This window comes from Solea senegalensis, linkage group LG19 (assembly GCF_019176455.1).
Source record: "Solea senegalensis isolate Sse05_10M linkage group LG19, IFAPA_SoseM_1, whole genome shotgun sequence".
Lineage (NCBI taxonomy): Eukaryota > Metazoa > Chordata > Actinopteri > Pleuronectiformes > Soleidae > Solea > Solea senegalensis.
Genome location: NC_058038.1, coordinates 398,535 through 461,287, shown reverse-complemented (window position 1 = coordinate 461,287; position 62,753 = coordinate 398,535). Strand labels below are relative to the sequence as shown.

Here is a 62,753-nt window from a genome sequence, read left to right as displayed (position 1 = left end):
TATTTCTGCCGATAGACCCACCAACATCCGGCTTTGTCTTTTCCTGCATCTACGGTAATATCTCAAAAACTAATGATGGTTAGTTGATGAAATCAATCAGGTGTGTTTTGGGAGCAGTTTAAAATGTTCTTTAATATTCTAAAATAATGGTCCTTTCACTTAATTTGTTTAGTTTTTCTTGTATATTCTAATACATAGAGGCAAGGAACATCCAGTGCCCTTTAAAGGGTTAATAATTCATATTATAGGTTCAATTCAGTGTTGTGTGCATCACTTGTTGCTGATATAAAACTTTCCATCCTTCCGTCGTCTACCACTTTATCCTCCACATGCTGCTGGTGTCAATCCCTGCTGACACGGGGCAAAAGGCGGGTACACCCTGCACAGGTCGCACGGATGTTATTGTACCGAGTCTCAAAGTTTAAATCTCAACTTTAAAAAAAAAAGTAGTGGGCCATAAATCTTGTCGACAGGTTTTTGCTGATAATTGCACCTTTTCCTTATTCTGCCTCGTGGTAGGTGAACCTGTGACTGACTGTGTGTGTGTGTGTGGGGGGGGCAGCTTGGCCAGGTTGTGTTCCACATGGGAAATTTCCACCCAGGTTGGGCAGTGAATATATTAAACTGCAGACACAACACAACACCTTCATATTTGTCAGAGCAAGAGGTGCTCAGTGCTCAAGAAGTGCTAGAGTGTTTGCTTTTTGGTCAATACAATAACAATATAACATAAAATGCTATGTTTTTGACCTCTATTGCTATTTCCTTTAGAAAAATTGAGACTAATTAGGGATCGTTCTCATGCAGCGTCTTTACTAACCCCCCCCTGCCCCCCACTCTAGCTACACCGTTCAATGCGTGTGCTAAGAAATACAAAAAGAACAAAGGTTAATACTATTATAACCAAATTTGGATGATGAAGGTTCAGAGTTTAATTTCAGATTGGACAAAGACCAGTTTGACAAACTTCTTTCGGCCCGAGTATTGTCTTCTAAGTCCTCTCGTTTGCAGTCTATATGCATACATGAGGTAATTAGGGAATCTGAATTGCCTGTAGGTTTTTAAGTGAACAGAGGTTTGTCTATCTGTGATTGGCCGGCCGCTGGTCCAGGGTGTATAATGCCTCTCGCCCAACGTCACCTGGGATTGGCTCCAGTTCCAGCTGCCCCAGAATCCTTACATGAAGAATTGATGTATGTATCATAGCATATAAAGTTATGTCCAGAGTCTGGTTTCTAATTTACATTAAACACGGCAGCGAATTATTAACTTTCTTTCTTTTAATGAATGAAGCAAAACGTGAATCAGAACGATTAAAAACACAAGCATGTGCAAATGCAGGTCATTTCAAACGTGTGGAGTTATACTAAATTCTGCTAAATAGAACAATAATTACAGGCTTTAATTTAGCGGTACATTATCATGATTTCACAAACAGCATGAAGATTACAATGGTCTTGAGTTAAATGCTGAGGAGATTATTATGTTACTTTAACCAGGAACTATTTATTTTATGTAAAAACACGGGATCCGGCCCTACAAAAGCACAAGAACGTCATATTCTGCCGCTCTGTCACACATATTATGCACAAGGTAGCGGGCAGCACATTCACACGCTCACAGCAGCTGTCCACACACACTTTAATGTGACTGAGAGCATGAATCCGGCTCTAAGCAATCACTGTCAAGGATAATATTGTTTATAATTATTTATGATTGTATTATTGGTCATGGAAATGCTGATGATATTAATGAAATAAAAGTCTGTCTGAGTGAACCCTGGATATTTATCCTAACCCTAACTTCAGTCCTTTTCTTGGCCCAAATCCTCACCTTATCATTACTTTCTTCTTTACTTGATAACCTCAGTCCTGTCCTGGTCAGTAATCTTAACCTCATAGTCTAGATCGCATGTGTCAAACCAGTGGCCTGGGGGCCACATGTGGCCCTCCAATCGATTACATGTGGCCCACCCACCACTGTGCAAGGTGATGGAATAGAGACAGAATATAAGACTTTAAGATCTATAAGACATTTGGTTGTAATCATTGCTTTATTAAATGTATTACACTCAACATGAAATTTCATATATTTAAGCTGTTTTAATCACAATTATCTTTGTCATTATTTACAAAGTTTTAAATGTAATTCTCCGTTTTTGTGCATCATAAATATGTTTTATTGTGAATCATTTTATATCAAAACAAGCACTTTTACTTTGCAATTCTGTTTAATATCATAATAAATATCTTATAGTTGTTTTTTTCCACTTTTTTTCCTCTATGTCGGCCCCCGCTTGACCAGACTAGATGCTCATTGGCCCCCAGGTCATTTGAGTTTGACACCCCTGAAATGGAAGTGAACCATGTGCATGGCATGACAGTATGCCAGGGTGCATCCTCTCCGGATGAGAACGTGACTATGTAACCACATTATAAGTGGAATTTTGATTATTCGTCTTATGCTGCCATATATAAAATGACATCTTGACAGGGATTGTATCATGTTTCGTGTTTGTGTGTCAGAGTAGTGGAGCTTTGCACTGATGATCCATACAGGTGAAGGTCACAGCGTGCTGTGAACTGAAGAAACAAAATCCTGGTGACAGTGGTTGTATATTTCCCACTCTATCGCAGAAACACTGCAGCAGCTTGTTGCCCTGTGCCGCCGCCGTCTTTGATGCTCGTGGCTCACAACATGGTGAGGAAGAGATAAGAACATGATCTTTATCAAACTCAACTCGCTGCACAAACCACTCTGGCCTCTTCCTTTTTTTCCCTCCCCCTCCTCATATCTGTGTAACCTTCTTTCCCCCTGCGTCGCTCAATCTCTGTTACTCTGCGGCGACTTTCAGACGAGCGCTCAGAAAATAACACAAACAAACGCGCGGGGAACAATGCAACGCTGCTGCAACATTTGTAGGTGAGCTCTACCGCACTCTTGCTTGTCATATGCACAGATGTTGTTATTCTGCCTGGATGCACATGTGTTTGATTATGCATGTCTAGATAAACACGTACTCGGCAGAGTCTGGGCACAGGCGGCGGCAGGAGGAATAATGTGCATGTGTGTGTGTGTGTAAATGTATGTAAACGAGTGAGTGAGTGACAACCGATCAGATCAACGCGACAAAACTAGCTATGTGTGGATTTGTTTAAACTACTGCAATGACTGCACACGTTGTTTTGAAGTCATTCTGTGTCATTAGTTGAATTCCAGCTAACTTTACATTATTTGAGAGAATATCTGAACATAGAATTGCCCCAAATAAATCTGGATTTGATTGGAAACAGCTAAATGATGTCTGTGTTTTAGCTTTTGATGTATGTTTGTCTCACTTCCTTGTGCAAATTTGTATTTTAGGATGAGGTGTGTCTTTCCATTGACCGTGTATGCAATCGCTCCATCAATAAAACTGACCACAACACAGCCACAAGAGAACCAGTCATCAGGCTCAGATGCTGCTATTGTACATTTCTGCAAACCACAGACATGTGTGAGCTAAATTATTTAAATGGATATGGACGTGTGCGTCTCCACGGCAATGTTTGTGGCAGAAATGATCAATATGTTGTTAGAATGTGGTGAGGTTTAAGCACAGTAAGTAACCTGTTATGAGAAACCTAAATAACTTGTATAGTACTTTACTTCTTTGGTGATTTTTGGTATACGTACGATTATTTGTATGCCGTTTCCATCCTTAGATACATTTTCTGCCACTTTATCCTGTGCCAGTCACAGCTGACGTAGGGCGTCATAGATAGGCGGGGTCACAGCCCAGATGGATCGCCAGTCCATCACAGGGTCAAACAACCATTCACTCACTCTCACACTCATGTTTTTGGACTGTGAGAGGAGAAAGCACCCGGAGAACACAACTGCTGAGCGACAGTAGTTTTCACTTCTGAAACTTTTTCACGGGCGCTACTTCCCGTTTCTCAGTCGTAGGAAGAGGAGGACTGTGGAAAACAGCTTCGGCCTGAAGCAGCAGGTGAAATGTGGTCCGCTCTGGTTTAGTTGCTGGGGTGATAATGATGAGTCCAGTCTCCAGCTGCCTGCCACACATTTTGTGGGAAGTCTAGTGGCGAGGAGCTAAATTGGCCCCATAGAGAAAGTGAAAGCGGGAGCGATTGGATGGACAGCTTCAGGCTTTTATCCATCGGGGGTCACTTGAGAAAAAAAAAGATGTCAAAATGACCAACATGCCAGTGTCAGTCACCGACACTCATGAGTTGCTGGGGCAACAGTGAGGGACTGAAATGGGGTAAAAAAAAAAAAAAGAAAAGAAAAAAAGGAGGAGATTACACAGAGGGTGGAAAGTAAGGAGAGGGAAAGTGAAAAATGAAGTGTTATAGAGTTAATGAGTGAGCAAGATTGAGTGGCTGTGTGTGTGTGTGGGGGATAGGGAGAGAGAGGGGTGGGAATAAGGGAAAGAAAAGGGTCAGTGTGTCCACTGTGTCCTCTAAAGAATTTATGAGCGGTGTTAAGACTCATCTGTGGCGTCACACGGCATCAAGCGGATGTGCAGGTTTGCGGCATCTCAACAAAGCTGAGCTCACAAAAACATGACCTCTCTCTCTCTCTCTCTCTGCTGCTCGTCCTTTTTGCATCTTATCCGTCCCCGTTCTAATGTTTTTTCCAATAAAACGTACTGCAGTCATTCATTCATTCATTCATTCATTAAGTCATTCACTGTTTAAAAACACATTGACACTGCACATCCATTCCATTCCATCGTTTTTACTGCTCTGCAATTCACGTATGAGGCGTTCATTGTACAGATAACAAAAGATAACTTTGGTTTATTATAAGAGGGAGACACATGGTCACATTAAGCAGTGGTATTTCAACAATGACTGAAGACTATCAAGGGGGACACAAGTTTTGCCAAGAAATCATTCCCAACACTGACCTGCACAGTTGGTAGCCAGCAGCTTGGGTCCATTCCTTCCATAATTTTTATGCCAAATTCTGACCTGGCCATCTGCCTCACCAGAAACCCAGGCCACCATCTATGCAGGGTTGGTGAAACTGAACCCACTGCAGCCCTCTCCCTCTCTCTTTGACTGACAGGTCTGGAACCTGCCGTGATCCTGTGTTGTTGTACTGTCGGTGATGCACTTTAAAGTTACTGTTCTGTGTTGAGCAGTTCCAGAGAAGCCCACTTCTGAGTTACCGTCACCTTTCTGTCAGCACCAACAACTCTGGCCATCCATCACTGTAAATATCTAAAATTAAATCACCAAAAATTAGACCACCTACATCAAGCACGGGTGTTTTTTCTGCATCCATCAATCATTCATCTTCTACCACCATCTGGAGAGACAGACACTGTCTCAATGAGCCGATAATCTGCAGGTAGATTTTCTTTCATCATTTTTGAACAGAACTGCAGCTCCTGACTGGCCAACTGGCATGGCCCATCGACACATTTCATTGGTTTAAACAATTCACATTTAATGACGGGCTGTAAATCACCCAATTACTCGGCGGGCGCTGTGCTGCGCCGGTGACACGCGAGTCTAGCGAAGCTAATCAGCGCTTAGTGACAGCGCGAGCGCCGTTTGCCAGCGAGCGTCTCGTCTCTGACACAGTTCACAGGCCAAAATTGGTGTTGGGAGGAGAAAGAGGAAGAGAATACGGTAAAGTTCAGACCAGACACCAATGGTTAAGATAAGGAGAAGGAGAAGATTCTTCTACTTATGACTAAAACGAACACAGACAGAGCCACGTGTAAAAGAAAAAGCTTAAAGAGAGCAGCTTGATATAAAACTGTCGCACTCAACAGTCGTCGTGCGGCTGCTGCTGCTGCTGCTGGAGTCTCCCAAAGCAATTAACACATTACTGCCATTACCCAACGCCATGCTTGTCTCCAGCTTTGCTCCAAACATGTCTGAAAACATTTCCAGGGCAAAAGGGAAAACCACATTCACAAGGTTACAAATGAAATTGTTTTTCCCTTTTTTTCTTCTCAGCAAAAATGTTGAAGGAATTTTCATTTATTTTACGAATATCAATTTTATCAACACTCTGTCCTGGATGCAGGATTTGGCATCATTTAACCTTTTTCCTCTTCTCTTAAGTCTTTTCATTTCCAGTTTGTTTTTCCAGTTTTTCAGCTTCTCCCTTTCCTTGTGGTTGCCACAGTTGATCTTCTGCCTCCATCTCATTTTATCCATCATCTCCTCCTCTGTTGCACCAACTGCCCTCATGTCCTCCTTCTGGGTAGAATTTCTCCATCTTCATCAACATCCTTTGCCCAGTATAATAACCAAATACCTTCTCTGCATTAAACCATCTCAACTTCGACTATTTCCAAACCATTCAACCTGAATATGCTCATTTCTAATCACACATCACCTAAAACCCATCCATCCATTATCTACCGCTTTATCCTCCACAAGAGAGTCGTGGGGCTGCTGGTGCCAATCCCAGCTGACCTAGTGTAAAAGGTCGCCAGTCCATCGCAGGGTTAACATAGAGACAAACAACCATTCACTCTTCACCATTAACTTCTGCACGTTTTTGGGTGCACACGCTCCCTCCATCAGTCTAAAAACATGCGTCGACTTGGTCTGACTTAACTGGGCAGTTCAAGTGGGATGAATACTTAGTATAACCTTTTTATCTACGCTGATAACTATAGTTAAGTCATTTTAAAGCGGTTAAAATGGTGTCTAGTAGATTTTAAATAACTTGGTAACGAATGACAGGGACAGTGTTGAACTATATCTTCATGATGGGACCAACTTTGAAGATAATAACTGTATATAAATAAATATTATTATAAAATGTGGTTTTGTAACATGCACAGCTTTTGTGCTGCAATTAATGATTATTTCTGACATTTTAAATCCATTAGAATAGCTATTTTTCTCTCGTTTCTTTCTCCAATTGTTCCATTTGCAGACATTAAAGTAAAAGATAATTTTCTGTCAGAAAAGATAGCAGAACAGAATACAATAACAAGACTTTATTTTCCATCAACTGTGATGACTGTGTCTCCAAATACGGGGATGAGTGTAAATCAATAGCATCAATGTAAAAGCTAATATTCCCAGTAAAAGCTAATGAATAGGTTTGAGATGTCTTTATTTCCTCATGGTTCCATCTTATATTTTGTAAAGCAGGAAGGTAAAAAAGAGTAATATTATCTGACTCATTGCGGTTGCCCACGCTGTGTAAACCAATAATCCCTCCACATTGTTCAGATTAAATACAAGCGATATACTGTTTTGTTGAGTCCACCCCGCTTAAGAAATCATCGCCTCTCGTGCCCACGTGGATTTTAATGGTGGAAATGTTGAGAAAGCACTTTAATGCCTGTTTTCATGGCTGCTTCCATCTGTAAATGACGGGGGTTTAAAACACCTAAAAACTCAGCCATTATGGTTAGAACTACTGTAAATGCACATCATATAGTTCTTTCCCCTGACATACGATACGGGCGCTTTACAATTCACACGGAGGCAAAAGCACCACAACACACAGACCTCCAGCTTTATCACAACGTACATGTGCTGCACTGTACATTCAGTACTGCTGCCGTAGTCATCTGGGTGTTTTTGACAACAACCAATAAGAAGAAAAGACAAAAACAATGAGGTTTTGACGACACTGAGAGATTTTACTATACATCACTGAAGCTAGAGCAATAGTTTTGTCCTTTCTTTTATTTCTCTTCCACTGACACACTCACACACACACACACACACAGCCATATCAATCAAGCTCTTCCAGTGAGCCAGGGAGACAAGATAGGCAGCGGTTCCTCTCAGGAAAGCTATTGGCTCCTGCCGAGGTTGAGCGAGCATATCGGTAAAAAAAAAAAAAAAAAAAGGTAGGAAAATGGTAGGAGCAGCGGCGGCGGCGGCGGCACATTGTCTGAAAGTCTATCAAACGATTCCTCTGTCTTTTCCGAGTGTGCACTGCCACTGTGACACAGCGTCTGATAATGACGGCGACGTGAGAGTGCGTAGTGTGTTCATGAGCGAGTGTGAGTGAACTGATGTGTTTACTCTGTGTGTGTGTGTGCTCTGACAACAGAGTGCAACTGTTGATCACAAACAAGAAAACGTTGTATTTCTACAGAAAGTACAGAAACCATATTCTCTGACTGTGTTCATAGACGGAAACAAAAACATACTTCAGTCAGAGAAGGTGAAATAAACCATTATCTATAAATGCAGGCTCTGAACTTAGCAGGTGACTCACCGAGGGCAACAGTGTGTGCAGTGCCGACTTTGATTTTGTTGGAGATAATTCATTAAAAACTAGTATTTTATTATCATGTTTCACACAAACTTACTTTCCCATCACCGCAAATAATTAGTGCTGTCAAGAGATTTAAAAAAATCGAGCGATTCATTCGTTATAATCTGTAATTCATTGATCTAATTGATCAGTTTTTTTTAATCTCACTTAAACATTTGTAAGAAAAGCAGTATTTTCATTTTAATTCATTATCACATTATTGAGGCAGATCAAAAGATTGATAGATAACAAAAATAAGTGGCTTTATAAAGTCATGTATGGTTTTAACAAACTTGAACAGATGCAGCCATTTACATTCTGCTGTGTTCTTTTGTCAAACTCCAAATAATGTCGGTCGCAACTCAAGCACAAGAAGCCCAACAAATTAAAAAAAAACATTTTTTAAAAAGCAACTCGCAGTTTAAAAATTAACATAACACGCTAAATATGACTGTAATTAATTCATCGCAATTAATGCCATAATTTGAACACCCCTACAAATAATCTCAGTAAATAAGGTTCCTGTTCAAGTAGCACTTAGTGTTTTTATTTTTAATATATAAACTGCACATCACTGGGACCAAGGAGCATCCAGAACAGAAGATTTATTAGTGTAGTTATTAGGTTTGGTTATGGTTTAATGCAAACTTTCATTTCAGGGCCGTGACCCAGTGGACACATTCACAGCAGACGGCAGCTCCTCGTGCACAGTTGGGCGTTCAGTTCTAGAAAAAGCACGGGTTCATTTCCGGACATGAATGAATTTGTCCCTAATGGACAAAGACACTGCGTGATAAAGTGTCCTCTTGACTCACAAGACGCGCACTAAAGTGTCCTCGTGAGTGGTAAAACATGATGTGGGGGAGATAAAACAAAATCACATTGACCTACAATAGCAATTTTATTTTCAGTGACATATTAAAAATAAAAAAATCAATGGTTCATTGGGATATTACGACGGAGTATTACGTCCACATTGAGAAAAAATAATAATTCACAGACTTTGCGAATAAAGTCGTAAATCTACGAGAATAAAGTCGTACATTTTACGAGATTAAAGTCGTAATATTCTATCCTGTTGCTTTAGAAGAGGAGAGTTGCGGACTCATCACTTATAACCCTGCAGTCGACCAGTTCCAGCTATTTCCCCCTCCACAAACGCAGCCATTTCCTCCACAGGAAAAGAACCAGGCATTTGCTTGTCTATACTTTTTTAAAGTCCTGATACCGATGACAAGGACACAGCAACTTTAAAAGATGCTACAAAGCACAACTTGAACTTGCTTAATAAAGTGTGGAGGTCCACATGAAACTCAGTCTTCGGGGCCACATGGGTGCCGCAACCCCTCTAACACGTTTGCGTAACTTTGCATTACCGTAATTACACAACGGTTTGTGTGGTTATTACGGTAATACCTGTTCAAATTTCAAATTTAACACGCCAAATCTGGTGTTTGTTTGTTTTTTAGTTACAGGACATTTTCTGGCACTTTAATGGTTAAAATAAACAAAAAAAAAAGCTACAGCTTTTATATCTATCACAGTTTTGCTGCTTTAACTTTGATTCAGTTCTTGTTCTTCTGGGTTATTTGGATATTTGGAGAATAGTATTTTCGTATTTTAAAAACATTGGGCACAATAACAGGGGTGTCGCTTGAGATGAGTGCGAGAGTTTGTCAGTCTCAGAAGGATTGTGGAAAAACTATTTTACCTCCAGACTTGAAAGATTCCTTATTATCAGCATGCCACAATAAGTCTATACAAATGATTTTACAGAAAACTAATATCGAACCACGATATAACAGATCCAGATCCCTTATCACTGCCTAAAGTCTCTAAAATAGAATAGGAGGCAGAGTTTTCTCTTCTCTTCTCTTGTGGAACCAGCGAAACCAAAATGTGCTGCAGGAACTCCCATGATGCACTAAGCACATGTCTTCACTCTCCATTAGTTTATGCTTTTTCCTCTTGGCCTCATTTTGAAAAAATCTCTGTTGGTTTTTTGTTATCAGCCGAGGATTATGACACCTCCGGAGTGTTTGAATTTTATTCTATGTATTTTTAGGCTTCGGCGTCATCAATGTAGTCGAGTAGTAGTAAATGTTTCCCTAATGTTTAAATAGTAAGTAGCTGATTTGAATTAAACAAACATGAACCTGGAATATTACTTGAATGAAAGAGAAGAAGATGGAGATTCACCATGGAAACATCTGCCATTGAACCCATAATTCTGTTCAGTTTTACACACCCTCTAATTGCAGGTTTATGTTTGATGTTGATATTTTTGAGCCCACTGAGCCCCTTTTATCGGCTGCTGAAAGGTGCGACACTATTAGCCTCCTCTCATCTTAGACTCGTTCTCACACTCACTCTTGTGCCGCGTGCGTGTGCGTGTGTGTCAGTGTCACCGTGTGAGTGAACGTGTGTGTGTGTGTGTGTGTGTGTGTGTCAACGTTCTTCCTCTGCCAAAAAAAAAAGCAATATCCACGTGTGCCAGTCACCATCAGTCATGTCTGGCCCTTTATCACAGCACTGGGAGAAACAAACAGGGGGACAGAGATCAATGGGATCTGCTGTGCTCCTGCGACATACTGAAAACAATCACCGGGCTCCGACGTCATCTTGAGAAAAACACAATTTTTAATCCATTACTGTGCCTCTCTCTGCTTCTGCATCTGCGACAATCGTGCATAATAAAAAACGCACAAATTCCGTGTGACACTTTTTCCTTAAACACGCACATCATGTAGTCTGAGGCACATACTTATTTAAACATGACCCAGTCCATCGAATCACTCTATATACACGTGTAACAGGGTCAATTACTGGAGCATATTTGTAACATGCTGCAATTTATCACACCTGATATTTTTTATTTTTTATTATTACACAAAATGTATGTAAAGTTGTTATTACTAAATACCCTACTAAATGAATCGGTGATTCATCGGTTTGAAGCTTTTTTCATGATCAAAACAAGATTTCTGATTGTTTCCGCTTCTTAAATGTGAATATTTTCTTCATTTCTTTGCTCCAAATAACAAAGAAACCACATGCCAACTGAAGATTCTGGGGTGGGTTTACTGACGTAGATTAACCTCAAGGAGTATATGTGTAAACCATGATGCTGCATCCTGTCCTTGGGTTGCATAGTTTTGCGATAATTAGCTTGTTCTGTTTGAGTTTGCATTGCTTGATGCAGCAGTGTTAAGTGACGTGCGTAAATCATCAACTGATTTTGACTAAATGCAAATCAAACTGAGTTCACATGTTAAACTGTGAGTGGTTATCTTGTATGTCTATGTTTCATTCTTCATTCAGATTGGTGAGCTGTGGTTTGTCAAAAACCAGCTGTGCTTCTCTGACCTCAGCCCTGAAATCCAACCCCTCCCATCTGAGAATCCTGGACCTGAGCTCCAACAAGCTGCAGGATTCTGGAGTGAAGGAGCTGTGTGGTTTCCTGCAGAGTCCACACTGTAAACTGGAAAATCTGGGGTCAGTTCATTATCCTCACACTTGAATGAACTTTAATGTTCATTAAACAAGTGTTTTTCTTGTTGATACATATTTCCAGAACTATTCTCTCAGTTTCAGGTCAGTAGGGGAGAGTGGGGTAATGTGATAATTCTTTTACATGTGCTCCCCTCTATTTATTATTATATATCAGTAAAATTGACAAATGTCCCATTAATTCAGGATGTTTCCTAGCTATGGAAATGATCAGAATGTCTTCAGGACAAAGGGCAATGAAAATATCATTGCTTTTAAAAAAGTGGTCTTGTGTCTCACTTTACCCCAGTTTAGGGGTAAACAGAGATAGACCAGAGAAATCAAGGGGGTAAAGTGAACCACTTACTTTTTACACATTAAAACTACCACAACAACACATGTTGTATTAATTAGAATCCTGACAGCGAGATTGACAATCACACATTCCAAAACTAATGTTGGACTAGTAACAGAATCATGGGAATTGGTCAGTTAAGCACATGTTTTTAAACACTTTAAAGTAACCTTTAGAGCCAGCTAGTGTCTAGGGGTCAGAGCAAAGGACAATCAGAACCAGCTAATACACAGTCTGAGGCTCACAACATAGGACCATCAGAACCAGCTAGAACAGCCTGGGACTCAGGACACCTGGATTAGAACATCAACCTACTCTACATTCCAGCCCTGAAGGTTACAGGGATATTGCTGTTGTTCTGTGTATTCAAATGCCAGTTCATGACACTTAACTGGAGCAAGGCCATGGAACTGGTCAGCTAGTTGTTTCAAGTTGATGTTTGGCAAACTCCTCCTCCATCTCATCTGTGGACATTCTCTTTGCCTCAGCTACTGCACCCCAGGCTACTGATTTTACTACCCCTTTCTCTTTTTTCTATATGAATCTTTGTAGCGTTGTCTTGTCAATATTTCTATCCCTTCCAGCTTTTCTTAGGGACTTCTTTCCTTGCATGACCTCAGCAGCTGCACTCTCCATCTCTGTGAGGGTTGTTTTCAAGCCCCTCCCATTCCCCCCTTGTCAGGAAGGAGAAGTTGGTGCTGGTCCAGTATGTAGTATGTTTTTACATACATACATGTTGATGAACTTCCAACATATACAACCATGTGATTGATGCTAGTTGAAGATTAGCCTGAATTGCCCCAGGTTGTCTTCCTGGTGTAGTTTCTTGGCATGATGGCTTTTCTACAATGTTTATGACATTAAAAATAAAACATATGTAATGTAATATTACACTAAAATATGTTTAAGACTAAACTTAACTTGTGTTTCATGGTGGGGAGAGAGCATTTGTCTCACTTTACCCCACTGCCACCTTTTTAGAAAAAACAACATCTCTTAGCAATTCAGGCTAATCTTCAACTAGCATCAATCACATGGTTGTATATGTTGGAAGTTCATCAACATGTATGTATGTAAAAACATACTACATACTGGACCAGCACCAACTTCTCCTTCCTGACAAGGGGGGAATGGGAGGGGCTTGAAAACATAATGGTCACATGACCACAAATGTGTTCCGTTGCCTAGATATAGGGGGTGTCTCACATTACCCGATGTCCCACATCACCCTGCTCCCCCCTACATTATCTATGTTCACTTCAACATTCACATGTGTTGAAAGTGACCAGTGTTCAGGCGCTTTTACATTTTCCAGTTCCAGCACTACTCGGCTCTACTGGATTTGGTCATGACTTCATAGCTCCTCCTCCTCGTGGGGGGGTCGTCATAGCATGGCTGCATGAAACTGCCGTGCCACAAACACACAAACTAGTGATGGCAGAGCAGGGGCCTCATGTACAAAGGTTGCGTACGTCCTTTTCCACACTCACGTTCAGATGTATAAAGCGTGAAATGACCGTGGAAATGTGCGGTGCCCCACGCCAACTTCATGGCTGGCGTACGCATGTTTCTACAGCTATTGTTCCTTTGGCGACACTTAGAGGTGATACTGGGAAACTGTTAATAACGTGAAAACAGTTAGTCATAGAGTGATGTGCACATCAGAGACACACTTGTGTTTGCAATTATATGGGTGGATATAAAAGCATGATGAAGAAAATGGTATTAACAATGGCAGCGTTAGCGTTGTTAGAGGACCTTGCAAATGGTGCAATCTGACGTGAGCGAGTATTTAGGGAACGATCGTTTACCAAGGCCAGTGTTGCTGGAGTTGTGTGCAGAGCTGCGGCCGGCCCTAGAGCAGAACATCCCCCCACTGGAGGAACCAGATGCTGGACCCGTCAACTTCAACCCACCTCGGGAAGCCATAGGGGCCTGGCAGAATGTGATTTCAAGCATGTAAAGAGGCAAGGACAGAATTTACTTGTACACAAGTGCATTTATTGATTTGCTTATACCACTGAGTACATTAATTAGTTGATCTAGACGATCATTTATACCACCGATGGCTCTCACTATTTCCTCCTGTGATTCCAGCACAGCTCGGGTGAGGACACGCCCAGTCGGGCGGACATCAGCAGCTGGCAGTGGAGCCGGTGGTGACACCGGGGCCGGTGGAGGAGTCTGTGCCCTCTCCTGGCTTCTCGTCTATTGAGAAATAATAAAAACACTGTAATTAAACATGAGTCAAAGTGTTTAATATCCTGGCATCTTTACGCACGACCTATGTGTATTGTAAGCAGCCAATTGTATGACCAGTATAATTACAAGATTTATGAGTTCAGCATATTTACCATGGGGATGATCTGTGTCTCCTTCATGGGCACTCACTTCCACGTTGATTGGGATGTACAAAAGACACGTGCTTGGATCCATGCCTACGCACATGCCTTTGATACATCTGAATTTATTTGTGCGTACGACAGCTTCTGGGTTTTGGCGTACACCAAGTTTCAGTAGGAAATCCATGCAAATCTTTGTACATGAGGCCCCAGTTGTTTTTGGTGTAAGTCAATCATTAGAATCAGCTTGTAGCCTATACTACAAATCACAACCAGGTTCTTCCTTAGTGTCCCATTGTTTTCCTCCAATGTCCCCTTATTTTCCATTTCCATGAAACAAGCATCTTTCTATTTCTATTTCTATACCAATAAACAATGAAATCAGCATCAGCTGAGAATAATGACAGGTGACGTGAAATAACCAAGCATGAGCGGAGCACAGGGGTGGACTGGGACAAAAATTTGGCCCTGGACTTGTTGGTCCAGACTGGCCCACTACAATCCGTGCGTAGATACTGTGCTAACTCGCCCCATTGATGTAGATAAACCATGCAAGCCCTTAATAACACCACTATACTGAGCAATATCCCTTTATATTCTGGAGCCTTGAATAAATAAATGATAAATATACAGTGCACTGCTTACTGTACTTGCTCATTATCACACAGCTGCCTGCTGCCTATCACAAATCTGGTCATGAGACGTAGGGTAGTGTGGAATATGTTAAGTTTGAACAAGATTACATGCCAAAAATGAGTACGTGGGCTAGTTGACTAAAGTATGGAAAACAATAGTATAATGATCTGAAAAATGGACAAACACTTAGAATTTTTTTTTAAAACAGACAGTACAGCCGCGTCTGTGCTGCTGGTCCCGCCAGTAAACACACCACACTACTGTCAGTGAACACACCACACTACTCTGTTAAATACGGAGGTTTTAGAAATGTCCTTGCTGGAGATGAACGCATGTTTTTAGGATTTTTAACTGATCTACAGTCTGGCATTGTTGGGTTTGATACTTGTGTCCGTTCTTTCTTCAGACTGAGGAGCTGCAGTTTGTCAGAGGTCAGTTGTTCTTCTCTGGCCTCAGCTCTCAAGTACAACCCTTCCTATCTTAAAGTCCTCAACCTGAGCTCCAACAAGCTGCAAGATGTGCATTTAAAGCCTCTGTCTGAACTCGTGGAAAGTTCGGACTGTGCACTTGAGACTCTGAGGTCAGTTTATGCTTGTGTGAGTTTGGTAAAAAAAGATCCATTAGATCCTCAATCAAGTTGAGAGAGGAGAATGTATGGAGAGGAGAATGAATGGGTTAGACAGAGAGGGAAAACACCTCAGGCAGAGCTCATGTGATGATGAAACAAAGAAAAAAAAGAGAAGTTTGAGTTTGGTTTCTTATGGCTGACTGATGAAAGGATCACCTCTGTTGTCTTCTTCCCAAAACAGATACAAGCGATGATCTTGATGAAGGTGAGAGTGAAGAGGAGGAACAGTGATCTCTCTGACTTATCCTGCTTCACTGCATCTAACCCTGAGCATGATGAAATGTTATGTGGAGATGCAGCAGAACAAGGCTGGGAAGCAAATGACCAACTACTGGAACACACACCATAGGTTTGTTCAAACACATATGAAGGAATCTATAGATAATCAGGCAGCATGAGCCCAACAGACCTCAAGATGTTAACAACACCTAATAATAACAGTGATGATCTGGAATCTCGTTATACAAGTCACATATTTGTGCTTCCTTGTGTTTTTTCATATATTTCCTTTTTCATTTACAAACGTTTCTCAACAGGAAGATTATTACTTGTGTTTTGTAGTTCACCCCATTGTACTGTCTGTACTGTACTGTCTGTACTGTACTGTACTGTCTATACTGTACTGTACTGTCTGTACTGTACTGTCTATACTGTACTGTCTGTACTGTATACTGTACTGTACTGTCTGTACTGTCTACTGTACTGTGTACTTTACTGTACACAGTACTGCCTGTACTGAGTAGCCACAGTACAGGCAGTACAGACCCACTTCATGCACTGTTTGCAAAGTTGTAGAAGAACCTGGATGTTAGTGTATGTGTGGGTTAGCCATTGTTAGCTCTACATAAGATTTGACACAAAAGTGCAGCAACATGTCTGCGGTTGGTAGCAGCCATCTTGGAATCCCTTCCCATCCCCGTCAGGGTTATAAATCTAAGTTATTTTTATGATTGTTGTTATTATTAGTGAGGTATGGAGCGATTATATTATTATTATTATTATTATTGTTATAATATGAATGAAGTCCGTTCTGTGACACCCTTGTTTAGCACAATATAAACATTTGCAATTTCTTTGCTTGTTACCAAATTAATGGAAAATAAAGGTCGTTTATAAAAATGTGGTTGGCGTTAATGTTGACAATCACAGAGATTTATTAACCAATGAACGCGGTATTTTCTACTGCGTCACTCCTATAGTGACGTGGAGGCCGGAAGTGCATATCCGTTTGTCTTCCGGGTTGGTGGAGTCCCTTCAGCGGCTGAAGTTGTTGTTGTTCTGGTTCTGGCGCAGCGATGGCCAACGACCCAGCGCTGTCCCTGCGGGTTTCAGAGATTAAGAATTCGGCTGCTCTCTTCGAGCGCTACAACACAGACGAGATCCGTCGGATCGAGCAAAAAGTCCGCGGGGAGATCGAACAGAAGAAGGAGGAGCTGAGGCAGATGGTCGGGGAGCGGTACCGGGACCTCATCGATGCCGCCGACACCATCGGAGAGATGAGGCAGTGCTCGGAGAGCGTGGTCCTGTCCATCCAGGACATGCACCAGTACTGTCACGGTCTGAAACAAGGCAGAGCCGCCGTGAGCAGCTGCAGAAAGGAGGAGGTGAGACAACCTGAAAAACCAAACCTCACTTGGCACTTTATTCTTTTACAAGTGACTCGTCACCAGTAACCTCAGCGATATTCTTGTTTTGTATGCGGTGTGTCAGAGAGTGAAGTTTAGACTAGTTCGGCGTGGACAGACCGATGCACAGCTATGATACCAGAGAGTGTCCAGCTTTTCAGTAAACTAGTCCTTCTATTTCCGGTTAGCTGTCAAAGAGATACCAGCTGCCAATGATAGAATTCAGTAGAGACCACGTTGAATCCGCGTATACATACATATATATATACACATACTATTTTTTTTATATATATATATATATATATATATATATATATATAGTTGTATACTGAAGTTATTTGTGGATTTTTCTTTGCATCTCGAACAATTTTCCTGGCAGTTGTGGCTGAAATCTTTGCTGGTCTACCTGTTTGGTTTCAACAGAATCCCTCATTTTCCACTTCTTAATCAGCGTTTGAACACTGCTGATTGGCATTCTCAATTCCTTGGATATCTTTCTATATCCCTTTTCTGTTTTATGCCGTTCAATTACCTTTTCTCGCAGATCCTTTGACAATTCCTTTGCTTTCCCCATGACTAAGAATCCAGAAACATGGATGAAAGATGCAATGGTCTGTCAGAAGCCCAGAAACTCACTGACCTTTTATACACACACACTAATTACAACCAAACAGGTCACAGGAAAGAATGAGAACCTTGATTAGCCATTCAAACCTGTTTGTGTCAACTTTTGTGCATGTTATCAGGTCAAAGTCACTGGGGTATGTAAACTTTTGATCAGGGTCATTTGGGTACTTTCTTTTGTCATTTTGATTTAAAAAGAGTAAACACAGTTGTTTGACAATAAATAGCTTCACACAACCATTAACCATGAGTGGAAGAAAGGTTTTTGTGTTATCATTCATATTCTCTGAAGAATGGCCAAGAAATCATAAATTCTCCCAGGGTATGTAAACTTATGAGCACAACTGTGTATATATATATATATATCTTAATAGAGTCAACTCAAAACAATGTGAGGTACAGGCCAAGCTGTGCTCATAGCGCCCTCTGCTGTAAATGTGTTAATTTAGAATATCTGTTGTATTCGTAGGCAAGTTCATTTTGAGCAGGTTTTTATGTTTATGTTCTGCTAATATTACCTTAAAAAGTCCACGTTTCTCCTTAGCAACATCAATATATCTTTATGTATATATATATGTATGTGTATATCTATATGTATGTGTATATATATGTATGTGTATATATATGTATGTGTATATCTATATGTATGTGTATATCTATATATATATATATGTATGTATAATCTATATCTCAATATCAGCTCCTGAGCTTCTGCTCAGTTGTGAGGTAACGTGAGCAGTTCAGACCTCTGATATAGCTCAGAAATGTTGACGATGTCATTTAATAGTTAGCCCTGAGGGATTCAACATGGTCTTTATTGGAGTTACTGCTGTCCCATAGGAAATTAACTTAGATTAGAGTAAGTTTGTGTTGCTTTGTAAACCACAGTCCATGTTTTATGAGCTGCTCCACAGCTGCTGCCTTTTGTGTATTTTGTGGCGCAAAGTATTTCAAATAACTAATCTTAATGTACTAATGTACACTGACTGGTGTGTGACAGTGATATTTTTACGTGTGCTGTCTGTGTCACTCTGCTGCAGAACCAGAGGCAGTGGCAGGATAAGTTCTACACCATGGCAGCCCAGATAAAGCTCCTGTTGGAGATCCCAGAGCGCATCTGGAGTGCCATGGAGGCGTCGCAGTACCTACAGGCCACCCAGCTGTACCTGCTGTGCTGCCACCTGCACAGTCTGTTGCAGCTGGACAACGCAAGAGGGGGCCACTACAGCCCCGTCCTGGCCCGCTTCCCTATTCTGGTCCGCCAGGTAGCCACCACCGGGCACTTTAGGTACTTATGTAAGTTTTCTCTCTCATGGTGGTAGAGATTCTGTAGGTTAACACCATGATTCATGCAGTCCCAATTTGACTCAACAAAATACTGTTGAAAAACGAACAGAACTAAACTCCACTGTGGATATGATTCGAGCATGTTGAAAACATTTACAAAGTAAATTAAATGGCTAGTGTTTCACACTGAGGTAACTGAGGCTCACTGCCTGTGCTGCAAACCACAAATCAAGTAAGTAAACATGAAACAAATAAACAACTTCTTTCTCTTAAGAAAACCAAACTCGTTGTGGAGTTGATTTAAGGGAGTTGAAAATTCTTCTTCAGAAACACCATCATGTCAACATTGTTTGTTGAGAGGCTTGCTCTCTGTGTTGTGACAATGTCACCTGCAGTAGAAAACAGTCTCTCACTGGGGACAGATGTGGCTGGGATTCCAAGGTAACTTTTAGCCAATTTGGCTAAATGGGGGAACTGGTTCTGGTTGTCCTTCCACCACACAAGTGGATTAGACTCTACTGAGAGGCTCTGCACTGCTCTGTAATGCTGCACCTCCTCATCCACCACTTCAGACAAAGACTTAGATGATGATGCCTGTTCCGTTGGAAAGATGTCTCCAAACAGTTCAGCCATTGGTGCTCTTTTGACTGGAGGAGGACAGTCACTGCTGCTGGAGGCTATCTCTGAATGCTCCTCTGTCTCATCAAAATCCATAACACAATTACTGCATAATGTTAGATACGAATGAAGCTAATTTAATAAAGTTAAGCATTTATTATCTGACTATACTTTAAATACATAGGCCTAACTGATTTACACAGCACTTTATATAATTATATTAATATTAAAACAATCAAATACCTGAACAGTCTGTGAACAATCGTCCAGAATTCTCTCAGTCAGACTCTTGAAGATTGTGTCATGGGTGGTCTCATCAAGGAAAGGTAGAGATTTGAAACGGGGGTCAAGTGCAGTGCTAATATGAAGAAACTGAATTAGTGCCCTATCCGTATCAGGGTATCTGTCCTCGAAGTCATGTGCAATAGCAGCTTTGATGTCTTTCACTACTGTTGAGTCAGAGCCACTGTGCTTCATGGAGGCCAGGATTCTGTGTTTCAATGGCACGATCATTGAAATAGTTGGCATCTGCTCAGTGCTCATGAGGGTTGTCACAGTTTTCAAAGGTTTAAGAACCTGGACCACGTCCTCAGCTAGTTTCACATCATCATCAGACAGAGTTACGATGTCTTTAATGTACTTCTTGACACTCTTGTCTGTTAATGCAGAGAAAACAGCAGCCTGCTGCTCAAGGTAGCGCTCGAGCATGTCGTGGCTAGAGTTCCACCTAGTAGCCACATCCTGGACCAGCTTGTGTAAGGGCAGCTGTAGCATCACCTGTTTCTCCTTCAACACAGTGGTGAACGCCCATCCCTCTCTGCGCAGCCAGATTAACAGTGTGAGCAAAGCAGCGTATATGCGGTGAAAATCTGGCCGCTTCGACAGCATTGGCAATGTTTCTGGCGTTATCTGTTGTCACGGGAACGGGGATGTTTGATCTGTTAATCTTCCAATCTATCACAGCCTCTTTTAGTATTCCTGATAAATGGTCGCTTGTATGGCTCTCATACACCGGGCGTGTTTGGAGGACGTGGTTTGCTGTTTGTCAATTACTCGTAACATAGTGTGTGGCTATGGTCATGTAGCTGTCTGTGGCACGGGACGTCCATCCATCTGTGGTAATTACGATGGATTCAGCAGTACTCAACCCTTCCTCCACTTTAGCCTTTGTTTTCTCTAGAGGTTTTGGTAGCACATTTGGCGAGAAATGTGCCCGGCTTGGTAGTACAGGGCTCGAGCACACTGAGTAAATACTTGAACCCCTCGTTTTCGGCAACCGAAAAGGGTCACATATCCAGTGCCATAAAAATTGCAATTGCATTTGTAATTTTCTGTGCTCGATCTGAATTCGCTGGAAACTTTGCTTGGAATAAACTAGGCAGTGTAGGCTGCCGCTGCTGGGTTGTTTTCTGTGCTGTAGCTAAATTGATTTCTGGATGCTGCCTTAGGATAGGCATCTGCATGTTGGTTGTGTTGCCCTTCACTTGAGGAAGCTTCTTAAAGCACTTATGGCAAATTGTGTGGGTCTTGTCCACTACACGATTGCCGTACTTTATCTCCACCGGGAAGATGAAATGTTGCCATACTGCTGACTTAAATGAAGAGGGAGGGTCCGCTATTTCTGGGTTGGTTGCCATGTTTCCTCACGTTCTTCTTCAACTAGCTCAATTTTTGTAGGCAGGCGTCGCATGATTCATTGGATCTGAACGGGAGGGATAACTCTGGGAGTTGGAAGGGGTGTGTTGCGATTCTGCCTTCTCACACCGCGACACAGGATTTGTGGATCTGAGTGTTGCGATTTCGGTTTCATAATGCATATTATTACAGCCCTACTTCACTGGTAGTGCTAAGGTGATAACAATCTAAACCGTCCTTCTGAGCCAACTTTAAAACATCTGAAAAGTGTTGGTGCTTTCATTTGTAGTCGAGACTTGTTGAGCACTCCCCGACATCGCTGGCACCGTACACACCGTACAAACACTGCCACTTTAACTTTAAGTTAGCAGCACTTACTGTAGACATTAAACATAGCAATGTTCTACACCATAGAGAACAATGTTACATCTGCAGACTCAGCTGTTAGCTTAGCTAGTAGCTTTAGCAGACAGTTAAAAGATGTGGAAATGGCTTATATTTAAAAGATTTTCTGAATTGTCATGGGATCTTCCAAACAAACAAACACAAATCCATATGAATGTTAAGTTAAGTTAGTGAACATCAGCCTGTCTCTCTGCAGGTCCACCATTCTGCTAGACAGCAGGTCTCTGCTGCGAGGACGCGCTGTGTCGGACCAGGCCATCGCCGAGGCCCTGGTGTCCACCATGCTGCTGGAGGACAGCTCACCACGACAGGCCTTGGCTGACTTCTTGCTGGCCCGGAAAGCCTCTATCCATCAGCTGCTCAACCAACCACAGCACGGTACTCTTGTCTTTGTAACACCTTTATATGAAGGAAGCTAACAAAACAAAGGTTTAAGTATGGGAAACTAAAAGGGCTTTAAACAACTCTCCTTAACCTTGATAACCTTGACGATGCTTCTAAGAGCTTAATGACCACGATAGATCGAGTTAAAAGTGAATTCAGTAAAAATATCACTCACTCTTACCCTGGCTGAATTAACAGGTATGGGCCTGATTGAAGCATTAAAAAGTGCAGTTAAGTTGGGTTTAGCTCATGATAGGAGAACTTTCCAACAATGACGTCATAAAGTTGTGAGAGAATTGAGAAAGTCTAAAGCATCTTTATCAATATCATCAATGATTCCAAAGGTCACAGCAGACACATTAACAGGGTATTAAAAAAGGACAACAATAATAATAATAATAATAGAGATAAAGGGTTTGAACTACTAGTGCAGGGGACCTTAACTCAGGATATAGTTAAGCTCTCTTCTGTGTTTCATACTTATTTTATTGATTGGCAAAAAGCTTTGTTCCTAGAGAGAAGAGCATTACACCGGCAAATGATAATCTTCTCTGAGGTGACAGAACCATCTGTAGTTAAAACCATACACCAGTTTATGAACAGTAAGGCTAAAGTGGGGAAGTATAAAAACATCCTCTCTACTCCAATTACACATCTGGTTAATCTGTGAATTAAACATAGTTGTTTCCCCTGTTGCCTGGTAGTCAGCAATGATGTAACTGACGTTACTAGCTGACTTAAATCAAGGCCATTTCCCACTGCATTCTATGCTATTTGGATTCAAGACAAATCATTCAACAGGGACAGCAAACTGCTGTTTTATTGAGCAAATTCAATCCAGCCTTGATCATGGAGGTGTTGTTGGTGCTGTTTCTGATTTTAAAAAAGCTTTTGACACTGTAAATCATAATGTTCTCTTGTCCAAGTTTAACTTTTCACGGATGGAATCTTATTTAGATTCAAGAAAGCAGTGCACCAGAATTAATGATGCATGCTCTTGTTTTGCTAATAGCACCATTGGAGTCCCACAGGGATCAATTTCAGGATCAATTTTATTTAGCTTATACATTAATTACCTGCCTCTGTAGAAATGTATGCTGACGACACCGTTATCTACACATGCTAAGGATACAAATCAGGCTGCATCAGGACTCACTGCAGTACTACACACAATCACAGACTGTCTGACTCTCAATGTAAGTAAAACAGTTGGTATTCATAAATGCACAGCAACAACTTAGAGAAGGGATTAACATGACCTGGTGACCATAATCATTGATTCTAATTATCTTTTAAAAAGCATATTACAGTGATATCCAGAAATGTCAGAGCTAGTTGAATTCATTTTAGACATATTAAGCATCAATTAGCTATGCATGCTTCTAAATTGTTTATGCATTCAATGATCCCCTGGTCCCAGGCAGGTGTGACTACGCTGAAACCCTGTCCACCCTTTACAAACAGGCTGTGAACGTTCTTGATAAAAACAACATGCTACCATCACTGTACCATTATAAAAAAGCACAACCTGTTGACCTGAAGCAGTTTTCTGTTTTTTGCTGACATGCGCTTGATGTACACATTGATGCATGACCTTGCACCACCACCACTCAAACACTGTGTGTCACTCCAGGGACAATGTAAGGGGATCCAGGGCCTCAGTGAGAGGCCATTGTTGCACCAGATTTAGGATTTTCAGCATTTTCATTCCAAGCAACTGGAAAATGGAACTCAATCCCACTCGTATTAGTGACTTTTAACAGTTTTAAAATGTCTCTGAAGACACGGCTGAAAGAGAATCAATCATGTGATCATTGATCTTGTATATAGAACACCACATTTATTATGCGTTTTGTATGATGTTTGTTTCTTACAGTGCTCAGTGTAAATGAGTACACCCCCTTTGAAAAGTACCAAAAACAATTTTAATATAACATCTGTTAAACTTATAACATGAAAGTAAGGTTAATAATATAACTTAGATTACACATTTTTCAGTTTTACTCAAATAAGGGCGACACAAAAATGAGTACACCCCACAACAAAAACTACTAAATCTAGTACTTTGTATGGCCTCCATGATTTTTAATGACAGCACCAAGTCTTCTAGGCATGGAATGAACAAGTTGGAAACATATTTGCTACATCAATCTTTTTCCGTTCTTCAAGAATTATCTCTTTTAGAGACTGGATGCTGGATGGAGAGTGATCCTCAACTTGTCTCTTCAGAATTCCCCATAGGTGTTCAATTAGGTTCAGATCAGGAGACATACCTGGCCACTTTTACCCTGTTCTTCTTCAGAAATCAGTGAACAGTGGCCTTCGATGTGTGTTTAGGATCATTGTCATGTTGGAAAAGTACACAACGACCAAGGCCTTGCTCTTTCATGTTATAAGTTAAACAGATGTTAAATAAAACGTAATCTTGTCAACATTTTGAAAATTGTTTTTGTGTTCATGTGGTAAAGACCTGGTTCTGTACATGGTCCCTGGTAAAGACCTGGTTCTGTACATGGTCCCTGGTAAAGACCTGGTTCTGTACATGGTCCCTGTCAACTAAACTAAAGTAAAGCTGGCAGCATGTGCTGTGCATGTGCGCTGTATAACATGCCTTCACATTCTGTCCTACCACTGATCCATGATTCAGACATTCAAACGTCTGTGATCGATGGCTGATCAGCCGTCTCACAGTCATGGGTTCATTAGCTGCTGCTATTGATTCTTTATGAAACACAGTTCAGTCCACTTACTATGACAGACCTTTGTAGCAAAAATGCTATTTGAATATTTAGTATTTGAATATCGCACTGCAACAGATTATTAATGGGTTACTTAATTCATCTGCAACCATTTTGAGTGTTTTTTTGTTTTATTGAGTTTTGTTTAAACACTTTTGTATAAACACTTTGAAGATCTTGAATATACGGCAGAATGAGAATAATCATATCCACTTTCCCAGTTGTCCTTATGATTCTCAGTCTTCTGCTGTGAGAGTGAAGGTTGTTGCACTGACTTGTTTAAGTGAGCCAGGATAAAGCTTCTCATTTCTGTGGTACATTCTCATATACATCCTGTAGTTTTACTGTTTTAAAAGCCATGTCATTATTGCCATCCAACATTCCACGTGCCAAACAACAATCAAGTCTTTTACAAAAGGATTAGTAATACTTTTCCTTTATTTCCTGACAGATGCTGAATATAATCAGCTCTTCAGTACCAAACCTTTTCAATTTCTAACCAGGGCAAGAACAAATCTTTAGAAAACTACAGAAAAGCCCTGACCTGGGGCAGCCCAGTAATACCAACTGTAACCTCCCCTATCATGAGGTAAGTATAAGCTCAGTCCTGGCTTCCTGTTGTTCCAAATAAAACTAGAGAAAAGACAGAAGGTAGTTTTTGAATGATTAGAACTCTTTAGGGCTATTGTTGCTCCATTTAACAAATGAATCATTGAGGTTTGTGGACCTAACGACACATCAGCATGTTGATCAACATTTTCATCGATTAACAGATGAATTATGGCATCAGTGATACTGTCATTCCTACGCCTAGTTTTAATGTTGTTGTCACCATCAGTAAAGTGATGTGTGATTATTTTTGTTATCCAGGTGCAGGGATCAAGGCGCAGGTGTGCAGCCTGGTGGAGCTGCTGGTCACCACCCTGTTCCAGGCCTACGCTGTCTTCTACCTGCCCCCAGAGAGAGTCCCCAGGCCTGCAGAAGGCGCTCTGAGCTGCGGCATGCTCTTCTCTATCCTCGAGAATGTGACCTCCATCAGTCCTGCAGGTCTGGACTGGATTAGACACTGATGATACTCAGTTCAGAAATCTTATAATATCACATGCCTTACTCTGCACAGGCTGTAGGAGGAACATGTTGTAGGTTGGAGAGTTGGAGAATGATTGTTGTTGACAGCTTCTAAAATGACAGAGACTCAGCTAAAGACAGCTACACCTGCTGATGATATGTAATATGAATAAATTGGCTGTTAATAGATCTCACTGCTTACTTTGCTGCACCAAAGTCCATAGAGGAAATCAGCATTTATAGAGCTCCTCGCTCAAATGGACGCGGGCGCTGCTGGTCTATGAAAGATTTCAAATCCCAAAGTCACCAAATAAGACATTTGAACTTTGTGATGAAGGCAGCAGTGGATCAACAGCTGTGTGTGTGCCATAAAATACAAAGAAGTTTCTCTAATGAAAAAGTCAGTCTAACAACAAAAGATGATGCAGATAAAGCCCTAACCCACCGGCAGCCATGTTAGAGCTTGTGTAGGCATAGTCCATCCTTGGATTAAAAGAGAGATTATGTTATTGTACTGAACTCTCCCCCCTCCCTCTCATCTTGCCTCCTCAGCTAAAGTCCGGAAGGTGCTGCAGGAAGAGAAGAGCACAGGAGGCTGGTTCAAGCACCTGCCTCCCTCCATCACTGAGTTCCAGCCCGCCCTCCGCACCCTGGCTCAGCCAATCCAGAGAGAGCAGCTGCGGGACACGCTGCAGCAGTGGATCAACACGTAAGTGCTTTCCTTTGACACGTTACACATACAGACATGGAACCTGTCAGGACACAAATGCATGCACAAATCTCATGTTTTCCTCATGGTTGTAAAAATCCTGGATGGGAAATCTAGAACATACACTGTGTGTGTGTGTGTGCGTGCGCGTGCGTGTGTGTGTGTGTGTGTGTGTGTGGGGCTTTTGAGGTTTGACGGAAAACATGCTTGAGCGTCACATGTATTGCACACGTCTGACCAGCGTTCAGTCATGTGCTGATAATCACACACGGCTGTTCTCAGGTGTAAGGAGGACATCTGCCGTGGCGTTGGCAGCCTCCTGGTCTATGTGAAAAGCCTGAAGGGGCTGGCGGCCATCAGAGACGCTGTATGGGACCTCCTCTCCACTGACTGCATCAGTCAGCACTGGGGCGTGGTGTGCCAGCGGCTCCTGGAGCGCCCCCTGGCTGTCTGGGACAACTTCCTTCAGCAGCTTTTCCTTCAGCGCCTGCAGGTTGGCGTTCCTTTTCCTTGTTTGTCTCGAGTGTTTAGTAGAGCTGAGCCACATGGAAACAAATGTTATGACAATGTACTTTTTTGACATCATTTCACATGAATTTACTCACGATATAAATCAAATCAATATTTGTGAAAGGCTTCTAAATATCATCTGGATATTTTTAGATGTGAGGATATAAAGCTGCAAACAAGTTGTTTCTCTGAACTCATGAAAAGTTTAACTGAGGAAGTTCTTTATTAACCTCATTACAGTTACAGTCCTGTCTTCATATTCCTTCAATATTTCCTTCCTCTTATTCCTCAAGGCCATCACCAAAGAGGAAACTGAGGCCATCTCGTCCAGTTCTGTCCAGCACCTTGTCTCAGCAGTGAGGGACCTGGAGGGTCAGACCACCCAAAGCCCTGCAGGTACAAACCCTAGCTGCAACCGCAAGGCTCAGTATGAGGTGGACGTCGCCTCGTTCCTCTGGTCCGAGTCTCCAGGTGACCTGCTGAGTGATGCGGGGTGGATCAGTGTGTCCCAGCGCAGGCAGCAGCAGCAGAGGAGTGGCCTGGCCATGAAGACCCAGGCCCTGACACCTTGTGTCCAGAACTTCTGCTCTTCCATGGATGCAAAGCTGAAGGCCAGGCTGGAGGACCTTCAGTTCTACCTTCCCTCCCAGGATACAGGTAAGGTGCATCCTCTATTCCCACTGGTCAGAACACTTTAAACTTTTAGTTTGAACAGGAATGTGTAAAAAGTCATTTCAGACCTTTTAAGAGTTTAAAAGTCCAGTGGAAAAATGAGGTGAAATTGAAGATAAATTGCCAAACAAAGGAGGAAAAAGGAGCAGCTGGATGTCCTCTATTGTAGTCGGTTGTGTTTAGTGTTACCCAGCGCTAGTTAGGGTAACCCAGGGTTAGTTAGGGTTAGGGTTAATGTCTAACCCTTAACCGTAACCGGTTAACGCCTAACCCCTTAACTATAACCAGTTAATGCCTAACCCTTAACCATAACCAGTTAATGCCTAACCCTTAACCAGTAATAGTTTTCTCATCAGTCCACTGTCTGTGACATTAATGTCACGTTTATCTCACGTTAATCTCACATTTATCTCACATGATTCCTAAACATCATCCTTTTCTTACTGAGTCACTTTCTATTATTAACATGCTAATGTTTCTAACTTGTTCTAACATGTGTTTTCCCTCTAGTGTAAGTGTAAACTGGCTGATTGTGACCAGCTGCTGGTAAATGATGATCATGTGTATTGTACAGGCTCAGACTCAGTCCCTGCTGACGCCTCATCACCCTCCTCATTTAACCGCTTCATGGACTCTCCGGCTGTGGAGGAGTGTTTGCGTGGAGGCTCCCTGACCTGTGTCCACCACATCCTGTCTTCCATCCATGCAGAGCTGGCCACGGCCTCACCCGACCCCAGCCCCTCCCGCCTCAGTGCCGTCCTCTTCATGGCCAGGCTGTGCCAGTCCATGGGTGAGCTCTGTCCTAACCTGAAGCTTTGCATCCTGGGAAAGCAGAGCGGCTCTGAGGCCAGGGTCAAAGCCCCGAGGCAAACCAAGAAGCTGGGAAAAGCCAGGCCAGCTACAGAAGTCAGCCCTGCCCAGACCAAGTGGGCAGGGCTAAAGGACGAGCTTCTCAACTGCAGCATGGAGGCTTACCGCATCTGGAGCTCCGCCCTCTCCAAGGTTAGATTGTTGGTGCCTTCCATGGACTAGAGGATTTAGTCCAACTCAGTTTAGTCTGGGATGTAGGGGGGCTGGGATGTAGGGGGCGTACTGTACGCAGTTAGCACATTGTTAGCTACGCTGAATAGTATTGAGAGCGTTGTTATTGGCTATGTTTGTGTTTCTCACGTGACTGATCTGTGAAGTAGTGTTTGTTGATATGAGTTTGACTGGAGTTTCATTCTTTTCATATTAAAGGTTTTTAATATGGCGTTCAGGTTTTTGAAGCAAGAAGGAAACAGCAAGCAGGTTTTAGCCACTTAAAGTGGAGCTATGCAGGACTTTTACCCTCATTTAACAGCTTCAGAGTCATTGGAATTTTAAATGTTTTGTCTCCACTGCCCTCTACTGTCTGTTAGGGGAAAACCTGCCTTGTAAGATCAGGGCCACAACCCAGAGTCCTCAGAATCAGGAGGTCTTGAGTCTCGCAAGAAACACGAATTGCTTTAAGGCACTGTACACGCAGGTACACGCAGGTACACGCAGGTACACGCAGGTACACGCAGGTACATGCAGGTACACACAGGCACACGCAGGTACATGCAGGTACACGCAGGTACACGCAGGTACCAGCTGTAAGATCTGGTCTTATTTTGGACGTTCATCATGGCTCACATGAAGAAAAAGCAGAGAAAACTGTTGTGAGAGGAAATGACGCACGAGTAGACAGTGAAGGGCTTTTTTCAGACGTCAAGAACTGAAAAACAAGAAGCATGGAACAGGCTCCACAGCTGGTGTTTGCCCATAGAGGCAGGAGTGTCAGAGTTTTTACAACAGTGAGGGGGAAGAAGAATATGCACGTATTATAGTGAGTTAGTATAATGTTATACTGTATGTATGTTAACTACTTTATCTCAGCGTTTGACAACCTTTTCTAATTGGAAACTTAATAATGGAGGCAGCCGTGGCTAAAATGTAAAATCACTGATCTGCTCATTCAGTACAATACAGCTGCAACACAACATACTCATGTGGCCCAGAAAGCAATTTTCCATAGACCACAGTAGAAAACAGTAGGACACTTGGACACGTGGACATTTATAGATCTTATTGCTTTCATTTTTACAAAGCCTTTCTTTCTAGAGCTCACATCTTATTTCCCCACACTTTGCACAGTTAAATGATCCAAACTTTCCAGTAAATTCTTAATTAATAGAAAGTTTCCTGTTTTGAATATTTCCAAAATTCCCAAACCAAAGTTCCCTTGGAAACTCACTGTATATTTCTGGTAAATTTCCATTTTACACCCGCATGTTAAGACAGTCACAGATGAAATGGTTGAGTTGTGGTGTGTTGTGTGGTCACAGGTGTTGCTGGATAAGTTTGGCATGGTGCTGCACTCACAGTCTGCCGGAGTCATCCTCACCACGGCAACAAACTGGGAGGACCTGGAGATACAGGAAGAGGCGGAGTCTGGAAGCAGCGTCACGTCCAAAATCCGTCTGCCTGTGCAGGTGAGTTGGCTGCTCGATGACACCGCCTCCTCCAACACACATCTACTGTAAATGTTGTGTGTATGCAGCCGTCATGGTTCGTGCAGTCGCTGCTGTTCCAGTTGTGTGTGTATGTGTATGGGACGCATTTAATGCCAGCACACTAAATACTAAAAACGCATGTACAGCATCTATGCGATGACATCAAACCTCTAACGTGTAAAGTCATTCTCTTTCAATGGACAGACGGGCATTATGACCATAATTCACAATTATTAAATGCCCACATCACCACATGTGGGACCATAGGCGTCAAATACGTCCTCAGCACTATTTATGATCAACAGTTTTGACCCCACCACTTCTATTTTTTATCAATTTATCATTAACACTCAAACCAGCAGAAATAATGTAGAGAAATACCATAGTGGTCATAATTCATTTACATATAATTTCCATAATCAAAGTACAAAGTGAAAATAATTAGATGTGTAATGTGAATACAAGTGATGAGGAAGCAAAATATGAATTCTAACAAGTGAGAAAATGTGTTCATTGACGAACAGAAATTCAATCCGCTTTTAAAATTACAGATAAAAGCCCATTCATTTATTTTTTCATTTATAACTCAATAGAAATGAATTATTTCTTTAAACTTAAAACTGTTTAATTAACATAAGTATATCAAATCATTTCAGTTCTCTCTTGCCGCTCCTGCTCCACGACGCTCATGTGGACAGAACGCAGTTCAGTTGCAAGACCATTATTTGGTGTACGCGTGTCTGTACGCACGCCTATCGCAAGCATGTTTTTTAGTCTTTATGCAGGTGTAGGCCACGCGGTTAAGGCGTTTTAGTATATGTCAAGTTATGTGCTGTTGTAGCTTGTTTAAACCTTCTTTGGCATACGCAATTCAATTCAATTCAGTCATCATCATCATCATCATCTAACCGCTTTATCCTCCACCAGAGGGTCGCGGGGGGTGCTGTGCCAATCTCAGCTTCATCGGGCGATAGGCGGGGTACACCCTGGACAGTTCGCCAGTCCATCGCAGGGCCACACACAGATAGAGACAAACAACCATTCACTCTCACACTCACTCCTACGGTCAATTTAGAGTGTCCAATTTACCTAATCCCCACATTGCATGTTTTTGGACTGTGGGAGGAAGCCGGTGAACCCGGAGAGAACCCACGCACACACGGGGAGAACATGCAAACTCCATGCAGAAAGGCCCTTGTTCCAACCGGGGCTCGAACCCGGGTCTTCTCGCTGCAAGGCGAGAGTGCTAACCACTACATCACCGTGTGGCCCTCAATTCAATTCAATTCAATTCAATTCAATTCAATTCAATTCAATTTTATTTGTATAGCGCCAAATCATAACATACATTATCTCAAGGCACTGTACATAGACAACATCAAGGAGAGCAGAGAAACACAACAGTTCACACAATGAGCAAACACTAGGCATCAGTGGAGAGAAAAAACTCCCTCTTAATACACAAATGCACACACTCACACACACACACTCACACAAACGCACACACACACACACACACTCACTCACACTCACAAATGTGTAAATGTTGTGTGTCTGCAGCCGTCGTGGTTTGTGCAGTCGCTGCTGTTCCAGTTGTGTGTGGAGGTGACACACAACACACACTCACACACACACACTCACACAAACGCACACACACACACACACACTCACTCACACTCACAAATGTGTAAATGTTGTGTGTCTGCAGCCGTCGTGGTTTGTGCAGTCGCTGCTGTTCCAGTTGTGTGTGGAGGTGAACAGGGTGGGGGGTCACGCTCTGCCTCGGCTCACGCAGCACGAGCTGCTGCAGACGTGTCTGACAGGAGCTCTGCATCATTACCACAGCCTGTCACAGCAGGACCACACCAAGGTAACACACACACACACACACACACGCTCACATCATAATAATTAGAACATGCTTAAAGGTACAGTTTATAAATTTAGAAACAGTTCCTGGTGTAGTCCCTCACCTTATTCATCCCTTCCCATAATTCGAGTCACTTTCTGCCAAGTGAAAATAACTGCACCTAAAATGTACAGTAAAATGTGTTGTTCACATTAGTGTTGACGTTAATGTTCCAGTACAAACACACTGCACATGGATGAGCTGTGTGAATGGGTGAATATAAACTGTAGACTGTAAATATAGACCATGACTGACTGCAGGGCTGCTGAGGCATACATGTCTCTGCTGATGACTCAACTAAATCGTTTCAGCCATGATTTCCACTCACTTTCATTATAAATCCAGATGGAATGTTTCTGGAAATTTACAGGGGAATGTTCTTAATCCCCATTCTTTTCATTCCCGTGTGTGCCTGTTTGTTTTGCAGGATGACGTGTTTCCCATGACTCAGAACCGAGCCCTGCAGCTGCTGTTTGACCTGCGGTACCTCAGCACCACGCTGGGCAGCAGACTGGAGGAGAGCAGGAGCTCTCGTTCACATCCAGACCCCAGGTATCACGTCCTCCTTCACTCAGTCAGCTCATCATCAGAACTACAACAGTGTGTCAACCAGGAAGTGAAGGAAATTTGATCTTTATGTAAAACGCCACATGATTACGAGCAGTGTCTCTGAGATTCTGTGCAGAACAATGAGCGAGTAAAGTTAAGAAAGAGACTTTGACCAATATGCCAAGGACAATCACTTGTCCACATGCAGAGCTGAGTCAGCACATTCACTCCATGAATTTGAGGGAGTTGGTCCTGAAAAGTTTGTGAATGTGATGTAAACCAAGGTTTGGGAACCCTGTAAACAAAGACGGCAACGGAACCACAACTCCCACAAAGTGCAAACACTGTCAAGTAGATTGTGTTTCCTCAGGTTTAGGTTTGAAATAATCAAGTAAATGAAGAAATAGTATTTAGTATACAAGTCTCTATAAAAGTTGCTTTGTTTCGTTATTATGAAGTCGTTCTACTGTAGAAAATGAAACAAATAACAATGAATGAAATAATAATAATCTTACTCTAAAGTCACTATTCCAGTGTGTGAGGAAGATAAAAAGTCTGTATCTGAACATTGGTAAGAATGCTTTAACTTTGACAGCTCAGTATTTTCTCAGGTTCACCCAGAACACTGTTTCCATGTGGAGACGCTGAGGCTATTAAAACATGAATCAAAACACTGACACACTGATAGAACCTGGGCTCAAGGTGATCTTATAAACATAAGATCACTTTGTTCACACCAGGAATAACAAAGGTGAAAGTTCAGCAGCTCAATCACCTTTTCTGTCTCTTCCAGATTCCACGAGGTGTGTGATTGGCTGGAGAGCTTCATCGACCCCTTTGACCTGGACGTGTTCACACCTCTGCTGAACGCCAACCTCAGCCGTCTGTCCCAGAGGACCTCGGTACTTTGTTCTTTAAGCTTTTATCATCAGAGAAACCACTTTGGTCCACATGAGAGGCAAACCTTAAATCAGGACATGATTCCCATCATTTACCTCTTTATTCCTCACTCAATACACTTCTCTGAGAAGTCACACATGAATCAACCACTAACACTTATAATTCTGTTCAGGAATGGAAGTAAATAACTATAATTTGACATCTTAATGTTGTCACATGAGAGAGAGAGCTCTACTGTGTCACATCAAAGACAAAAAACACTTCATATGTGTTTTATATATATAAATTTATATATATGTATGTATGTATGTATACATATATACATATATATATACAGTATATATATATGTATATGTATATGTATATACATATACATATATATATATGTATATGTATATACATATACATATACATATATATATGTATATACATATATACATATATATATGTATATATATATATATATATATGTGTATATATATATACATATACATATACATATACATATATATATATGTATATGTATATACCGGTTGAGGCAGATGACCGCACATCTGTGAGCCTGGTTCTGTCAGAGATTTCTTCTTCTGTTAAGAGGGAGTTTTTTCTCTCCACTGATGCCTAGTGTTTGCTCATTGTGTGAACTGTTGTGTTTCTCTGCTCTCCTTGATGTTGTCTATGTACATTGCCTTGAGATAATGTATGTTATGATTTGGCGCTATACAAATAAAATTGAATTGAATCAAATTGAATTCACTGTGTGAGCCCTGGTTTGGGTCTGACAGTCTGTGCTGTGTGTTTCAGGTGCTGCTCGGGCTGCTGACGGCCTCAGAGAAGCAATTTGTGTCTCGCAGCAGCAGCAGCAGCAGTGTCAACTCTCAGGAATCTTACAACATCCTGCCACTGGCCTGCAGCCAGATCCGGTCAGAGGCCTCATCCTTATATTTTGTTTATAATCATTTATCGATCACAGACTATGGTTAGAGGGCGGCGGCTGGTTACATGATTAGCTGTAGGGTTGTTCCATTTAGGGATACCATGATACCACAATACCACAATACCATGATACCACGATACCACGATACCACGATACCATGATACCACGATACCAATGATACCGATGATAATATGGTAGCATGATACCATGATATCACGATACCACAATACCGTGATACCAATGATAATATGGTAGCATGATACCATGATATCACGATACCACAATACCGTGATACCAATGATAATATGGTAGCATGATACCATGATATCACGATACTACCATACCACAATACTGTGATACCACGATACCATGATACCACAATACTACAATACCATGATACTATGATACCACGATACTACAATACCACGATACTACAATACCACAATACCATGATACCACAATACCATGATACTATGATACCACGATACCATCATACATGATACCACAATACTACAATACCACAATACCATGATGCCACGATACCACGATACCACAATACTACGATACCATGATACCACGTTACCGCGGTACTACGATACCACGATAGTATGATACCACAATACCATGATACCATGATACCACAATAGCATGATACTACGATACCACAAAACCACAATACTATGATACCACAATACCACAATACCAGGATACCTTGATACCACAATACTACGATACTGTGATACCACAATACCATGATACCACAATAGCACAATACCACAATAGCACGATAAAATGATACCACGATACAATGATACCATAATATCGCGATACCAATATGACAAACTCAAGTATGTACACATATCCTGTCTGATCCAGTCATTTTAGACGCTTTCAACTATGAAGCTGTTAACAGCACAGAATTCTCCCACTGTGTAACAAATATTCGTCTCCACCTTTATTTCTCTCCACTACTTCATAGTGACTCACTGGTTCAAAGCAGCGTTTGTCTCGTTGTCATTGTCTGATATCTGGTGTCTCTGCAGGTTTGGCCTGCTGCCACTCAGCATGTCCAATGACAGGAAGTCAAAGATGTCCTCCAGGAGTTGTGACCAGCTGGTGAGTAACACTCACTGCAGCCCTCTGCTGGCTGCAGCTTTACTTCACTGTCTCCATTATTCTTCATGTCCTCTTCATGTCCTCTGTCCTCCAGCTTTTCTCAGTGTGAGACACACACACACAGGCAAGTTCATCGCTGTGTATATCTGTGTGACTGTGTGCGTGCGTGCGTGCATTGGTAGTGAGTGTGTGCGTGCATTGGTAGTGAGTGTGTGTGTGTGTGTTGGTAGTGTTTGTGTGTGTGTGAGTGTGTGTGTTTCCTTTGACTCATAGCAGATTCAAATTTAGACTAACTTTATTCTTCCCAACGACAACAACACAAACAACAAGGTTTTGACTCTAAACAGACATTGAGGGTCATTGAAAGTGCTTGAATTTGTTCAAGAAAGACGTGGAGTTGATATTTAGGTAAATGTCTCACTTGTTTGTTACGACGCCACCTACTCTTTGATGCCCTGCTTTGCTTGATGTACGTAGATGAGGCTACGCAGGACAAACGTGGAGACACCATTACTCACTGTCCACTGTCTCTGTCCTGTGCAGAACAATGAGCGAGTAACAACGTCATGTATGAGAAATTAACATGACAAAAACTGACTTTGATCAAAGTGATTGTGGACAAGCAGAGCTGCTGTAAATCAAACTCTTACAAGTTGTCCTCCCATCATTATCTGAGTCAGCACATTTGGTCCTTGAATTTGAGAGCTTCTCCTGGAAAGTCCTTGAAATGTGCTTGAGTGTGATGTCAACCAAGGTGTGGGAACCCTGGTTAATATGTCCATAGGGATGTTAAATGTTAATGTTGTCCATAAAACAAAGAAATGATCCAAATCCAAAGTGTTTGCTTGTTTTTGGTCTGTGTGCTGTGTGTGTGTGTGTGTGTATGGTGTGTGTCAGGCTGTGAACTCTGAAACCATAAACACACAAAAGCTTTAGTGTGTGTGTGTGTGATGCGTGTTTTTTTTCTTCATCCGTCCCTGCCCCTTTAGGCTCCTCCCCCCTCTGTGGCACAGGTGCAGGACAGCTTCCGGCCGGGCAGCCTCTTCAGACAGCTGGCCAATCAGGACGAGGACACAGCAGCTCCGTCTCTGTTCAAACTGAGCTGGCTTTCTGGCATGGCCAAATAATCCCACTGCACTTTTTACTGAACTTTGTCAAAAGAATATGTTCAATAAATTCTGTCTTCTTTAGTGTGTTTATCTTTATTCTCTCCAGCAAAGCAGGCCAATCAGGCTATATATACACAGTTGAAACCAGAAGTTTACGAACACTATATAAAAAGACACATATGCTTTTTTTCTCACTGTCAGACATGAAATCAGACAATCACTTTTCCTGTTTTAGATCTGTTAGGATTACCAAAATTATTTCTATTTGCTTTCTTCAAAGTCAGAATTTTACATACACTAAGATTATTATGCCTTTAAACAACTTGGGAAAGCCCAAATGAAGATGTCATGTCTTTGGAAGCTTCTGATAGGTTTATTGGCAACATTTGAGTTAATTAGAGACACACCTGTGGATGTATTTTAAGGCACACCTGAAAGACACTGCTTCTTTGTGTAACATCATGGGAAAGTCAAAAGAAATCAGACAAGATATCAAGAAGAGAATTGTGGACTTGCACAAGTCTGGTTCATCCTTCATTCTGAAATAATTCTGCAAATAATATTTTTGGTAATCCTAACAGACCTAAAACAGGAAATGTGATTGTCTGATTTCATGTCAGACAGTGAGAAAAAAAGCATATGTGTCTTTTTATATAGTGTACGTAAACTTCTGGTTTCAACTGTATATATGTGTATATATATATATATATGTATGTATATATACATACATATATATATATATATGTATATATATATATATATATACATATATATATATATATACATATATATGTATATATATATATGTATGTATATATATATATATACATACATATATATGTATATATATATGTATATATATATATATATACATATACACATATATATGTATGTATGTATATATATACATATATATGATTCTGGTTTAAAATTTCATGATTCTGGCTTAAATTCGCAGGAGTCTGACTTAAATACTCAGGATTCTGTATTCTGTACAGATATATGAGACGTGCTTGTTGTGACAGATCATTTGCAGTATAGTACAGAGAGTTGAATATAATCTGACAGTTATTATTGAGTTTTAACACCCACCCACATTCATATGCTTAGTTTCTATGACAATAATAAGATCGAGCTGTTATAGCTGACATATAAAGCATCTTTAGTTATTTATTGATAATAAGAACGTTGATTCAAAGTATCTTAAGTAATGAACACAGAAAATGACATGCTTAAAGAGCAGTGTGGATGTGGGTTTGTGTCGCAGGTTTCACCCTTCATTTATTATTTACAAGATCCTATCCATGGAAACTCACTTAATCAAATTCTATAACTCTCTCTTCTACTTCTTCCTGTCGATTTTGCTCATCATGGCCTTGACGTCAACAGGAGCGGAGGCAGCAGCAGCCTTAGCCTTTTCTTCCTCCTCCTGTTTCCACAGGATGATGGGATGGATGCCCACACTTCGGTTCTGAGCATTTTGCTCCAGCTGGGCTGGACTGAAAAAAAAAGACAAATTCAAGATCACAAGGAGCTTTCAGCTGGGATTATTCTTATTTTACACTGTGTGCTTGTATGTTCTATCTACACCTGCTTAAATCCACATGATCAGGAGAATAGTGTATGTCTGCCGCTTTATTTAAGTTTAAACCATTCTCTCTCCCGCACCAAATCCCATAGAGACATCATGTCAGCCAGGAGTTGTTAGTGCCACTGCTGTAAACGTGTTGACATGTGACTTCTGTGTTAGAAGGTTCTGTTCAAATGAACTAAAGTTCTCTGTTCATGCTCTGTATCAGTGACTCATACAAGCACATTTCCACTTCCATGAGACTGCAGTCGCTGACCTGAAGTTCTGAGGCTCAGGGTTCAGCGCCTTCTTCTGGATGTCTTTGTACACCGGAGACTTCAGGTAACGGAAGAAAGTGTCCTGCACCAACGACAATGATGAACATCCATGAAAACACACAACGGTCAGTCAGTCCATCCATGGGTAGGTAGGTAAGTAAGTAAATAGGTGGGTAGGGAAGTAAATAGGTAGGTCAATAGATAAATGGGTAGGTCGGTAGGTAGATAAGTAAATAGGTAGGTCAGTAGATAAATGGGTAGGTTGGTAGGTAGATAAGTAAATAGGTTGGTAGGTATGTACAGTATGTAGGTAGCACCTTTTTCATGAGCAGGAAGACATGAGTCTGCGCAGCATCCAGCACGTAGCGGTGAGGATGTTCCAGGCCTTTCACTGTCAGACCCATGGTCCTACCGTCAATGTTGATCCAGCGAGGAGCACCGGGGGCCAGGAAGGTCCTGAACACACACACACACACACACAGAGTCAAGTTTCTATGACTTCAGAGGACATGACATTGACTGGCCAAACTCTAACCTTTTCCCTACCATACAACATGTCTTTACCTTAAACTGTAATCATTTATGTTATGGGGACTTTATTTTTGTCCCCATAAGAAAGAAAACTCCCCATTATGTGAGTGTGAAAGCAAGAACACACACACACTTACTTGAAAATGGTCTCAGCTTTGGTTCTCATAGATGATGCAGTTCCCCACTTTAGTTCTTCAGCTGCTTCCCAAAAAGCCAAGTTCTCCCCTGAAACCCAGAGGAACACTCACTAGATAAATGATGAGAGAGTCTTTGTTTTACTTTAGTTCCAGACTGAAATAAAGAAATAAAAATACAGTCCACTGATGTAAGATTACACTTCATTATGTGAAAATCATCAAATGTTAAGAAGACACATTAGAAGTGTATTGTTACATAGAAGTTGAAATACAAAACATGATAAATCCCCAAAACTTAACTGTAGGTAAACTTAAAGGGGACATATTATGCAAAATCAACTTTTTAACCATTTCAATACTTATATTTGGGACTCTGGAGGCCCGACCAGCCGCCAAAGTGTGGAAAAAGAATACTCAGTCATGTTTTCATGGTCCCGCTTAGTGTAAGTATAGGCGATAAAACACGTGATGTTGAATTCCCTGCACTTATGATGGCAGCATGCGCATTTTACCGCGAATGTTAAAATGGCGGCACGCATGAATGCAGCGGCTTCTCTAGCTCCCGGAGCTATGCCCGAATTAGTTGGTTTCACAGCCGACTGTAATTATTTTGCTTGTGTAAACGAGCGTGCAAACCAACAGTTTATATCAGGGGTCACCAACCTTTTTGAGACCGAGAGCTACCTGAAGGTTAGAGAATAATATGGAGGGCTACCATATTAACATTTTATGCAGTTTACCATTTAAATGATAAATATTATGCATTCAATTGCATACACATTAATTCCAGTGCTTACTCCTAATGATTATCACAGTTTTTATAAACAATATCAAGGACATTTTACTCAGTGATCATATGGATACATACAAGTGAGGTCAAGTGAAATGAGCCCGCGGGCACCTCGTTGGCTGCTCGCGGGCTACCAGGTGCCCGCGGGCACCACGTTGGTGACCACTGGTTTATATACAGCCGAACAGTACTTATCGAGATAAGGAACTGTTTGGCCACAATTACAACAACAACTCAGCTCCCGAGCTCAGAGCTAAGCTAGCTAAGCTACGGCTCGGGAGGACACTGGACTGGCGTAGCAGATTGCGGCGGGGAGACGTCAAGAGGAAGCGGCATGAGCGGAAACAGAAGCGGGGCAAGCGGGGAGGCTAAAGGCTAACGCCAACAGACCACTGATCCCGTCCATGTTCCTGGCTAATGTCCGCTCACTGGACAATAAAATGGACCTTCTTCGACTGAGGCTGGGGGTCTCCAGAGAGATGGGGATTTGTGATGTGTTATGCTTCACGGAAACATGGCTTACTAACAACATGCCGGACTCAGCCTTCCAGATCGACGGCTTGCTACTCTTCCGTGCCGACCGCAACCAGCTAACGGGAAAGACCCGCGGGGATGGGCTCTGCACCCATGTTAACAAAGGTTGGTGCACAAACTGTACTTTGGTGCAAAGCCACCGCTCCGAGGCAATAGAGCATATGACTGTTAAGTGCCGGCCACACTATCTGCCTCGGGAGTTTACGGCGGTGTTCGTCATGGTTGTTTACATCCCACCGGATGCTAAAGCTAACGATGCGTTAGCGGAGCTGCACAACAACATCAGCTCGCTACAGAACAAGCACCCGGAGGCTTTTTACGTGGTAGCTGGAGACTTCAACCACGTACACATGACAGACATCCTGCCCAAGTTCCACCAGCACGTCACCATTCCAACACGGGGAGACAACACATTAGACCGTGTATACTCCAACATTCGACGTGCATACAGAGCCGTGCCCCGCCCCCCCCTCGGGCTTTCCGATCATGCTGGTCCCTGCTTACCAGCCACTGCGTAGACGAAACAGACCTGCACAGAGGACGATCACGGTGTGGCCCAGCGATGCTGACGCCGAACTGCAGGACTGCTTTGAGTGCACAGACTGGCATGTCTTCAGGGAAGCAGCTGATCGTCAGGGGGACATTGACCTGGAGGAGTACACGTCAGCTGTCCTGGGCTACATCAGCAAGTGCGTGGAGGACGTCACTACCACCAGGACAGTGACAACGTACTCTAACCAGAAACCCTGGCTCAACAAAGAGGTCCGGTCTCTGCTCAAGGTTAGGGATGCAGCTTTCAGGTCAGGAGATGCACTGGCTCTCAGGGCAGCCAGGAGGGAGCTGATCGCAGGGGTCAAGAGGGCAAAATCCACCTATGCCCAGAAGGTCCAGGATCACTTCTCCTCCAATGACCCACGGAGCATGTGGAGGGGCATAAAATGCATCACGGACTACAACACTAGAGATGCACAGTACCCCTGGGACCCCTCTCTGCCCGATGCTCTGAACAGCTTCTACGCTCGCTTTGAGAATCCCAGACGCTCTACCAGCACCAGACTCACCCCAACACCAGGTGATGCGCCCCTCAGGGTGACCACGGCAGAGGTGAGGAATATACTCAGGAGGATCAACCCCCGCAAAGCCGCTGGTCCCGATAACATCCCTGGGCAAGCGCTGAAAGGCTGTGCTGACCAGCTGTCGGAGGTGTTCACAGACATCTTCAACACCTCCCTCAGGCAGTCAGTGGTTCCCACCTGTCTGAAAACTGCCACCATCATCCCCATCCCCAAAGGCTCCACAGTGACAGGCCTGAATGACTATCGGCCAGTAGCTCTCACCCAGTCATGAAGTGCTTCGAGAAACTGGTCAGAATGCACATCAAGGACAGCATCGACATCACTGTGGACCCCCACCAATATGCATACAGGAAAAACAGATCCACAGAGGACGCCATCTCTTCTGTGGTCCACACAGCCCTCACTCACCTGGAGAGCAAAGACTCCTATGTCCGCCTGCTCTTCCTCGACTTCACATCCACTTTCAACACCATCATACCACAGACCCTGATCCATAAACTCTTTTCACTTGGACTGAGCCCCCCCCTCTGCAACTGGGTCCTGGACTTCCTGACAGACAGGCCGCAGTCAGTGAGGATCCACGACATCTCCTCCACCTCCATCACCCTCAGCACTGGCTCCCCCCAGGGCTGCGTGCTGAGCCCTCTTCTGTTAACCCTGCTCACTCATGACTGCTCACCTAAACATCCGAGCAGTCATATTGTGAAGTTTGCTGATGACACAGCAGTGGTTGGACGCATCAGCAACAACGATGAGTCCAGCTACAGGCGGGAAGTGGAACACCTGGAGGGTTGGTGCAGGGAAAACAACCTCTGCATCAACACAAAGAAAACAAAGGAGATGACTGCGGACTTCAGTGAGGAGCAGACATCCCCCCCATTCTCCCCTGCACATCGGAGTAACAGCGGTGGAAGTGGTCTCCAGCTTCAGGTACCTGGGTGTGCATCTCAAGGACTACCTCACCTGGAGCAGCAACACTTCCAGCCTGGTCCGGAAGGCACACCAGCGCCTCTACTTCCTCAGGAGGCTGAGACGCGCTGGACTAGGAAGGTCAGCCCTTATCACCTTCTACAGATGTGTAGTGGAGAGTGTCCTGTGCTCCTGCATCACTGTGTGGCACGGCAGCAGAGAAGAAGGCTCTGCAGAGAGTGGTGAAAGCTGCACAGAGAACCGTGGGCAGCAGCCTCCCCACCATCACGGACATCTTCACCAGATGCAGGAAAAGGGCCACCTGCATCATGAGAGATCCCACTCACCCAGCACACACACTGTTCACCCCCCTCCCCTCAGGCAGGAGACTACGGAGCATCAAGAGCAGGACAACGAGACTGAGGAACAGTTTCTACCCTGGAGCTGTCAGACTCCTGAACTCTCTTTAGCCCCCATAGCCTTGCTGCCCCCACCCCCCACGGACTATACTTTGCACATGCCCCCAGTACTGTACACCACCCTTGCACAAAATTCTTTTGCACAACACCTTACCTCCAGAGGTTTAAACTTTTAAACTTTTTTAATTTATATTTTGTTAAGTTAAACTGTTGGTTCTTCTTTATTCTTCTTCTTATCGCTGGGTCGACCGGGTTCTGGAGAGACTGATTTTCGTTCTGACCTCATGTCTAATGTGTGTTGGTATGACAATAAAGAAATCTTGAATCTTGAATCTCTTGTCCCTGCGAGAGTGCAGGCGAGGGAGGAAGAGCGGTATTATGTCAACGCGGAGGGACAAGTGTGCTGTTGGTGGCTGCACAGTGGAGCACTCACTTATCTTAGATAAGTGAGGTGATCTTAGATAAGTGAGGTGATCTTAGATAAGTGAAGTGATCTTAGATAAGTGAAGTCATCTTAGATAAGTAAAGTGATCTTAGATAAGAGAAGTGATCTTAGATAAGTAAAGTGATCTTAGATAAGTGAGGTGATCTTAGATAAGTGAAGTGATCTTAGATAAGTAAAGTGATCTTAGATAAGTAAAGTGATCTTAGATAAGAGGTGATCTTAGATAAGTGAGGTGATCTTAGATATGAAGTCATCTTAGATAAGTAAAGTGATCTTAGATAAGAGGTGATCTTAGATAAGTGAGGTGATCTTAGATAAGTAAAGTATCTTAGATAAGTAAAGTGATCTTAGATAAGCAAAAGTGATCTTAGATAAGTGAGGTGATCTTAGATAAGAGGTGATCTTAGATAAGTGAGGTGATCTTAGATAAGTGAAGTCATCTTAGATAAGTAAAGGGATCTTAGATAAGAGGTGATCTTAGATAAGTGAGGTGATCTTAGATAAGAGGTGATCTTAGATAAGTGAAGTGATCTTAGATAAGTAAAGTGATCTTAGATAAGTGATCTTAGATCAGCCAGGTCACTTCCACCAGCAGCGCCACCGTGAGGAGACATGAAGTAGTAGTAAATTAAAGTATAGATTTTTTGAAAGAAGGGCGACGATATACTGTATCACAAAATCCATATTTTGACTCTAACATCGGGAGCAATGAACGGACGTGTCGTGTAACATCAATAACTGATCATAACTGATGTCGCCTACGACGTTGACCAACAGGAGAACAGAGTGATCTGACGCCGTGTAACACACACACATAAACTGCTGTCAGGTGTTTGTTTCCTTGTGTCTATTGTTGTCGGGTCCCACAGCGTTTCAGTGATCACCTCGCACCGTGAATGAACTTGTGCACTGTCGTGAACAACGACACGGCAACAGTCCGTGCCACTGTGACTGATAATGTGACATGGTGAATGTATGGTGTAGTCTGATCCCAGGATTCATGAGGAGGTTCAGACTGAAAACGTACCACTGAACTCCTTCTTCAGGAAGATCTTGAAGTCGTCTCGGCCTCGCAGGTCGGTCAGTAGCTCAAACAAGCTGAAGGACCAGCGCTCGACCCTCATCTTAGTCGGCAAGTCAACTCTGAACACACACACACACACACACACACACACAGTATCACTCCATAACATTTAGTGTAGTTTTTAAAATGTGAAACCTGGTCAAATATACAAATGCAAAAATACTTCAAATATTCAAAGGTATGATTTGTGAATTATTTGAATATTATAAACTCCAGTGCATGAGAGCTAGTGAAAGTAATGTAGGGTTCAAATTGTGTTGACCGGAGCAGCTAACAAGATGCATTCAAAGACCATGGTAAATTTGATGAAAAACATCACTCCCTTTGAAACAGTTATTTTAGGACTATAAGTACTATAAAAAAAATAAAAATGACCATACTGTACCAAACCAAATGAAAGCGTTCACTTTAAGATCATCTCAATGTATCAGTGTCTCTGTGAATATGATCTGACAGGGAAGTTTACTGATGATAAACCTGGACAGGAAATTAAAAATCAACAAACATATCACCTTCTCATGTTCAGAGTCCAGTAAGCATCAATGTCTGTTTGCCAGGGGTTGCTGGGTAAACATGGAGCCAGGAAGGGGTCGTGGGTTTTGTACGTTGTGATGTACTTGACCAGTCTGCACAAACGTAACATAATCACACTCAGCTGTAACCAGTGTGTATGTGTATTTAGTTCATGTTTAGTGTCAAATATAGAAATTATACATAAACACTGTAAATCTACTACGTCTCCCTGGTCAAACACCAGCTACTGCATTCAAATGTTGACACTTGCATCATAGGTCATAGGAGCTCTGACATGAGACAGCTGCCAATCAGTGTCAGATTTCACTACCAGACCACGCCCCCTAACTGCCCCTCACTGTCCCCCCACTTTCACCTCACTGTCCCTCAGTCAGCTCTCAGCCCACTTCTTTGGCATTGTTCTAAATCAGGCGCTGGGCGTAGTTAGCTGCAGAAGATCTGGTCTCTGGACTAAACTGGTTCACTACACACAGATAATCCTGTTTTATAATAATGACATAATATGATGACTGACAGATGCTGAGTCCTATATGAACTTACGCTCCAAGAGACACGCTTGATTTAACCTTTGACCTCATGATGGCTTGTTGGAAGAACACGTTCTGGAATAAAAGAGGAAAACAAACAATACAATTTACAGATAATAAATACAGTGTCTATACAGTATATATATGTGAGACTTCATTTCTTACCATGCGTCTGTACTGGTCAAAGCTGATTATCTGAAGACAACAACAATAAAGAAGTTAGTTTGTTGTGTTATCTACGCATAACTGATTTTCTCTATGAACTTTGGTGCAGGGGAGTAGTGTGATGTGATTTAACGTGAACAGCTACATTGTGATACTGACTAAAGACTACACACACACAAACATCACAGTCTGAGTCACATTACTCTCCTGTCATCAGCGGAAAGCAGAAAAAGAAAGAAGAAGAAAAAATATCTTCAGTGTCTGATTATCTTTGTTCTGTAAAGAATATCAACATTTTTAGCACAAGGGATTCAAACAAAAATCCAAGCATTTTCGTATTGGACAGTTTAGAACTAGAGAATATTTGTCTCCTGTGAAAATGTTATTATTGTCAAATAAGTGTGGCCGAGCCAATACGATACTATCAGCTCCAATATCGGTCCGATACACGTCAAAATCACCGGATCATAAACATTTTAAATGTGATCCAGAAATGATATATAATGATATTTAATGATACATAATGATATATAATGATATTTAATGATACATAATGATATATAATGATATTTAAAGATACATAATGATATAAAATAATACATAATGATATATAATGATATTTAATGATACATAATGATATATACAAATATATAATGATATATAATGATATTTAATAATACATAATGATATATAATAATACATAATGATATATAATGATATTTAATGATACATAATGATATATAAAAATATATAATGATATATAAAAATATATAGTCATGAGTCATGTTGTGGGCTGATTATTTCATCTTAAAATCGCTTACAAATGGCTCAGTGATTAATACGTCATCACAAGAGTGTTGTTAGTTTATAAAAGTGTAAAATGAGCGTATGAAACTGATATCAGTATTGTTATTGGTACCAATGCAACACTAAGTACTGGCTGCAATATTGGTCAAAATCACTGATTTCATGATTCAATGTATGTATATGTATATGTACATACATTGACACACACACGTGTGTGTATGATACACACACACACACATACATATATACACATACACACATATGTGTATATATGTATGTGTATGTGTCTGTTCTCATACAAAGATAAAGAGCCACAAACTACAAGGTAGTCCAGGGAAAGGTTCTGTTCTCAGTCCAAACCAAAGCCTGATCCAGGACTTTACCATTCCAAACTGAAGCTTACCATGATGGAATATTTGTCATCTCTTTAGGAGCTCCTGGCATACACACTGATCTTGTCAGCAACAATAATCCTCATGGAGACCAAAACCTGGTCCTAACAAGGCAGAAACTTATTAATACTTAGTTTGTGTGTGTACTGACCTGTTACCTGATCTTCATCAGGATCAACAAGACGCTCTGGACCACAGTCCATAGCACTGTGAGTATGCCGCTGCACACACACACACACACACAGAAGCTCATGATAAACGTATTATAATCACATGACTATAATGAGATATACATCACACACACACACACACACACACACATACTGACCGGAGGCCTGTTGAGGATCCAGTAAGCTCTCTCTTGGCAGTCAAACACCACTCGATCTGGCTTCTTTCTCTCTTTACCAGCCCTGACACACACACACATGAAGTGTTAGTACAAGTGAGATGAGTTGTGTACCTTTACACACACACACACACACACACAGAGTATTCTTCACATACCTGTACTGTTCAGTGGCCTGCATCACGATGAAGTCCCACTTGTGGTTCAGCCATTTATGGAGATGGTTGTAATGAGCCTGGTTCAAATACACACACACACACAGTGGCTGAGTCTGAGCCACGAGCTGGAGTAAAGCAGTGAGCCGCCACCAGGGGTCGACTCAGGTGGCGGGAAAAGGAATTTCTGATTCCATTGAACTCTTTGCATGTATGCAACACTTATGTATGGAGGACCAAAAGGGCCAAAATTAAATAAATAAATACACCATAAAATCATTCTTAGACTTAGACTTAGACTTAGACTTCCTTTTATTGTCATTGCACAGAAAACACAGCAGTGAAAACTGGCAACGAAATTTCGTTGCTTGGCAGCAGATAAGAAACCAACACATAGCATTGAATTTTGTCACTTATGAGTTTTGATGAGAATGTTTTTTATCTTACTGTAAATGTCTATACATGTATCCAACTCTTCATCCTAACTATGATTAATAAAAAATAAATAAGTAAGTGTTTTTATGTAATAGGACCTCTCTCCCTCTGCCTCGCCGGAATAGAACAGCACCCTCTCTGAACTCTCATGAATTAGAAAACAAAGAAATTCTTTGTAAATCAGATGTTCAGAAGCAGTGAGCATGCCACCCCTATATAGTCAGAATTATATGATGGTATTTCTATAATTTGGGCACCACGGACAAAAATATAAATCTGAGCCTATGCCGCTGATACTATCGCTGCCAAACTATATATAATACATTATATCTTAATACACAAACCACATTTTTGAATTCTAAATGAGCCTCAAATGATCTTATGACTGTGTTCGGGGACTCAGAAAAATATTTATTTCAGTTTTTATATTACTTTTCTCTGCTGCTATGCTGTGATACATGGCAGCCATGCCATTTCAGACCAAAGCAATGAATCAGACTCGATCAGCCTTAGCCCCGCCCTCTGACTTTGATGGGCGAGTTTGACAGATAAAATAAATTAATGATCCACTGTAACACGGACCATGAAATAATGAAATGTGTCATTAATTCATTAAATGTATTTAATGACACATTGAATTAATTAATGACACATTTAATGATTTAATGACACATTTAATAAATGATTTAATGGTGTATTTACTTTTTTAATTTTGGCCCTTTTGGTCCTCCATATGCATGGACAATCCATCCGACGTATTATAAGAACTGGATGTAGCTCCGCCCCCTCTACCTTGAAGATTTTTTGTCATGGTGGCCACTCGTGGTACTGCAACAAAAAATAATCACGCGGCCCAAAAAGCAATTTTCCCATTGAGCACAATAGTAAAAGAGACACCTATAAAGGTGTCCACAGGACACCTGGAGACATAGACACAGGCATGTATAGATCTTTATATTCTATATTTTTAATCCATGAAGTTTCACATTTGTAAAACCTTCCTAAAGGCCATAAAAAGCCCAGAAACATCTTATTTGTGTTATTTGTGTTTCTTATTTGTATTTATATGTGCTGAGTGAGCGACTCCATAGGAATGAACGGAGCCAAAGAGACGGAGCTACATCCAGGTCTTATAATACATCCATGGGACATACCTGTTCATAAGGTTCCAGCATGCCTTTCTTTCTGATGTTCCTCTTGGCCAGATAAATGGCTGCAATCACAGAATAACATCATTTTCAGTTTCATATCTGACCTCATTATACACTGAGAGTGAGCGTAGAGCTGTCTGCTCTGTTGTATTCTGCTCTGTTGTGTTGTATTCTGTTGTGATGTATTCTGTTGTGTTGTGTTCTGTTGTATTCTGTTATGTTGTGTTGTATTCTGTTGTGTTGTATTCTGTTGTGTTGTGTTCTGTTGTATTCTGTTATGTTGTGTTGTGTTGTACTCTGTTGTGTTGTATGCTGTTGTGTTGTGTTCTGTTGTATTCTGTTATGTTGTGTTCTGTTGTGTTGTGTTCTGTTGTATTCTGTTATGTTCTGTTGTGTTGTACTCTGTTGTGTTGTATGCTGTTGTGTTGTGTTCTGTTGTATTCTGTTGTGTTGTGTTCTGTTGTGTTCTATAGTAACATCTGTAAAGCAGACATTGTGTTCCCTCAGGTTTGTTACACTTCTTTAGATTTTAGATCTTTGCATTCATTTCATTCCCAGTTGAGATACTTGTATGTCGCAGTAATACACAGAGATGCATGATATACTGGCTTAGTATAAGTATTATTGGATATCTAAAACAGCAGGCTGAATAGACCTGGACCTCTCTAACTTTTATTTTGTTTGTCTTTATTTATTTTGTGAGGAAATTAAAAGTGAACCCCAAAAATAAAAATAATGTAATTTTAAACTTGAAATTGAATAAAGGGCACTTAAATATCTGTGGTTAATAAAGAAACCTTTGACAGCTGTAGAATAACGCAACGCAATAATCATCAGAAGAGTCATGCATGTATACAGAGTCACATAAGATATATTGTATTTACCATAGTCAGTGTCCTCTGCCAGCCATTTCTGAGAAGGCCAGAAGTATGGCGTCTGAAAAAGATGATTGTTGTGTGAAAGTGATAATCTACAGAGGATCAACATGAAGAATACACAAGGGAATAGACACAAATATAGAACCCTGTCCATAACTAATATTAGTAATAACTAAACAACAAGAAACAGTGACTTGCAGAGGAAGCAGAAAGACATTTAACCTAAAACCTAAAGCCAGTCAATTCAAATGGTACATGATACAATGTACAACACATGCAGTGTAGCAGTGTGTCTATGGTCAGTCTATGGCAAATTTTAAAACAGCTCACTCAAGCAGGAAACTGGCCATTTGTTGGCCACTTTTATACAATCAGTGTCTATTTCTATTATTTTGTAAGTAAAACCTTTCCAACTCTATGTCTCACAGAAGAAAGCAAAAGTTCTGTTTTACCTGGAAGCGGTAGAGGCTGTTGTCGTTGCACATGATCAGCTTCCTGTGGTTCTGGAGGGGGTAGATGTAGCCATAGGCCACCAACATGGTGCCAAAGACATTGGCTTCTGGAACAGTACAGACGAGGAGGAAAGCATGGAAACATGTCATCATGATTTGTGGAGTCTGTGAATCTTCTAACTTTGCAATATTCTACCTTCTGTTGGAGTCTTCATCTTGTTGACAATCCATGCGATGATGTCCTTACCTGTGGAGAATTGATCTGTGATTATCTGTGATTGTGAGTTGGAGGCAGTGCACACACTTCTACTTCACTCTGCTCTGCAAACACACAAACTAGTACAGTTTGTGTGTTTGCGTCACATTAAGACGTTGACGCACACACTCTGACTGTGCCATGTGTGCTCCTGCACCATGAGAAGGGCTGGACTTTGCTTTAGTTCAATGTTGGACAAGTTGCATCCCGTAACTCTACATGCCAGGTCTATAATATATGATCATGTGATGTGTGAACACATGCATCAGTCAGAATGCACAGGAGAAGAAACTGTGTCTGCTCGTCCCCTCAGTGTCCACTGTCCTCCTCCATGTCTGTTTAGTATTAGGTTATTTTTGTTGTTGGGATTTCTCCTCAAGGCCTAAACGTGTTCAACAATCAGGGGTGAAAATGTATGTTGGTGGCACATTGGAAATGGAAGGAGCAAGGCCGCCTTCTTTAGACTGTCACCCACCAGACTGTTTCCATTTGCATGCTCATCTCTGGCAACCATCATGAGACTGTGCAGTTCCACATCCTGCAGTCTCCTCGCCATCTGCTTCTCCTGGGGTTCCCCTGGCTCCGTCATCATAACCCCCACCTCGACTGGGCCACTGGGGTTATCCTAGGCTGGAGCTCATCCGGCCATCAGGTTTGCCTGAAGCAAGCCGCTGCACCCGAGCCGGCCACCAGTTCCAGTTCCACACCTGATGTGTTTAGCAAGGCCAAGGCTGCCCTTCGGTCTCACCAACGCCCCAACTATCTTCCAAGCCCTTCTGAACGATGTGCTGAGAGACATGCTGAACAAGTTTGTGTCTGTCTACCTGGACGACATCCTGATCTTCCAGAGACGAACACGTCCATCAAGTCCAGGCGGTTTTGCAGCGCCTTGTCTGTTCGTGCCATCTCTGTGAATTTTGTCACCGGGTCTGCCACCATCCAGTGGAAACAACACCATACTGACGGCGGTAGACCACTTCAGCAAGATGGCTCACTTCATGTCATTACCCAAGCTCCCATCAGCCAAAGAGACTGCCCAGCTGCCCTAAAACCACGTCTGACCTCCTCTGACCGTTACACACACACATCACAAATCACACATCACACACACACATAAAGAAGTGAAACTAACAACAACAGCTATCCGTGCTGTCTATGTTCAGTATCCATGCAGACCTTGGTCTTAGTTCAGTATCCATGCTGACCTTGGACTATGTTCAGTATCCATGCAGACCTTGGTCTTAGTTCAGTTTCCGTGCTGACCTTGGTCTTAGTTCAGTATCCATGCAGACCTTGGTCTATGTTCAGTATCCATGCAGACCTTGGTCTATGTTCAGTATCCATGCTGACCTTGGTCTGTGTTCAGTATCCAGGCTGACCTTGGTCTATTTTCAGTATCCATGCTGACCTTGGACTATGTTCAGTATCCATGCAGACCTTGGTCTTGTTCATTTCAGCTGACCTTGGTCTTAGTTCAGTATCCAGGCTGACCTTGGTCTTAGTTCAGTATCCATGCTGACCTTGGTCTATGTTCAGTATTGGTATGTTCAGTATCCATGCAGACCCTTGGTCTATGTTCATTATCCATGCAGACCTTGGTCTTAGTTCAGTATCCATGCTGACCTTGGTCTTAGTTCAGTATCCATGCTGACCTTGGTCTTAGTTCAGCATCCATGCTGACCTTGGTCTGTGTTCAGTATCCGTGCTGACCTTGGTCTATGTTCAGTATCCATGCAGACCTTGGTCTGTGTTCAGTATCCAGGCTGACCTTGGTCTATGTTCAGTATCCATGCTGACCTTGGTCTATGTTCAGTATCCATGCAGACCTTGGTCTATGTTCAGTATCCATGCTGACCTTGGTCTTGTTCAGTATCCATACCTTGGTCTATGTTCAGGACCTTGGTCCATGACCTTGGTCTTAGTTCAGTATGCTGAGTTCAGTATCCATGCTGACCTTTATGTTCAGTATCCATGCGGACCTTGGTCTTAGTTCAGTATCCTGACCTTGGTCTATGTCTATGTTCAGTATCCTTGCTGACCTTGGTCTATGTTCAGTATCCATGCTGACCTTGGTCTATGTTCAGTATCCATGCAGACCTTGGTCTATGTTCAGTATCCATGCAGACCTTGGTCTATGTTCATCCATGCAGACCTTGGTCTATGTTCAGTATCCATGCAGACCTTGGTCTATGTTCAGTATCCATGCTGACCTTGGTCATGTTCAGTATCCATGCTGAATTCCCTTGGTCTATGTTCAGTATCCATGCAAACCTTGGTCTATGTTCAGTATCCATGCAGACCTTGGTCTATGTTCAGTATCCATGCAGACCTTGGTCTATGTTCAGTATCCATGCAGACCTTGGTCTATGTTCAGTATCCATGCTGACCTTGGTCTATGTTCAGTATCCATGCTGACCTTGGGTCTATGTTCAGTATCCATGCAGACCTTGGTCTATGTTCAGTATCCATGCTGACCTTGGTCTCAGTATCCATGCTGACCTTGGTATGTTCAGTATCCATGCAGACCTTGGTCTGTGTTCAGTATCCAGGCTGACCTTGGCAGTATCCATGACCTTGGTCTGTGTTCAGTATCCATGCTGACCTTGGTCTATGTTCAGTATCCATGCAGACCTTGGTCTATGTTCAGTATCCATGCAGACCTTGGTCTATGGTTCAGTATCCATGCAGACCTTGGTCTATGTTCAGTATCCATGCAGACCTTGGTCTATGTTCAGTATCCATGCTGACCTTGGTCTATGTTCAGTATCCATGCTGACCTTGGTCTATGTTCAGTATCCATGCAGACCTTGGTCTGTGTTCAGTATCCAGACCATGGTCTATTTCAGTATCCATGCAGACCTTGGTCTGTGTTCAGTATCCATGCTGACCTTGGTCTATGTTCTATGACCTTGGTCTATGTTCAGTATCCATGCAGACCTTGGTCTATGTTCAGTATCCATGCAGACCTTGGTCTGGTATCAGGCTGACCTTGGTCTATTTTCAGTATCCATGCTGACCTTTTGTTCAGTATCCATGCAGATCCATCCATGACCTTGGTCTTAGTTCATGCTGACCTTGGTCTTAGTTCAGTATCCATGCTGACCTTGGTCTATGTTCAGTATCCATGACCTTGGTCTTAGTTCAGTATTGCTGACCTTGGTCTATGTTCAGCACCCTAGATGCTGACCTTGGTCTATGTTCAGTATCCATGCTGACCTTGGTCTATGTTCAGTATCCATGCAGACCTTGGTCTATGTTCAGTATCCATGCAGACCTTGGTCTATGTTCAGTATCCAGACCTTGGTCTATGTTCAGTATCCATGCTGACCTTGGTCTATGTTCAGTATCCATGCAGACCTTGGTCTGTGTTCAGTATCCATGCTGACCTTGGTCTATGTTCAGTATCCATGCAACCTTGGTCTATGTTCAGTATCCATGCAGACCTTGGTCTATGTTCAGTATCTTGGTCATGCAGACCTTGGTCTATGTTCAGTATCCATGCTGACCTTGGTCTATGTTCAGTATCCATGCTGACCTTGGTATATTGTATCCATGCAGATCAGTATGGTATCCATGCAGACCTTGGTCTATGTTCAGTATACCTGCATGCAGACCTTGGTCTATGTTCAGTATCCATGCAGATGTTTCTTGGTCTTAAGTCCATATCCATGCAGACCTTGGTCTATGTTCTATCCTATATCCATAGTATCCATGCTGACCTTGGTCTATGTTCAGTATCCATGCAGGTTCCAGGCTGACCTTGGTCTATTATATCCATGCTGACCTTGGTCTATGTTCAGTATCCATGCAGACCTTGGTCTAGGCAGACCTTGGGTTGGTCTGTGTTCAGTATCCAGGCTGACCTTGGTCTATTTTCAGTATCCATGCTGACCTTGGGTTCATATCCATGCAGACCTTGGTCTATGTTCAGTATCCATGCAGACCTTGGTCTGTGTTCAGTATCCATGCAGACCTTGGTCTTTTTTCAGTATCCATGCTGACCTTGGTCTGTGTTCAGTATCCAGGCTGACCTTGGTCTATTTTCAGTATCCATGCTGACCTTGGTCTTAGTTCAGTATCCATGCTGACCTCTTCCCTGGACTTACTGGACTTACACTGGATTAAAACACTACCTCCTGAACCACTGATCTCATGCCTTATTTAGCCTGTGTTAGCAGCTTAGAAAGCGAACACCGTCTGTCACACTGGCATTAAGACAGTCAGACAGTCAGACAGACAGACAAACAAACAGACAGGTACACGTGTCACTCTCACCAGTGATGACATGTGGGATGGTCGTGACGTTGAGTTTCTGCTCTGAACCTTTCACTCCGCTCGTCGGGTCCTGCATCTCCACCACGATGGCCTCCAGCTGTAAATCATCATCCAGAGAAGACTTCATCACATAAGTCTGTATCCAGTTCACAACCCTGACAGCATGCCACCACTACTTTATACTTATATCTAAACATAAACATATATACTGTATGTATGTGTATACTTATGTTCTTTTGAAAATGCTTTGGCACACCTTCAGCGGTTTATACATGTCCAAGCCAATCCAACTTTATTCACAAACCACTTTAAAAAACAACAACAGCTGAAACAAAATGCTGTACAACAGAGATAAGAAATGACATCATCGGCCTAGATAACAAAAATAAAACAATAAAAATACTGTAGAAAGTATTAACAACACAAATTAAAAAGTCATACAATAAAACCATAAAAATGTGTCATACTGGGTTGTACATGTCCAAAGTGGTTAAAGCAGATCTCTCTCTCCAGAGCTCCCCCTACAGTTTTGGAGTCCATATTTTTCTGACACCACTGTCTGAATACTCATTTGTGTTGATAAACCAGAAACCACTATCTGGCTTGAATGTTTGGTGCATGAGGTGAGAAAACGCTGTTCTATTAGAGGTCAAGGGTCATTCTCTGGACTCTGTATGGAACATTTCAGCAGAGTTGATTGGCTTTAAGATAAAGCAGGTGATGATCTTCAACAATCCTCTGCTCTTCAGAGCATCTGTTCATCTCATCTAAATACAGTAACAGTGTGTGTAACAAAGGAAGAAATTCAATCCATTTATGAAACAATCCAGCAGCAAAGTCACGTAGAATCCTTTTCTAAATGTATTAAATGTATTTCCATTGTTTGAAGGCCAGTGTCTTACAGAAAATATATTTTAATTGGAATTAAGAATGATTGTAATAAATACAAATTGAATAAAATACTAACTGTTTAGAAGCCCTGAAAATAAAGCCCTGCCAAAAACCACTCACCTTTTTCAGGCAGTGCATACGTGGCCGGATATGTTGCACGTGGTCAGGGCGGACGGTTCTGATCGTCATATTTGGAGACAGATGAAGACCAAATCAGAAATGAATCAATAATAAATAAATAAATAAATCCACTGAAGAAAAGCATGTGCATGCATGTACTGCTCTGTGCTGTGTGGCGACCGCGCAGCACGAACCTCTTATCCCCCAGTAATTATAGACAAAAGCTGCTTCTTAAACTTGTCAGTGACGGCACTTATCCGCTGAGTTTAAATGGCCGTGCACTTAATCCACAAGTCATTCATTTAAAGTCATAGAAAAAGACAAGAAGACATTAGAAAACACTTCTAGACTGTAATGATCTGAAAATGATGCTCATGAACTCCTGGTGCTGTCCAAAGATCTGCAACATGAACAAAAACACACTCGTTTTAATTGGATGCCTGCAACATGTTTACCACTGTGTTACATCTTCTTCCTGGGAACTGAAGACACTGTTGTTAAAGCTCTGTGTCCCTGAAAAACACGTTGCTGGGATGGCAGCATGACACAACCTTCACCTCAACGTCAACTCAACAACATCATCATCATCAGGAACGAAGGAGAGATAGGAGACCATTCCACATAGCTTTGATACAAAAGTGACTTTTGATCATCACACATGCAACATCACAGGACACCACACACACACACACATCATTTCAAACACCTTCAACTTAAACAAAACAAAGCCATGGAGTTCAAAGTGAGACGTGCAAATGTACACGTCATTTTATAATAATAACTAAACTAAACTAACTGTTCCCTCCACCACCCATGCTGGAGATTTTTAACAAAAACTCACCAACCACAGCACGTTCATCTCAGTTCAGCTGGGCTCAGAAAAGTCACTTTGTTTGGTTTTAACTCGCAGTTGTTCAATGACGATGGTTTTGTGATGTGGTAACAGAACCATGCACTGAGGGATCAACCATCACCTGCACTCACTGCTGATGGATTCTCTGAATCTGATGATCATACTATGGAAGTGTGATTGACAGTTGGCATCTTCCAATAGATGGTGATGCTGCGAACTTCTGTTTGAAAACGTTACCATGACACATGGTAAAAACAGAAGATCTGTGTGTAACGCACAGATCTGGACCCAGATGCTTGACGGTGGTAAGGAACAGTCTTTATTAACAAAATGATGAGCACAAGACAGGAAGACCGGAACAAGGATCCTCTATTGAGCGTGAAGTATGCAGGCGTGGATCAACGTGGAAGTGAACACTGACTGGAACAGGTAAGCAAAGATTAGCAGAGGCTCATAATAAATCCACTGGCAAATCAGCAAACCACGAGACGGAGAGGAGCGCTCGAAAATGACGTGTTAACGATGAGTTAGTCTTCATCGGCGACAGATGAAGACGAACTCACGACAAGACAAAGGAAAGGGGTGTGGTTAAATACTGCGACAAACAAGACACACGGGAAACCGGTGAGGAAATAAAGCACACGCAGACAAGGGACAAGAAAACTTCAAAATAAGAGTGGGACTTTCACAATAAAATGACATCAACAATGTGTTCTATTTTACATAGGAACTGGGATTGATGTCACACTCCAGGTTCACCCCTTTAAAGTTGAGGAGACGCAGCATATTTCGGGCTAGCCACTGTTAACAGTTGATGACGGTGCTGATTTCCTGTGAAACACATATGACACACGTGCTTTAATGGTAAAAGGAGCTTTTAGATGTGAGGTGGTTCTGCAGATGGAAATCCCAGTTTGTCCTACATACATATGGAACCAGGGGCGGAACAAGGCACAAGTGAACTAAGCCGCTGCTGGAGGGGGGCCCAGTAGTGTGTGTAGAAAAAAAAGCATTTTAACAGATTAAAGAAATGTAGATATCTGCAGATATATTCCGATATCTAAAGAATATTGAGCTTCAGTGATCTGCTTTAATTTTGGAGAGATTTGCTTATATGAGGACATTTAGAGTGTACACACACACACACACACACACACACACACACACACACACACACACACACACACACACACACACACACACACACACACACACACACACACACACACACACACACACACACACGTGTGAGAAAAACATGACATATGAGGACGTGCCTTTCCCAGTGACCTAGAGCCCTGGGAATGAAAATGCCCCTTGTGGCTGCTTTCAGGAATGCATTGATCCATTGAGATTTTGGCTAGGGCTATATTTTGGTCAAACTTGAATTTAATGCTACTTATGGGGACATTGTCAGGTTTATGTGACAAATGAGTAGCATGACATCAAACACTGTTATTTCAGGCTATGTCATTATATATGTATATATACATATGTCAGTCAACTGTAAAACCCTTAGATACACACCATTTTCAGGTTTTTGTGACTTATAAAGACCAAGTAGGGATAAAGTTAGAATTTTCAACTTTGCTTCTGTTATAAACGTCTGAAATATCTACAAAATAATCATACATGTATATGCTCACTAATCAGGTAACCTGGTAAGAAATATCATATGTTCATACAACAAAAGTGAGCAAATGTGGTCAGTCTACTTATTATTGTGTTGGATTTATGAAGCAGTAAATGTTCAAGTGAAAGAAAATCCTGGGAACACTTTCTGCCTTTCTTACTTTTAATGAAAAGGCAAACAAGGCCCAGAATAGGCTATGAGCAACACAGAGCTGTGCTGCAGGTCATGCAAGAACACAAGACATGTTTGTTACAAACAATATTTACATGACAAATTACACTGTGCACCCATAACAGGGGATTCCTTTACAATAATTGTAAAAACATTCAAAAACATTTTAACAAAATGCTGAAGATTTTGTGGCCCAAGTAGCATCAAGTACCATCTCTCTGAAAACGTGGTAAGAACCAATCATCTTATTCACTTACTAAAATAAATGATGGCTATACATCTACCTTTTTAATGCTGTGATTCAGTTATGAATGTAATATGTGATGGTAGACCAGTCTCTGCAACCTGCAGTCGCTCCACTGTGTGTTGAAGCTATACCCATAAAGATGTCCTTGTCGATATCTTCATAATCCGAATGATCTGAGGAATCATGATCCGATATCTGAGTGAAAATTGGAGAACAAAATGATCTTAAACAATATTAATAGCAAGGGTATCTGTCTCCCAACAGTACCATTACAGTGTGCATAACATGGCTTTTGAAAGTGGAGTTTTTGAATATTATAGAATTTAGTGGAAGTGATGATTGATTTAATGTTTTAATGGGAAGTTAAATGTAACAAAAGTTTCTCTCTGCTAAATATTTAAGAAACAAATGCTGACAATACTGTGATATGAGAACTGTACACTAATATATAGTTTTAATGCCGTGAAAGGGACTTTTATTTAGATTAGAGGGGAAGAAATATATCATGTGTAATCACCTGTTCATAGGATGCAGTGGATCTCTCACTGACCAGGGTCTGCTGAATTAGTCACAATCTCAACACTTGACGTCTGCAACAAAACACAACAGTACACAGTCAGATATATTGTGTACTATAACATACAGTAGAGCAGAACTTATTATAAAACATAAGCACACTTGTTTCATGAGGATCTGGACTTATTCTTCCAGACTCTATAGAAACTGTTATCATTGTAAATGATAAACTTCCCAACAATATGTGGACACTGTAACACACACACACTCTACAGTCAGTGGGTCAGACCATATGAGGATGTCAAACCAAACACACACTCAAGTCTTTCACAGTTAAACAATATGAGGACGTGAAACCAAACACACACTCAAGTCTTTCACAGTTAAACAATATGAGGACGTGAAACCAAACACACACTCAAGTCTTTCACAGCTAAACAATATGAGGACCTGACGAATAAACACATGTATGACTTATGTCAATAACTACTATTATCTTCTATTGTAGGGTAACAACAAACTGTTGACAACATTTTAGACAACTGTCTCTGTAGATAAAGATGAAGAAAAACGTTTGTTTGGTTAGTTTTACAGCGTGTCCATCATCTTAATTGTTAGCAAATTAGCTAAGTTAAGTTCACATGGGGATTGTTGGGACAGCCAAAATTAACAAAACTTTAACTCTGTATGAAGGTGATAATAAAGAAAAATTAATGATCAGGCAATTTGTCTAGACAGTTGGAATAATTTACTTGTAGTTCCTTTTAAATTACCTTTAACTTACCTCTTCAGATCAGCGTTAGCGTGTCCGCATTGCAAATGACGTCAAAGATCTTGTATATGCCAAGACGCATATCTCCACAGTACTGAAGTTCCTGGATGGGACGTTCGTCAGTGTGGTCTACATTTCAGAAGCTTTAAAATCAAGCCATGAACCGTTCTTTACCATGGCAGACTTTATAAAATATATTCACAATGATAGATCCTACACTGTGGATTATTTAGCAACTTTAGCAACTCAGCCGTCTTTGTGAGCCTCAGCTCAGTCTATTGGCCAATCACAGGCTGCCTTGCCGACTTCCTAACCAATCAGTGGCTGTGTTATTGACTGCTGAGTAACCAAACATGCAGTGTGTGGCAGCATTCATCTCAAATGTCTTTGATACATGAGTGAATTAATTATATATATATACATATGAACATTGTATCTATAAATACTGTATATGTACGCATATATACATACATACATACACATATATATACACACATATATACACACACATATATACAGATATATACATATACGTGTGTATGTATGTATACATGTGTATATATGTGTGTATGTATACATACATATACACATACACATACATATATGTGTGTATGTATGTATACATGTGTATATATGTGTATATATGTGTGTATGTATGTGTATATATATATGTGTATGTATGTATATATATATGTGTATATATGTGTGTATATATATGTATGTATGTATATACATACACACACATATTCCAATTTCTTTTTTGTTTTGTGTGTTGTTTATGTGTTTTATCATAAAAATGACACACAAAGTTTCTAACATTCAATTTCATTATTCAGGATTTTCTCCTTTCATTGAAAACCTTTGATATTCAGTTAACACATCACATTACTGATGATCAAAATCAAAGACACAGACAGAGAGCACACATACATATACACAAACACAATGTTACGCTCTCTAATGAGAGCGGTTTGGCTACAAAGAGGAAGCGACAATGCAGAGGAGACAGATCATGATTTAACAAGGTTTATCGTGGGAATTTTATATAATTGATGATGCAAGGGGAATGAGAAATGGAGGAGGGTTCGGAGAGATGGCCGATGCAGCTGTGCCCGTGAAATGGCGAGAGCCCAGGGTGAGACTCAGTGAGTAGAGGAACGCTGGATGGAACAGACTCACGATGGTGAATAGAGACAGGGGAGGTTCCAACGGCCGAGATGGGTTGTGGTGAATCCGCAACTCTCGGGGAAGCAAGAGACATGGTGACCTGAGGCAGAACAACACCAGTGAGTATTCCGGACGTCAGAGTTTCAGAAATCACAGCAGAAGTCATATGAGTTACCACTGGTAGAGCAACAACAATCTGACGCTGGTGACTGGGACGGCAAAGGCTTAAGAAGCCTCCTGATTGCTCATCGGGAGCAGGTGAGGATGAGCAGCCGCAGGTGTTGCTGATCACCAGCGTCATCAGTGGAAGTAGGTCAGCCACGCCTCCTGCAGAGAGGGAAGAGAGAGAGAGAGAGAGAGAGAGAGCAGCACGAGGAAAACTACAAGAATAATAACGGTGTAGGAGAGTGGGATCATGACACATAAACACATACACATACACAAACATAAACACATACACATACACATACACAAACACAAACACAAACACATACACAAACACAAACACATACACAAACACATACACATACACAAACACACACACAAACATATATACACATACACATACACAAACACATACACATACACACACACAAACATATATACACAAACACATACACATACACACACAAACATATATACACAAACACATACACATACTTAACAATCCTAAAAATGTGGCTTAATCTCCAACAACTACAGAAGTCTGGTGTAAAAGTCACTAGTCACTCGTGTGTGTGTGGCGTATAAAACGAAGTCACCACAGTTTCACTCAGCCGTGCAGTGATGACTACACCCACATTAAGTAGGTACTTTTTTGTAGTGGAGATGCAACCTAATCGTGCGAGTAAAGACTTGAGAGACTTTTTCCCCAAAATCTGACAACAATACATGGAATTTGAAAGCAGCATTACAGTTTGACCAGCAGCTAACCTACTGACCAGCTACTCTCTGTATTTACTACCCATAGTATGTGTTTATACAGATATTGTACATATTGTATAGTGTGAATAAGAGTGTGAACAATGTTAAATATAATTTTTTTTTTTTAAATATTGATAAATATATGCTTTGGCAATGTAAGATGTACGTTACCATGACGATAAAGACCCTTTTGATTTGATTTGAGAAACAAACAGACAGACAGACAGTAAGTATGTAGTAATCTGTGCGACCCGCCCAAAAGCTGGAAGCGTGGGCGCGCTCCGGTATTGTATCGTGAG

The 62,753-nt window shown here is 41.7% G+C and overlaps 2 protein-coding genes and 1 long non-coding RNA gene across 6 annotated transcripts; 2 read left to right on the top strand and 1 right to left on the bottom strand.

Annotated features, from left to right (window-relative positions):
• The first annotated feature begins 11,306 nt into the window (after window positions 1–11,306).
• Window positions 11,307–16,315, top strand: LOC122785509. The gene is made up of 4 exons (XR_006362289.1): window positions 11,307–11,327; window positions 11,575–11,748; window positions 13,894–15,655; window positions 15,885–16,315. It is a non-coding gene; the product is annotated as an uncharacterized LOC122785509 (long non-coding RNA).
• Window positions 16,316–16,931: 616 nt separating this feature from the next.
• On the top strand, window positions 16,932–37,095 carry cog1 (component of oligomeric golgi complex 1). Of its 4 annotated transcripts, none has more exons than XM_044051241.1 (16): window positions 16,932–17,307; window positions 18,993–19,240; window positions 22,094–22,275; window positions 25,890–26,066; window positions 26,640–26,796; window positions 27,079–27,289; window positions 27,600–27,963; window positions 28,553–28,980; window positions 30,327–30,473; window positions 32,055–32,099; window positions 32,248–32,364; window positions 32,831–32,955; window positions 33,746–33,854; window positions 34,657–34,775; window positions 35,833–35,905; window positions 36,895–37,095. In XM_044051241.1, the coding sequence occupies exons 1-16, from the start codon at window positions 16,999–17,001 to the stop codon at window positions 37,030–37,032; spliced, it is 2,949 nt and encodes a 982-aa protein (XP_043907176.1). In that variant the 5' UTR covers window positions 16,932–16,998; the 3' UTR covers window positions 37,033–37,095. The 4 variants fall into 4 exon arrangements, with proteins under 4 accessions (XP_043907176.1, XP_043907177.1, XP_043907179.1 ...); XM_044051242.1 differs by lacking the exon at window positions 36,895–37,095 and adding an exon at window positions 36,000–36,029; XM_044051244.1 differs by lacking the exon at window positions 32,055–32,099 and having other exon boundaries at window positions 32,203–32,364.
• A 1,069-nt stretch (window positions 37,096–38,164) lies between these two features.
• Window positions 38,165–56,351, bottom strand: rgs9a (regulator of G protein signaling 9a). The gene is made up of 17 exons (XM_044051274.1): window positions 56,172–56,351; window positions 55,161–55,257; window positions 50,826–50,876; window positions 50,630–50,736; window positions 50,184–50,235; window positions 49,303–49,361; window positions 47,717–47,793; window positions 47,541–47,622; window positions 47,371–47,433; window positions 46,014–46,043; window positions 45,862–45,923; window positions 45,300–45,413; window positions 44,731–44,846; window positions 39,531–39,618; window positions 39,180–39,318; window positions 38,862–38,944; window positions 38,165–38,513 (listed from the first exon to the last, which is right to left on the bottom strand). Exons 1-17 carry the CDS (start codon window positions 56,238–56,240, stop codon window positions 38,357–38,359), a joined length of 1,446 nt encoding a protein of 481 aa, XP_043907209.1. The 5' UTR covers window positions 56,241–56,351; the 3' UTR covers window positions 38,165–38,356.
• Window positions 56,352–62,753: the final 6,402 nt, after the last annotated feature.

Excerpts from the sequence above, each read along its gene's own strand:
- cog1 (XM_044051244.1), top strand. The coding sequence starts at position 16,999 with ATGGCCAACGACCCAGCGCTGTCCCTGCGGGTTTCAGAGATTAAGAAT. Across the intron at positions 28,981-30,326 it reads GGAGCTCCGCCCTCTCCAAG|GTGTTGCTGGATAAGTTTGG; the intron begins GTTAGATTGTTG and ends GTGTGGTCACAG. Across the intron at positions 35,906-36,894 it reads CCAGGAGTTGTGACCAGCTG|GCTCCTCCCCCCTCTGTGGC; the intron begins GTGAGTAACACT and ends CTGCCCCTTTAG.
- rgs9a (XM_044051274.1), bottom strand. The coding sequence starts at position 56,240 with ATGACGATCAGAACCGTCCGCCCTGACCACGTGCAACATATCCGGCCA. Across the intron at positions 45,414-45,861 it reads TCAAGCGTGTCTCTTGGAGC|ACTGGTCAAGTACATCACAA; the intron begins GTAAGTTCATAT and ends ACGTTTGTGCAG. Across the intron at positions 39,319-39,530 it reads AAAGCTGAGACCATTTTCAA|GACCTTCCTGGCCCCCGGTG; the intron begins GTAAGTGTGTGT and ends GTGTGTGTTCAG.